At 49.4% G+C, this 70808-nt stretch overlaps 2 protein-coding genes and 1 long non-coding RNA gene across 4 annotated transcripts; 2 read left to right on the top strand and 1 right to left on the bottom strand.

Annotated features, from left to right (window-relative positions):
* Positions 1-12414: 12414 nt before the first annotated feature.
* TMEM92 (transmembrane protein 92) lies at positions 12415-17955 on the bottom strand. Of its 2 annotated transcripts, none has more exons than XM_036269491.1 (5): positions 17857-17955; positions 14353-14378; positions 13526-13600; positions 13169-13304; positions 12415-12947 (listed from the first exon to the last, which is right to left on the bottom strand). In XM_036269491.1, the coding sequence occupies exons 1-5, from the start codon at positions 17923-17925 to the stop codon at positions 12834-12836; spliced, it is 420 nt and encodes a 139-aa protein (XP_036125384.1). In that variant the 5' UTR covers positions 17926-17955; the 3' UTR covers positions 12415-12833. The 2 variants fall into 2 exon arrangements, with proteins under 2 accessions (XP_036125384.1, XP_036125383.1); XM_036269490.1 differs by having other exon boundaries at positions 13169-13364.
* Positions 17956-18255: 300 nt separating this feature from the next.
* On the top strand, positions 18256-21515 carry LOC118634687. The gene is made up of 3 exons (XR_004960389.1): positions 18256-18365; positions 19769-19984; positions 20938-21515. It is a non-coding gene; the product is annotated as an uncharacterized LOC118634687 (long non-coding RNA).
* A 20327-nt stretch (positions 21516-41842) lies between these two features.
* LOC118634919 (TBC1 domain family member 25-like) lies at positions 41843-43822 on the top strand. Its single transcript, XM_036269737.1, has one exon. It carries the CDS (start codon positions 41843-41845, stop codon positions 43820-43822), a length of 1980 nt encoding a protein of 659 aa, XP_036125630.1.
* The last annotated feature ends 26986 nt before the right edge of the window (positions 43823-70808 follow it).

Below are 70808 nucleotides of genomic sequence, written 5' to 3' on the forward strand. Positions count from 1 at the left end.
ACAGTAGCATACACATTCTTCTCACATGCACATAGGAAATCATCCAGGATAGACCGTGTGTTAGATTACAAATTAAGTCTCAATAGGTTTTAAAAGATAGGTAGTATACAAAGTATCTTCTCCAACCACAGTAAAATGAAGTTAGAAAGCAATAACAGAAGTAAACTGGATACTTCACAAATCTGTGGAAATTAAACAGCAGACTCTTGAACAACAAATGAATCAAAGAAGAGATCACAAAAGAAATTAGAAAATACTTAAAGATGAATGAAAATGAGATCACAACATATTAAAACTTACGGCATGCAACAAAAGCAGAGATAAGGAAGAACTTTTAACTCCAAACACTTGAAAAACAAGAAAGATTTCAAATCAACAACCTAACTTTACAATTTAAGGTACTGGAAAAAGAACTTAACTCAAAGCTAGCAGAAGGAAGGAAATAATAAAGATTAAAGCAGAGATTCATGAAGTAGAGAATAGAAAAACAATTGAAAAAAAATCAATGAAATCAAAAGTTGGTTCTTTGAAAAATCAACAAAATTGACAAAACTTTAGCTAGATAAACTAAGAAAAAAGAGAGAAGACTCAAATTACTAAAATTAGAATTGGAAGTGAGAACATTATTACTGATTCTACAGAAATAAAAGGATTATAAGAGAAGACTGTGAACTATTATATACCCACAAACTGGATAATCTAGATGAGATGGACAAATTCCCAGAAACACAAAACCGACTAAGACTAAATCACAAAGAGAAACAAAATCTGAAAAGACCTATGACTAATATGGAGACTGAATCATTAATAAAAAACATACGACCAAAAAAAGCACTGGAATTGATGGTTTCACTGATTAATTCTATCAAATATTTAAACAAGAACTAATACCGATCCTCACAAATTTCCAAAAAACTGAAGAGGAAGGAACACTTTTAAAGTCATTCTATGAAGCTAGCATTACCCTGATACCAAAACCAGACAAAGACATTACATCAAAACTACAAACCAATATCCTTTATGAACACTGATACAAAAATCCTCAACAGAATACCAGCCAACAACATCAAGCAGCATATCAGAAGGACTGTACACCAGCACCAAGTGGGAGTTATTCCTGGAAAGCAAGGATGCTTCAACATAAAAACATTAATCAAGGCAACACATCATCATGAAAGAATGAGAGAGAAAAAAACACATCATCATCTCTACTGATGCAGAAAAAGAATTTGACAAAAGTCAACACCCTTTCATGATAAAAAACACTCAACAGAGGAGGACTAGAAGGAAACTACCGCAACATAATAAAAGCTACACTACTAGAAATTCACAGGGAACCTCGTATTCAATGGTGAAAGACAAAGCTTTTCCTCTAAGATCAGGAATAAGGCAGAGATGCCCGCTTTTGTCATTTCTATTTGACATAGTACTGGAAGTTCTGGCCGGAGCAATTTAGACGAGAAACAGAAATTAGAGGCACACAAACTGGAAAGGAAGAAGTAAAATTATCTCTGTATGCAGATTATATACTTTTACAGGTAGAAAACCCTAAAAATTCCACACAGAAACTGATAGAACTGATAAATGAATTCAGTAATAGAGCAAGATACAAAATCAATGCACCAAAATCAGTTGCCTTCCTATACACTAACAATGAACATATGAAAAAGAAATTATGAAAATAATTCCATTGACAATAGCATCAAAATGAATAGTTTGGCCCTAGCTGGTTTGGCTCAGCGGTTGGAGCGTCGGCCCGCGGACCAGAGAGACGTGGGTTTGGTTCCCGCTAAGGGGCACGTACCTCGGTTGCAGTGTGTCCCCGGTCCTGGTTGGGGTCGTGTGGGTGGCAACCACTCGATGTGTCTCTTTCACATTGATGTTTCTCTCTCTTTCTTTCTCCCTCTCTCCCTCCCGCTCTGTCTGAAGATAAATGCAAAAATGGTGAGGATAAAAAACAAAACAAAAACAACAACAATAGTTTGAAGTTAACTTAACCAAGGAGGCAAAAGAGTTGTACAGTGAAAACTACACAACATTGCCCCGGCTGGTTTGGTTCAGCGGTTATAGTGTCCGCCCGAGGAACAGAGAGTCAACGGGTTCAATTCCCAGTCAAGGGCACTATCTGGGTTGCAGGTTCAATCTCCAACGTGCGGGAAGCAACCAATCAATGTGTCTCTCACATGGATGTTTCTCTCTCTCTCTCTAAAAAGAAAAAAACAAAAACAAAAAAATTCACAACATTGCTAAGAGAAATTAAAGAAGACATAAATAAATGGAAACCCATTCCATGATTATGTTTATGGGTTGGAAGACTCAACATTGCTAAGATACCAATACTACCCAAAATGATCTACAGATTCAATGCAATCCCTATCAAAATGCCAATGGTGTTTTTTTTTTCTTTCAGAAATAGAAAAACACATCTTAAAATTTATATGGAATCTCAAGGTACTGCTAATAGCCAAAACAATCTTGAAAAAGAAGAACAAAGCTGGAGGACTCACATTTCCTGATTTCGAAACTTACTACAAAGCTACAGTAATAAAAACATATCCACCAAAAGAACAGAAGAGAGAGCCCAGAAATAAATCCTCACATATATGGTCAAATAATTTCTATAAGGGAACCAAGACCATTCAATGGGGGGGAAAAGACAATCTTTCAACAGATGATGCTGGGAAAACTGGATGTCCACCAGCAAAAGAATGAAGTTGAACCTTTAACATTATGTACAAATATTAACTTAAAGTGGATCAAAGACCTAAATGTAAGACCTTAAACAATAAAACCCTTAGAAGAAAACATGGGGCAGAAGCTTTATGACATTGGATTCAACAATGATTTCTTGGATATGACACCAAAGGTACAAACAACAACAACAAAATAAACAACTTAGACTTTATAAAAATTTAAAAATTTTGTTCCTCAACAAACAGTATCAATAGACTCAAAAGGCAATCCACTGAGTGGGAGAAAATATTTGCAAAACATGTATCTGATAAAGGATTAATATCTGGAATACATAAAGAACTCCTGAAACTCGCCCTGGCCAGTTTGGCTCAGCGGTTGGAGCGTCGGCCTGCAGTCCAGAGAGACCTGGGTTCGGTTCCCGCTAAGGGCATGTGCCTCGGTTGCAGTCTGTCCCCGGCCCTGATTGGTTGTGCGGGTGGCAACCACTCGATGTGTCCCTTTCACATCGATGTTTCTTTCTCTCTCTCTTCTTCTCTCTCCTTCCCACTCTATCTGAACAAAAAATGAGAAAAAATGTCCTCGGGTGAGGATTAAAAAAAAAAGAGAGAACTCCTGAAACTCAACAAAAAAGCCAACAACCTGATTTTAAAATGGGAAAAAAACGTAAATTGACATTTCTCCAAAGATATACAAATGGCCAATACACACATGAAAAGAAGCTCAACATCCCTAATCATTAGAGAAGTGGAAATCAAAACTACAAGATACCACCTCACACCTATTAGCACGGCTACTATAAAAAACAACAGCACGCATTGGCCTGCGGTCCAGAGAGACCCGGGTTCGGTTCCTGATAAGGGCGCGTACCTCAGTTGCAGTTTGTCCCCGGCCCTGGTTGGTTGTGCGGGTGGCAGCCACTCGATGTGTTCCTTTCACATTGATATCTCTCTCTCTCTCTCTCTCCCTCCCACTCTATCTGAATAAAAAATGTCAAAAATGGAAAAAATGTCCTTGGCTGAGGATAAAACACACACACACACACACACACACACACACAACAACAATACACAAACCAACAACAGAAAATAACACGTGTTGGTGAGGATATGGAGGAACTGAAACCCTTGTTGGTGGGAATGTAAAATGGTCCAGCCACTGTGAAACACAGTATGGTGGTTCCTTCAAAAACTCCAAATAGAATTACCCTGTGATCCAGCAATTCCATGTGTGGGTATATGCCCCAAAGTATTGAAAGCAGGGTCTTGAAGAGCTCTGTGTTCACCCAGGTTCGTAGCTGCCTCATTTACCACAGCTAAAACGTGTCATCTACCCAAGTGCACAGATGAATGGCTAAGCAAGATGTGATCGGAATATCACTCAGCCTTAATAAAAAAGGAAATTCTGACAAATGCTACAACATGGACGAAACTTGAGGACGTTACGCTAAGTGAAATAAGTCAGACCCAAAAGACAAATACTGTATGTTTCCACTTACATGAGGTACTCAGAGTAGTCAAAATCGTAGAGTCAGAAAGTAGAATGGGGGCTCCAGGAGCAGGGATGGGGGTCGGGGGAAGGGAGAGAGAATGGTTTTAGCAGATGAAGAGTTATGAGGATGAATGGTGGGTGGTGGTTATACAACATCATGAATGTATTTGATACCACTGAACTGTGCACTTAAAAATGGTTAAGATGGTAAATTTTATGTTATGTGTATTTTACCACAATAAAAAAAGGGGGAAAACAAAGCAAACGACACCAAAAACAATGAACTGCACAAGCAACCTGGGTAGGCGGTAAGTGGTGGAAAAATAAGACTTACTCGTATGTTGTGGTTCAGAAGTCGACCAACTGTGGCTCCTGAGCCAAATTCAGCCAGTTGCCTGTTTCTGTACAGAAAGTTTATATTTTATCAAAAAATAGAAATAGAAATATATAATCCTGCCCCACGAACGTACATCTAGATGACGAAGAAACTCTCATTTCAGAAGGTGAGGTCCTCTTCCTCTTGTCTTCGTGTCTCTGCGTGATCAGGAGCCACACACTTGGCGACAAGCGCTGGTCAGGTGTGGAGGGAGGAGCAGATCCAGCCAGCGCTGCATCCACCGCTGCAGCATGACGGTGCAAAACCCAGCCTCCTGGAATGACTGCACTTTAAATAAACTGAAAGCCATAAAAAGCAATACTTAACTGTGCTTCATATTGGGCCCTGGGCACATAAACTGAACCTAAATTTGCTCTATTGAACTTTAACCACGTAGCAAGCTCTTGAACCGGGAAGCAGGAAACTGATTTAAAAATATTTTTTAAAAGGAATTATAGACTGACAGGAAGTAGCAAAGACCATACAGATGTCCCAAGCTCCCTTTGCCCAGTTGCTCCGAAACGTTGCATCTTATGTAATGCCCAATAGCTACATCACATAAGACACAACGTTGGGGAGAAACAGTGTCAAAATCAGAAAGCTGACATTGGTACAATGTGGGTGTATAAGTCTATGTCTTTTTATCTCCGGTGTAGATTGGTGTAACCACCACTGCACTCCAGACACAGAACTGCTCCCTTCGCCATAAAGATCTCCCTCCTGCTACTCCGGAGTCACACCACTGCCTCCCCCACATCATCCCTAAACCCTCGCACTCACTAATTTCTTCTCCATCTCTGTCATCTGGACCAGACTGAGTTTTAAATCCCGCTTCTGGCCCTGCCAGCTTTGTGACCTTAGGTGAGTCACTTCGCTCTTCTGAACATTACCATCTCATTTATATGGATTGAAGCACTTCTCTCCAATGTCCACAGGGTGATAGGATCTCAGAATTCCACAGGGATTATGAGAAGGAAAAGGGCTTCTACGGTGAAATAAACTAGAGAAGTGCTGTTTTCAGTAATGGGCGGGTAGCTTCTTTACTGGGAATTCTCGGCCCTTTAAATATGCTAAGGTGAACTGTGACTCTTCCCCTATGAGATGCGTGTGCAGGATTTTCCAAGTTTATCTGAACACAGAATGCCCCTCTCCCCCTTTCAAAACAATCCTCCAGAAGCCGTTGTTTAGGAATGACACTTTGAGATGTGCTGTTTCAGAGGCTCTCTGATGTACCTTCCAGATGAGAATGTCTAGGGCTATATTCTCTGTGGTGGATTGAATTGTGTCCCCCAAAAGGTATGTCCACCCAGAACCTCAGAATGTAACCTTATTTGGAAGAAGGGCCTTTGTAGATTTAATTAAGGAAGGATCTTGAGGTGAGACCATCCTGGATCAGGGTGAACCCTAAATACAATGAAGAGTGTCCTTAGAACACACACAGACAGAGAAAAAGTCCCGTGAAGGTGGGAGCAGAGACTGGAGGGCAGCCACGAGCCCAGGAACACCGGCGATCACTTGGCAGCCCTCAGAAGCTACGAGAAGGCATGGAAGGAAGCTCCCCTCCGAACCTCCGGAAGGAACCAACCCTGTCAACACCTTGATTCCTGCTTCTGGCCTCCAGAACTGTGAGAAAATAACTTCTGTTGTTTTAAGCCAGCCAGTTTGTGGTTATTTGTTATGACAGCCCTAGGAAATGAATACACCCTTCTTAAGAATCTTGAGGATTTTGAAACAGGGCGGGGTCTCCTTTAAGTCTTCTGAGCCACTGTGCTCCTTTCCTACTCAGGGCCTTTGCACATGCTGGCCCCTCTGCCGTGGGCACTCTTCTCCCTGCTCTTGCATGTCGGTCACCTCTTCCTTCTGGAACTAGTTCAGTGTCGTCTCCTTAGGGAGACCATGTCTGACCACCCGCTCTAAAGCCGTCCCACCATACTTCTTTGATACTATATGTGCATTTTATCTTCCCAGTACTAAGATTAGATTCACTTGTGGGATTGTATGACTGGTATCTATTTTCCACAGGGGCAGGAATAGTGTCTTTTTTGTGGGTCTTCTCTACCCAGGTTCTGGAATAATGCCTGACAGGTGAAGGGAGCTCACCAAGTATTCAGTGAAAGAAAAGAAAGTGAAGAAGGAGGAAGGAAGGAAGGAAGGAAGGAAGGAAGGAAGGAAGGAAGGAAGGAAGGAAGGAAGGAAGGAAGGAAGGAAGGGAGGGAAGGAAGGAAGGAAGGAGGAAAAGAAAGAGCACAATAACTCCTTTTGGATTGAGAGCCCGGAATCCACAGATGGCACTGAGGGGTGTTTGTAGGGCCTGAGAAATTCCTTTCCTGAGTGTTTCTCTTGCAGGAACTTTTCGGTTTTCAAGGTGACCAAGACCATTGTGGCCACTGGGAGTGAATCAGTAAAGAGCGACACCTCCCATGTGCTAGGCTGTTCTTGACTCTGAACCCAACAGAGAACATGGGAAATCCCAGTCCCCGAGGAGGGTGGGTCCAGAGAGGGAAAAGAGACTGTGAGCACGCAAGCACAAAAATAAATAGGCAATGCAGTGGTCATGAGAAGGAAAACGGACATGCTGCGAAGAGAACAGAATTCAGTAATGGAGTGAAACCAGAGGGGCTGCTCTGTGCAGAGTGGTCAGGGTAGGCTTCTTGGAGGAGGTGACAGCTGGAGTGGAAATGGTGGGAAGATAGCTATGTGAAGACTGGTAGAGAAGTGGGTGGGGAGTGTGTGTGTGGGGGGGTGTTCCAAGCAGAAAAGCCATCCAAGGCCTGGAGCCGGACTGATTTGAGACTATCCGGGTTCGGGGAGCAGGTCGCTGTGTGCTGAATGCAGTGAGAAGGGAGGGGACAGAGGGGCTGCACCTTGTAAGTCCTGAAGGCCACAGTCAGGGGTTTGGAATTCATTCCAAGTGCAATGGACAACCATCAGAGGCGCTGAAGCAAGGGAATGACAGATATTGTTTATGCGGCAGAAACTTCCCTGACTGCAGTGTGTAGGATGGACTACAGGGGGCAGGATGAGACGAGTCTGGAGCTAGGACACCGGTTGGGAATGTCCTTGAGGTAGCCTAGGCTAGACTTCAGGGTGACTTGGTCTAGGGCTGTGACTGTGAAATGGTGAAAGATGGACACGAGTCTATTTTGGAGGCAGGATGAGGAGGTGATGGAAAGAGAGAAATTAGAATAAGTTAGTGTTGCCCTGGCCGGTTTGGCTCAGTGGTTAGAGCGTCGGCCTGCGGTCCTGAGAGACCCGGGTTCTGTTCCCACTAAGCGCATGTACCTCGGTTGCAGTTTGTCCCCGGACCTGGTTGGTCATGCGGGTGGAAGCCACTCGATGTGTCCCTTTCACATCGATGTTTCTCTCTCTCTCTTTCTCTTCCTCTCTCTCCCTCCCACTATATCTGAACAAAAAATAGAAAAAAATGTCCTCGAGTAGGATTAAAAAAAAAAAAAAAAAGAATAAATTAGTGTTTTGGCCTGAATAGCTGGCTGGCTGGTGATGCCGTTTATTTATGATGTGACAATTTGGGAAGGACTGGATTTTGGGTGGGGTGGATAGAAATGAAAGCCTAGTTTTTTTCTGTGAAATGCTCATTAGGCATCCAAGTGGAGGTGATAGGTAGTTAAGTATAAATTAAATATATAAGTCTGGAGATCAAGGGAGAAGTCTTGGCCAGAGAGAAAGATTTGAAGTGGTCTATGAAGCCCCAGAGCTGGAGGGCACCCACTGTGGGAGTGAATGACGACAAAGACAAGAGGGCTAACGAGGACCCCTCCGGGTCAACTATCATTTAGAGACGGTGGGGAGGAGGGGAAAGGAAGGAGCCTGGGAAGGAGCAGCCCTGAGTAGGAGGAAAACCAGGGAAGTCCACAGAAGAAAGTTTTTCACAGAGGAGGCGAGGGCCAAGTATGTCCAAGGTCACTGAGAGACAGTAAGTGAGGCTAGAGACTTGAGCTTTGGCTTCAGCAAGATGTAGGTCATTGGTGACAGGGACAAGAGCCAGTACACGTAATGATGGGGACAAAGGGCTGATTGGAACCGGATGGAGTAAGAATGGGGAGGAGGAAGTGAAATGGCACACACAGAGGCAATGGGTGTGGAGGGAGGGTTTCTCTAGGGGGGTGATGAGGCCTATTTATGCACAGGTGACATGATACAGGTACAATAACGAGAGGACATGGCTGGTGGAGGAGGACCTGCAGGAGTGAAGCTTTCAGAAGGTCCAGGGGGTGGAACCCAGTTGGCAGGGTGGGATTTGACTTCCACTGTAACCAGAGGTGTGTGTGCAGGGGAGATTGGGGGGTTCTCATTGTTTCCCTGACTTGTGGGGTGCCATCACCAGCTGGCATTGAGGTGGGGACAGTGGGAGACTCAGGGAGAGTAGAAGGCATGAATTAGCCTCTCTCGAGAGGGAGAGAGCAAAGCTTCTAAGGCACGATGGAGGAGTTGGGGGCCCCGTGAGAGTCGCAGTTTTGATTGGATGTGAATCCAGTTGCACTGGTGTGCTGGTTTTGCCAGGTGAGTATGATGGATGGAGAAACGAGTAACGGAGTTGATGCTGGGTGGTGATTACCAGGCTGGATCAAGGACTCCAAGCTGCATAAGGAGGGCAGTGAGGACATGGCTGATGGGGCTAAGGGGCGAAGGCCATTGCTTGGAGGTCTCCGGGGTTCAGGGAATTGCTGGCGCGGGGCCAATGCAGTACCTGAGCGGGAAGAGTAGGAGGTGATGTTCAGGTCGTGGGAGGTCTGAGGTTAGCAGGATGACAAGATCAGGTGTATCCATTTGAGAGCATGGCTGCAGTGGCGTCAAGGAGGTTTTCTAACCTCTCTTACTGCCTTTGCCCCTCCCAACCTGGGAAACGGGGGGCTACGTCCTACCAGAGCGGGAACGGGTGAACCTCTTCATTGTACAAAGTGGGAAACAGACCAGGAGATGTTGGGTGCAGAAACAAACATGTTGGAAGCTGGCCCAGCCGGCGAGGCTCAGTGGTTGAGTGTCAACCCATGAAAGTTGCTGGTTCCATTCCCAGTCAGGGCACGTGCCCAGGGGGGACATGCAGGAGGCGACCAATCGATGTTCTCTCTCAGCAATGTTTCTATCTCTCCCTCTCTCTCTAAAAATAAATAAAGAAAAAAATTGTTTCTAAGAAAATGTCAGAAGCTGGAGTTCTGAAACCCAGCCCCGGGGTGAGGTTACATTCTTGCTGGTGTCATCCTCCTCCCGACTTCCCAAGGCAGCAGAGCCTGGTTCTCCCCCGCCTCTGATCCTGGAGCATAAGGTCCTCCCCCTGCGCCCCAGCTGCCCCCTGCCTCACAGCTTTTCCCGCAACCCTCAGCCCTCTGGGGAATCCCCTGCGGGCAGTTCGAGTCTGCAGCCACAAGGAGCACCTTTCTGGGGTTAACCAAGCTGTGTGTATCTCTACAAATGTCTGAAGGCAGATCTTCACATTGGTTCATTTGTTCACTCACTGCGGCAATCATTCATTCATTCATTCATTTATTCAAAGTGATTCCATCTTTTATTATTCATTCCTTGCAAAATTGGTTATCCACCCACCCAACTAGCCAGACATCCTATATATACTGAGTGCTGGTCATTGTCCTGTACAGGCTTTACACACCAGGCATCACATGTCCTCATGTGTCGGAAGGTGTCCATGCTTTCCCACGTCCATTGTGCATCTATTCCCTACATCACGTGTATCATGTGTGTGCCGTGTGCCTGAGGTCTCTGAGTTCTCCTAGCCTCTTCCTCAGAGCAGGGCTGATAATACATGAATTGCTATGGATCAAAGTTCACAAGATGAGTCTTTATTAACTTCTAAAGCTGTCTGTGTTTCCCATGAAAAAAATCTTTTTTCAATTTCAAAAGCCAGGCTTGCTCATCGTGAAAATACAAACGACAAAACATGCAAAGTAAAAAACGTCCTTACAAGTGGCTACTTCCATTCCTCCACCCCACAGTGCCAACTACTGCTTATAGTAGGGCAACTGTGGTTTGGTTCATATCCTTCTAGATCTTTTCTGTACATTTGCAAAGGAGATATATTACAGCATATATCCTGTATGCTGTAGTATATATTTACAAATTGAGACCATAGGCTTATTGTTCTGCAAGTTGCCTTTTCTCTGTAATAATACGTGGGGGACATGGTGCCAAGTTGGTGTTTCAGATCCACTTCATTCTTTTTAACAGCCATTCAGCCTTCACAATATGGATGCACGTCTATATTCTCAGGCTCCTGTCAATGGACACTTACCCCCAGCTAGAATGCTGTGGTGGGCATCTCTCCACGCTCTTTTTGTTTATTTTTATTTTTTATTTTATTTTATTTTATTTTTTATCCTCACCCGAGGATATTTTTTCCATTTTTTGTACAGATAGAGTGGGAGGGAGAGAGAGGAAGGGAGAGAGAGAGAGAAATATCGACGTGAAGGGACACATCGAGTGGCTGCCACCCGCACGACCAACCAGGGCCGGGGACAAACTGCAACCGAAGTACGTGCCCTTAGCGGGAACCGAACCCGGGTCTCTCCGGACCGCAGGCCGACGCTCTAACCGCTGAGCCAAACTGGCCAGGGCTCTCCACGCTCTTTTTGTGTCTGAGCATTTCTGAAGGATATTTTTAGAAGTGGAATTGCTGAGTCATGTGCATTTAAAGTTTTAATGAATAGCCAACAGCAGGCATGGTGCCAGACACATAGTAGGATCCTTGTAAACATCGGTGGCATGAATGGACACTGCTAGATTGCCCTCCAGGAAGATCACACTATGTCCACTCCCACCAACAGTGAACGAAGCCATAAAACTGGCCATTTCTGCCCCCGTGTCCCAGGAACAGTGGGCTTCAGAAACACTTGCCTTTAGGCCACTCTACTGCTGCCGGGAGGGTTTAAAGGCCCCCTGTCATCTTTGAGGAAAGGAAGACAGCGTCCAGGCTGAGGATGACTCCTGCTCCAGGTCTGCAAAGCCCACTGCCCAACTGGGGCTGGGGTTTGCCACAATGAGGGTGACACCAGCTCTGAGACTTCTCTCGCTGGAGCTAGCCAAGTTTACACGGAACACCTACATGTCTTCCTTCTGACCTGATAAATCCCTGAAATGGAAGGGAAACTTCTATGGCAGAGTTAACTGTCCTATCAACTCCATGTTGTCCGCAACCACTGTGCTCCCCGAGGCCCGGTCTCAAGCAGGAACTCTCCGCCAGGCAGCCCCTGTTCCCGGCCGTCTAGGGACTCTCTCCCCATGCACGCATCGTGCTAGGCTCCCAACTCCGTGCTCTGCTACAGACTCCCCGGGACCTGTGCCCTGGGCACACTGCCAGTGCCGAGTGCTTCTTTCCTCGAGGGGACCTGCAGGTGGGACTGCGTGGCGTGCCTGAACCACACTGGGCTGGAAGCAAAGGCGGGTCTGCGTATCCTCTCTTCCCTCTAGGAGATTCCAGGGTGGGGCTGACCCAGTCTCCGGAGGCCCCGCCCTACAGGTGGCCAGGAACTCCCCTCCCCCACGGTGAGAGAATCAGGGAGCTGAACTGTGTCCCCAGGACAGTAGTAGGAGGACGGGTGCAGAGCACACACACGGCCACTCCCACACCCTCCCCAGCTTCCTGTCCAGGCTTTTTAGCATGCACAGACCTTGAGGAGCGGGAGGTCAAAGCATCTGTAAAGACCCTTTCCCAGAGCATGGCCCATGGTGGTACTGTCTTTCTAGGCTTATTGTCAACAGTCCCGGAAGACTCATGAATGGTGGGACTTGGGGCACAGTGACTGCACCTTTCCTGCCCCCTGCCCCCAATTTCCCAGCAGGGTCTGGGCTCACCTCCCCACATAGCCAGAGGCAGACTCAGCAGCAGCAATCAGGTAATTTAGTGAGTATGTGTTGGGGGGCAGGGTGGGGTAGAATGGGGTCTTTTCTGTTCGGATAGAACTGGAGGTGCCTCAGAGCTCATGCATTCTGGTCTCCCACATACGGCAGTGCCCTTCACACCTCAGAGCTGGCTGTCCAGGCAAGAAACGGGGCTCCCTCCCCTCCTCAGAGTAGCCCATTCTACAGTCAGTCACCTCCAACTGCTGACATTTTCCTCTTGGCAGCCTCTGGAACAGACAGACGGGGTGGAACAGGGGCAGGAAAAGCAATAAGTTAAATCCAACAAAGGCCAGACATGCAGCAGGATGGGCGAGGGCGTTTCCGGGGTCCCCGGCGTCTCTGGCTCAACCCAGGAGGTGATGGGAAGGCGGTGGCTGAGGCAGGATTCCAGGCAGGAGGTGGTTCAGAAGGCTGGGTTGTCAATGCCCCTGGGGACCCCAGAATGTTCTTCAGGTGTAAAGCTGTAGGGAGGAGGCGGATCCATGGGAGGCAGACCCAGGACTGGCTTCAGAATAATCTGCAGGGAAAGGAGGGGGCACAGAGTCTTCTTAGGGCCGGGCACTGGCATCGCCACCCACGTGCTGGCAGTGTACCAGGGAAAGGGGTGACCCAGAGCTGGCTGTAGCGTCCTCCCGGGTGGGGTAGGGAGGCCCTCACTGTCACTGCTGTCTGAAAACTGGGACAATAGGGACATACAGAAGGCCAAGGAGCAGAACAGGGATTAGGACAGACACCCACCTCACTGTAGGGCGGTGGGGACTCAGAGGGGGGCGCCCTGACCCTCTCTGTGGGGGCAGTGGTGGGCTGTTCCGGCGGCCCCACGTGATCCACTGGGGGGTCCGGTTCCTGCTCTTCGCAGTTGCGACAGAAGCGCCTAGCCAGGCCACAGATGCACAGGATGGGCACGATGATCAGGAAGATGATGACAAAGATCCTGGGGCGAGGGACCGCCAACATCACCCAGAGTCTCCAGGCCATCCCCACCGCACCTCCCTCCCTCCCTTGAGTGACACCCCCCAGGGCAGAAAGCCCAGTCTGTCCTGTGTGGCCAGGCCCTAGGAGGGCTATGTCCAGAGGAGCTGGCCCTGGGCTCACCTCAAAGGGCCAGAGAAGAGCTCGGGCCCCGGGCAGCAGTCGTCACCGCAGCATCTGAATCCTTCAGGGCAGGCGCTGCGGGTGGAGGCAGGAGGCTGTGGTTACCGTACACCTAGGGCCTGAGCTATGCCCCTTGTGGGGTGGGGGGAGGGGCCCCCTCAGGGCTCAGGGGGAGAAACCCGAACTCGGAACCTCGGTTCCCGGTGCATCTCGCTACTGGCCTTGTGCCAAGGCGTGCTCCTTGCTGAGCCTCACTTTCCTCATCCACAAAATGGGTGTAATGGATGTTATGCCGACCTCACTGGGCAGGTGTGGGGACTGAGTGTTGTAATGGAGACGGGAAGTGGGGAGTGTCCAGGAGCTAACTGAGGAGGAGCCAGCCCTTGCTGGTGCCCACAGACAAGGAGGTGGGAAGGAGGGTGTTCCTGCCGCATCCAGTGCCAACTGGTTGGCAACACTCTTCTGCCTACAGACCACCCCCTTGGTCCCTCCTCACCGTGCCCAGGCTCCTGACGTTTATACATTAAGGTCGCACACTGTTTGCCCCCTCTCCCAGGGTCCTCTGAGAGGGGAGATGGCCTGAGACTGCAGAAACAGGAGGGGGATTAGGCTTCAGAAGGCCCTCATGTGAAACTCCCCCAGGGATGGCTGGTGGGCAGAGGGAGGGCACAGTCTCCATCTCTGGGTGGGGTGTGGGGGGATGGTTTCTGGCTAGAGGGGGAGTGGGTGAGGGTGATAGATGAGGTGCTCCCTCCCGTGAAGGCAGGCAGGACAGGTTTGGAGTCTCCTCTCCAGTTTGAAAGTTACAGCCCAAACCCAAGACTTACAAGAAGGGACCACATCTGGCTGCAGCCTGTGGAAGAAAAGAGCAGAGGTTAGGGGTCATAAAGGCAGGTGCTGCCCAGGTACCTGACAGCCAGCGGGCCCCCAAGTCTGCTGTCCACCTTACTCCACCATGTTCCCCATTTCAGTGATGGGAGCCCTGGCTGCCAGCCAGGCTCCCCAGCTCTCCTTCCTCTCCTTACCACCCCCACACCATGTTCACTCCTCCCCAGGTCTGCAAGCTCAGCCTTCTGACATCTACAGTCTAGAACGATAACGACTCTCTGCTGCCCACCAGCCAGTCCCGACACTGCGGGCAAGTTTCTGTCCACAAAAACCTGATCACCCGCAACCTTGCTGGAAGCTTCTGTCAGGGGCTCCCTGGGGCCCTGACCCCCATGGACCAGCCTTAGCCCCCTTCTCCTCTCTTGCACACTCCCACTGGGAGTCCCCTGAGCACCCCTGGCTGTTTTACAGCTACATGCAGGGGCGGGCCCTCGTCCCCAGGCCTTCCCGCTCTGCTGAGCCCTGTTCACCCTTCAGACCCCTGCCTGGCGGGGTTCCTCGCTCTTTGAAGCTGCCTGGACCCTCCTCCCTGGAACCAGGTCCTCTCTCCCCACCTCTTCTGCACTAGTTCTGTGGGGTATCCAGAGTGTCTGTCCAGAATTTAACCCGATTAATAGCAATTCTGTGTGCAAGCCTTGCTTGGGACATCCTTCCTGGGATTCTGCAGGGCTGGCTCCGGCACCTTCCTCTCTGACCATCTTATTGAACGTTACAGCTACTGCCTCAAAGCACGCCCTTCCCCTCCCAGTGCCTAATGTTTCTGCATAGCGCTTATTACCATCTAACAGCGTGCATTTTCCTTTATCTTGTTAAGTGTGTTTTCTAAGTAGAGTGTAAACTCCACAGGGCAGGGATTTGGGTCTGTTTCATTCCTGTTGAAAACCCAGCAATACTGGCAGAATGAACGAGAGAACATTCATCGATTACCTGGTTTCATTTCTTCCTGGCCACTTCCAGACTGGGCTTGGGGGAGGGATGCAAAGGTGGGAACACAGTAGGGAATGGCAGGTTATCTGTCACCCTGTCACCCCAGCCTCCCAGGGACAAACAACCAGGGCTCAAAAGAAGTTATCTTTGGTGAGACCACCCTATCTTTATACATTTCATTAAAATATTTCAATAATATATTTTTTTTTATCCTTACCCAAGGACATTTTTGCATTCATCTTCAGAGAGAGCGAGAGGGAGAGAGGGAGGAAGAAAGAGAGAGAAACATCGATGTGAGAGAGACACATCGACTGGCTGCCACCCACACGACCCCAACCAGGGCCAGGGACAAACTGCAACCGAGATATGTGCCCTTAGCGGGAACTGAACCCGGGTCTCTCTGGACTGTGGGCTTTAACCGCTGAGCCAAACTGGCCAGGGCTCAGTAACATTTTAATTGCTAATGACAACAACAGTAAAGCTAAGAAGACCACTGACAGCCAATAATAGTTGCGCTGAACTGATTCCCCCTTTCCGTGTTCAGTCCCACGTGAATACCTGCTTCTCACAAGCCTTGGACGGTGGGGACTGGAGCAGCAATGAATCCCTGGGGCAAGTGGGCCCAGCGAGGGTGAGGGCCACACAGCACAGGGAGGCCACTGCAGAGTTGGGGACAGACCAAGGGGTCCAGACACTCAGTGGCAGCCACTTCCCCTTCAGACCCCAGACCTGTCCCTCCTCCTTTTCTGGCCTCCAGCTAAGCAGAACATATATGAACAGGCTCCATAAGTTTGCCCTGAGTTCTTCTTTGGAAGGGGTAGATCTCTCAGATCCTCTTTCCCTATTATACCAAGGGGTGGTCTTGTCTCAGGTGGTCCAGAGCCTGAGTTCTATCAAGTGTCAGGATGATCTTGGAGAACCTCAGCTTACAGTCATGTGCTATAACCACATTTCGGTCAATGACAGACCGCATACACAATGCTGGTCCCATAGGTTATAATGGGGCTGAAAATTCCTCTGCCTAGTGACGTCATAGCCATCAGAGCAACTTCCAGTCCTGCAAGCTCCATTCACGGTAAGTGCCCTATGTACAGGGCACCATTTAAAGAAATGGTTTATACTGTATTTTTTAAAAAACTTTTCTTTTACTTTATTTTTAAAAATGTGTTTTTATTGATTTCAGAGAGAGGAAGGGAGAGGGAAATAGAAACATCAATTGGTTGCCTCTTGCACGCCCCCTACTGGGGGTTGAGCATGCAACCAGGGCATGGGCCCTGACAAACCATGACCTCCTGGTGTATGGGACAAAGCTCAACCAACTGAGCCACAGGGACAGGGCAATACCATAATCTGACTGTACCTTTTCTGTTTAGAAACACAAACACTTACCATTGTGTTACATTTGCCAAAGGATTCAGTACAGCAACATGTTGTACAGGCTCATAGCCTACGAGCAAAAGGCTATACCATGTAGCCTAGGTGTGCAGTAGGCTACACCGTCTAGGTTTGTGTAGGTACACTCCATGATGTTCCCACATTGAAATGACCTAGCGAAGCATTTCTGAGAACGCACACCGTTGTTCATCAGAGCCTGACTGTACACTGTACTTACAGCTGAACTGGGGACATTTGCAGTGCCTGCTCCCTGGAGATGTTAGGAGGAATCAACAAGAGGATGCTCGGCCTAGTGATGGTAAAACCGATGGCCTAGTGATTAAGGAGTACCAGGGCTTCAGGGGCAAAGCAGCCCTGAAAGTCAGCACAGCCCTGTGAATGTGCCCTGTTCTGGGAAGCCAGCCTGGCACTTTCCTTGGATCTTAAACAGAAGTTAAAAATGTGTCTTCTGGACTCACATCAATCTCCAGGATAATCTCCCACCCCAGAACTGGATAGAACTTCACCATCACTGGGGGTATGAGATGAGGGTGTGCCTGCCCACTCCCAGAATCACAAATTTCAGAGGTCATCCCAGCCTTGAGTCAGGCAGCCGGATCAAATCCTACCACAGGCTGGAATCCTACCCCTGCTCCTAGAAAGGGACTAAGGAGCCTCCTCTCTCCTAGGGCACAAGCAAATAAACAGTCCAGAGAAGGCCAGGACTTCCCCAAGGTCACCCAGCACTGGAGAAACAGAGCTGGGGAGAGAGGCTAGCCAGGCGTCCAGACCTGAGTCCCACACAGTTCCCGCTTTCTGACTATGCGGGAAGGACTATCCAAGGCTCATATGCGGGTCAAAGTCCCCACTCACACAGAGGCGCTAGGTGTCAGATGGTGGTGGGCGTGGGTCAGTGTCACGACACAGTCCCTCCAAGGTGAAGGAACTCCAGCCTTTTCAGGGCCTCGGTCCGCTGCCCCCACCTTCACCTCCCCAGCAAAATGAGAAAGGAAGTGTCTAATTGCGTGTGGTCATGAGGAAATCCTAACAATGGAAGGTGGTGACCCGACTCCAGAAGCAGGCTCCAGACCCACAAAGGTAAGACCCTGAAGGTTCTATAGCTTCACCTCCCGAGTGCTCACCTGTTGGAGGCCGGCCAGCAGGCCGAGCAGCAAGGTGGGTAAGAGGCCGAGGACCCAGGCGTCGGACATCCTGGCGTGGGGGCCACTGAGCTTCCGTGTGTAAGGGGAGGAGGGGAGAGGCGGGGAGAGGCGGGGCCGCGACCTCTCCCACGTCTCTCCACCTATGGGGTCCCGCCTTGGAATGGGGGCGGGGCCTATGCACCGGGATGGGCTGGACTTGGGGCAAGAAGGAGGAGGGAAGAAGTGGGGAAGAGGTCCGCCTTGGTTTTTGGTAATGGGGAAGTAGACGAGGTTAACTGAAAAAAAAAATAGTGAGGTCATTTCAAGACTGCTAAACTCCCCTTCTAACCCCCAGCTCCTGCTCCACCCCTAACTGGCCCCAGGCTTACGGGAGGGAGGGCTGCGCCTGGCCGGGGAGAGGATGCTGACAGAGGGAGTCCCCTCCCTGGCCTTCTGCGGGCAGAGGTTGAGGGAAGGAGAAGGTTCTGGAGGGGATTGCAAGGGGAGAGGTATCACCCCCCGCCCCCCTTCTCACTCTCTCTCTTCTTTCTTTTCTTTTTGCCAAGAAGGGAGGGAGAGGCGGCCTGGTTGATTTCTGGGGACGGAGAAACAGAAGCACAGCCCTAGTACAACCGTGTTCCCCAACCTCCCTTGAAATCCTGGGAGGAGGTGTTGGTACACTTCCTCCTTTTGACTGCAGGGGCAATTAAGGCCCCAGAGTCCAGGGATTTTCCATGGGGTCCGAAGTGGGGCTGAGCGGTAGCCAGGCGAGGTTCCGCGCGGGCAAACAGGTCTATCGGGATTCCTGGAAAGCCCCGGCGCAGGCTGCCGGAGCCCCAAGGGGCGGGATTCCCACCCTCCGCGGCCGCGCCCCAGCCCTCGAGGCGTGCTGTGCTGACCGGGTCTGACCGGCAGGTGGCAGCATCGCACAACCTGGGATTTCCCGGGAGCCAGGGGACGCTGGGCTGGGACCTGGGACCTGGGACCTGGGACCTGGGACCTGGGGCTGGGTGTCCGGGGAGCTGACTGGCTGGCGGGGTTGGAGGCCATCTCGGAGGTGATAGGCGCAGGATGAGAGCCAGACGCCCAAACACGGGTGACACCTGAGGAGACAGTGCCGGAGCTGGAGACATGGAACCTGGATGCCTGGAGAAGGGGTGCAATGGAGATCGTGGGTGGGGTGCTGCTCTTTGGCCTGGGGAAAGAGGGAGGGCTCCAGGAGATGCTCAGTTCTTAGGTTGTCAGACATCTCCAGTGTCTCAAATCTGATTTTGCCACTGGAAAATATCCCCAAGTTCATATGAAAGAACAGCCAGTCTCCTCTTTTTTCTTGTTCTCTCACCACTTTCTCTTTACCTCTTTTTCTCATCTCTCCCAGTAATGTTATCTCTGCCCTATGTTTAAGTTTCTTGTCTCCTTCCATTTCTCCCAGTCCATCTTCCTGTTTTAGTTTCTCCCTATCTCGGTCTCCACTCAGTTTCTCTCCATTTGTCTGTGTCCCCCTGTTACCCAACTGTGTTTCTCCTTTCTTCTGTTTGTTAATCTGTTTGTCTCAGCCAAGGAGTCTGGTTTTCTCTCTGTTCCCATTTATTTTCCTGTCTCTGGTTTTGTCCTGTGTCTCTCGATCTTTATGTGTGTTTTTCTCACCAATTTCTTGGTCTTTCTCCCAGTATATGTCTTCCTGGTCTCTCTCTCTCTCCCCCCTCTTTCCCTCTGTTTCTCATCATCTCTTGGCCCTTTTTGGCCCCTAAGGACAGTCTTCCAGTCTCCTGATCCAAGTGGAATTGGGGTCTGGCCCTAGAGAATGACCTCTCTGTTCTCATTTCCTGGTGACTCTGAGCTTGGAGAAGGGAATGTACATGGGGTAGGGGCACCTCTTCCCTCATGCCCCTGCAGTTGGCTCTGGACCCAGCCTAGAGTGCTGGAACCTTCTCCCACCAGTGCACATTCTACCGCCTCCTTGGTGAAGTCGTTGCTAACTTGGACTTCTAAGGCCTTCCCATGCCTGACCTGGCCTCACTGTGTCAACACTAAAGGCTGGATGAAGGGTATCTCCACTGCACCCCATGCCACTCTGCCCAGGCCTAGAGCTGTACAGAGGCGTGGCCCTTAGAGGAGACGAAGATGGGTGAGTTTAGGGGGGGATGGTATCCTGGGGGGTGCAATGGGGGTGCTGAAGAGGGCATAGAGGAGTTTGTGGGGCAGACATGGGAGGCTGGGAAGGCTGGCATCATTCCCCTCTGGCTCTCTGGCATCTACCTAACACAGATCTAGGGTTGCCAGACAAAATACACTCAGTTATATTTGAATTTCACATAAAGAATGGGTAATATTTTTAGCGTGAATATGTCCCATGCAAAATTTGGGATATATTTATACTAAAATTTATTTGTTGTTTATCTAAAAATCAAATTTAACTAGTTGTTTTGTATTATTACTTGTTAAATCTGGCAACGCTACCCACATCCCTAAAATGTTATAGAACAGACATTTAAGAACAGCTACTCCACCCACTGGCCCACATTTCCCCAGGGGGGAAGTAAGGCTCATGGGGTAGAGTCCAGAGGGCTCTGGGTCCCCAACTTTTTTCATGATACAAAACTGCCCTTCTATGCTCCTTCCTGCAAGTGAGGATGGGGAGGGGCCTGGAGGTGGGTGGTCCTAGCCCAGGCCAAAAACACTAAGCCCTGTTTTCAGCATCCATCATGGCTCCCAGGGCCCCAGCATTCTTAGTGGGTGAGGTTGGGTGGGGGTTGGGGCACAATGGGGCCCTAGATTGAGCAGACAGGGGGCCATTCTTGTGTAAAGGCAGGAGGGTCCTGGGCAGAGCCACCATCTTCTGTTCAACACTGACTCTGGCAGTGGGAGGGAAATGTGTGCACGCGTGCACGTTTGTGCTCAGGCATGCAGGGGGCAGGGAGGCCCAGCGACCTCATGCTGTCAGTGGGTCCCTCGAGACTCCACACCAAATTCCATGTGGGATTTCCCAAGAGCAGCAAAGTCCAAATGTCTTTATACTCACTCGCCACCTCCCCAGACCTTTCACTAAAGAACGAGCTGATTGTCTGTGCATCTTGCAAGGGCCCAGCTGGAAGGGGCTGAGAGGTCAGCTGGTCGACCAGTCCCTTCTCAAAGAAGCCAACTGGAGCTCAGAGAGGTGGAACAGCCAAACCACACGGGACATTGAGGCTGAGTCAGGACCAGAATCACACAGGTCTCGAGACCCCCACACCCAGAGGCAGCTTCAAGAGGCAGTTGCTGCTCAGGATGGAAGCTTCTCACCGGGAGCCTTGTGCAGCCTGACTGAATCCAGCCCAGGCCCTGGATGAGGGGGCAGAGCCAGGCAGGTTCCCATCCCCCCTCCCTGCTGTACTGTGGTGGACACTCGAATCCATAATGGCTTATAGCTCTGGGCTGGGATCTTTCTTATCAAAACCCTCAGAACTGCCCAGCTCTGCCTGGAGGGACGGTATTCTATCGTGTTAGTAAGTGTGCCACTTACTATGGTGTGCTGTGTGATCTTAGTCAAGAAACTTAACTACTCTGTGCCTCTCTAAACTCATCTGTGAAGGAAGGGGTGGTGGATAACCTACTTTATCACATATGGTCATTATGGGATGAAATAAGCCCCTCAGTGTCTGGAATACAGTAATGGTAAATAAATGTCAGTTTAATAATAATATGCAATAAATGTTTTGTTTCTGGCCAAGAAAAGAGGCCCAAGCTCCTTCTCTTCATTTCACCGAGAGGCAGAGTGAGATGACAAGAAATGACCGGTTTGCTTTCCTCTGAGAACACCTCTCATCCACAATGCTGGCTCACTAGCTCCCTCTGCTGTCCATTCAGTGCTCTGCACCCGCCAAGGGCCAGATCAGAGAGGGCCAGTGACCTACCTCAGAGGGTGATTTGGTATTGACCACTCCTCCTAGAGGACTCCAGGGGACCGGATGTGACAGTGCTGCTAGGATCAGACATTTGATCAATTCCCTCTATTTCTGGTTTGTCCTCTCATCCCCCTTCTGCTCATCCATTGCCCACTGAGTGCTGCCTGGGTTGGTCTCATGGAGCATGCCCACCTCTCCCTCAAGCTGAGTACTCAGGGGGTCTGGGGACTCTGCTTGTCACAGGTATCCCCAATGCCACTGCCCCCATGCAGTGTGGCTACCCAGGCCCATCACAACCATCTTTGGAAGGCCTCCAGCCTAGTCTCCCTATGGCCCATGTTGGGGCATGTCACTCTCTGGCCCCTAATTTCCGGAGGCTCTCCACGTCTGTTGGAATAAAGTCCCATCTCAGGGTCCTTCATGCTCAGCCCCACTCCTGGCCTTGCAGTGCTCCCTCTGCCCTGCTCACATGTCCTCTAGCCACACACCTGACCCTTTGCTTCCCTCCTCTCCTCCGCTTGGACAGCTCCCTCCACCTAGAACACATGTCCCTAGACCCCTCCCTGAAACCGAACACATTCTCACCCCATCCTTCAAGGCTCAGCTCAAATGCCACTTCTTCCATAAAGCCTTCCAGGACTTGGATCTTACTGCAAGAAGTGACTGTTCCCTCTCCGCTCACCGCCACCCAGGCCTTCTCTTGGAGCTTCCCTGCCAGATAATGTGTGTACAAGTCCTAACGTTTCCACCAGGCCGCGGAGGCTGGCCCAGTTCTGATTCAGCTTTCATTTCCCCATGGTGCTTTGTTCCAAGTAAACACTGGCTCTGTTGTCATTGAATTGAAGCTGGTTGGGGACCTCCTGGGGTCAGGGGCCAGAGCTAGACTCATTCTCTCCAGGAGGATAGAGAATGAATTCCGAAAGTCCTTGGTGGGAGGCTCTCAGTTTGGGGGGGTCATTCCAGACTGCCTGGGCTTCCCAACTCCACTGACCATTGGGAAATCCACCTCTTCTGCTTCCTGCCCTTCCCAACTGTACAACACCCCCCTAGTGAGCTAATGGCTCCCTGGAAACCCAGCATCTCCTATGGGGTGAGCTGCAAGGAATGCTTGGCTCTATGTCCCCCTTCCAGGAGGAGGCAGGATGCATGTTGGTTGCCAGTAGGAATTCTTGGACCTGGGAACAGGGTCTGAGTCTCCTTCCCAGTATTCCTCTGGAAATTGAAGTCCACAGGCCTCTTCACTCATTCTTGGGGTGATGGGCATGAAGGTGGTGAGATGACTTCTGGAGTTGACCCCATGTCTGAGCTGCCAACCTGCAGGCCAGGAGGGTGGAGGGAGGCGTGCCACCTGCCAATTAACAGTGCAGGGAGCTTATTATCCTAATGAGTGGGTTGGAGGAGCTGGACTAATGCTCACCTTCCCAAGGCTTAGTAGAGACAAAAACGGCATTTGGGAGCCATTATCCAAAGTGTAGGTTTCCGGCACAGTACGGCCAGCGGTGGGGAGGAAACACCTCCGAGAGGTGGGTGGGAGAATAAGGCGGAAGGTTGGGCTACTCCGTTTGGCTGTCTGGGCTGGCAGATGGAACAGAGTCACGAAGACTGAGGCCAGAGGGGCTGAGCCAAGACCAGGTTACGTGTCTTGAGAGTCCCCCAGCCCTGATCCCTCTCTCTGGGGCTCCTCCCCAAGGCTTCCCAGCCCCTCCCCCTCTCTGTAGCCCCATTCCCACCCCCACCCTCACTGTTGACTCTTTTAGATAAGACCCTGTAGCCAGAGAGAAGAAACAGGTGGGGGATCCCCTCGGACCTCCACTTTCTAGCTCTGCTCTTGTTTGCCCCTTGAAAGAGGGCTCTACTGTACCCTGTTGTGGGCTCCTCTGTCTCAGATCTAAATGTTACAGGGGATTGTGGCTAGACTTCAGAAGAACTTCCCAGTCCCAAAGAAGCTGGGAGTTCAGGGCAGCCAGTGGAGATGGTAGCCCTTCTGTGGGCTGGTCATTACTTAGGGGAGGGTCTCTAAAGCATCCAGTCGCTCAGACTAAAGTGTGGAGAAGACACAGCTTGGGACAGCCCTGAAGCCGATCACTTCTTAGGGACCTGGGAGTCAGGCAAAGAATGAGCTGAGCAGAGGGGTGGGGGGAGCGAGGCGGCAGGGATCACATTCTTCCGCAAATCATGGCTCCTCTAGCAGCCACATCATCTGGCTCCCAGCCGAGGACAGACTTGGCTTCAGCTGTGTGCACGCACGCATGTGTGGGCGTGTGCAGTGTGTCTGCATGTGTGTACATACGTGGGCACGTGTATATGCACACAATCCAGCCTCCTTTGCTGATGTGGCAGCCCTCGCCCCCCCCCCCCCCAGCTCCCTTATCTCCAGGCCAGGCTTTAGGGGGCTGGCTCCAGGAATCCCCTCACCCCAGTGGCCCTGTTAGCACCTCCTCCTTCCCTTGTTAGCGCCTCACAGCCCCTCTTTCTCCTCTGGCCCCTGCTGTCCCCTGAGAGAAGCCCCGTGGCTTGCAGCCCAGTTCTCCTCTTCCGACTCCACTTCAGCTTCTATTTTCCAAAGCTTTGTAAGCCCCCTACCCTCTCCACCCCTCCCTCGTCCCCACACAGCCTGGGGCATAAAGTTGGCGCTGCGCTCCTCTGCCAGGTGGGGCACACGGTGAGCCCCTCCCCCCGCGTCAGCCCCTCCTGCCTAGAGGGAAGACGGGGTCAAATTTGGGAGGGAGCCCTGGACTAGGGGCCACAGCTAAGTCCTGGTGCCAGCTGTGCCACCCTCACGAGGGCAAATTGCCACCCTCTCTGAAGGGGTAGGGCAGAGGGACAGGGTAGAACTTCCTCTTCTGCCCCCCCTCCAGGACCGCTTGCCCAGCCCAAGCCTGGCTGCCGCGTGGGGCAGGGTGGTCCTCTGCGCAGCCAGGCTGTCAGGCCGCCAGGACTGCAGGTTTCCTCTAGCGAAGGGCCCCTTCCCTGCTGGCTTTGATGTGTCTGCGAGGTTAGAGGAGGATGTTTGGCTTCAGGGCCAGGTGCCAGGATAAACTCACTCTGCCTGCTGGGCCAAGCCACTGCCTCCTCAGTGCCTGGCTTGCCTGCCTTCCCCAGCCCAGGGCCTGGCTACCCCAAGGCCAGCCCTGCCTACCCAGTGGGGTGGGCACCAAGTGGCCACATTTACCGCTACTGGGGAGAGGCCCTGAGGCCCACGGATGTCCTGTTGCCGAGGCTGTCCCTGGGCGCCTGCCTGCCTGGCCCAGGTGGGAGTTGAGGGACAGACCCCAGCTGTTAGTGGAGGTGGGGTGAGATGGAGTGTGGGGGAGGGGTGTCCACGTGGAGCTGCCTGCATAGGCTTCAGCTCTTCCAGATGTGCAGAGGCTCCAGATGTGGGAATGACTCAACCTGGAATGGAGAGAGGTGGGGAATCCAGGTCCATGGAGGGGCTAGAGAGCCGGGGGAAGGGGATGGGAAGTCCTGAGCAACCAAGCTGCTGCTCCCCTTCCTCTGGAACCCCCTGCCCCTCAGGCCTGCGGGGGTGGGATGGTAGCTGCCCCGAGCTGCCCCATGTGCAGCCTTCAAGGTTCCCACCGTGTGCAGATGGGGAGAGGACAGAATGAGGCCCCAGGGCAAGGGGCCTGGCTAAGAGGTTGCCCAGAGACTGGAGGAGAGGCAGAAGGTAGGGGGCAGTGTGTGGAAAGAGGGGCTAACAGAGAAGATGGGAGGAAGGACAGAGAAGGGGAGGGGCAGGGAGAACCTCAGGAGTGAAATGTTAGATCCCCTCTTGGGCTCCCTGGGAGGGCGACGCTGCAAGGAGGGTGCACAGGTGCAGAAGACTCGTGTGCCCATGGGTGTGTGTGTTTGTGTGTTTGTCAGTTCATTGCTGGAGTGTGGGTTACACGTGGGGGCGGGGGATCTTGGGAAGGGCGTTGTATTTCGGACGCATCTCCGCTGTGCGTGCCGAGTGTGGTGGCTGTGCCGCATGGTCTCTCTGGCCGGTAAGACAGAGGAAGAATACGGAGACAGCATCTGCAGGGATCAGCTGGGGGAGGGCTTTGATGGTGCTCTCTTAAGCGAAGCCACTTGTGCTTTTGGGTGCTGAGAGCGGGTCCCTCAGACCTGGGGGGCATCCAGGCATGCCCAGCCAGGGCTCCAAATTCCCAGGGTCTCCCCCACTTCCCCCAACCTCCCTGCTTCCTGGGGTGGGGTGGCTTCCAGAATCATTGGAGCTACAGTTTCTCCCTCCGGGTCTCGGCTGGTGGGAGCTAAGGGCCCCTGAACTTTGGGGGTAGTGCCCTGTGGGCTGCAGTGCCCGGACCCAGTGTACAGCTGTGCTGGATGCCCCTCCGTGCACCCTTCCCCCAGCTCCACAGAGCCTCTGTCCTGGCTTCCTCTTTGGCCTCCAGGTGGGTCTGCTGGCTGGGCTTCTGGCTACTCCCGGGAGAGCCCCACCTGTGCCAGCCACCCAGGCCAGGATAAACAGGGCACTAAGTGTCTGGGCTGGTGCCTGCCGCGAGCTGGGCACTGCTTCTCCACAGAGCTGGGTTCCGCCTGTGGCTTGGGTTGCCTCCTCCAGCGAAATGACAGGTCTGATGCCTAAGCCCCATAAACAGTGTTTTCTGAGCGGGTGGGGGTCATGGGGACAGATAATCACGTTTAATCAGGAGACAATGTGTCACCACCTCTAAGGGGGCTGTCGTGACTCGCACTCCCTACTTCATGCTGCAGGGGTCCTTGACCCTCTCAGGCAGCACTGGACCCCTTTATTCCCCACCCCCAACACACGCACGCACACACGCACGCACGCACACGCGCACTGCTCTGGGTGTCTCGGCTCAGTTCTTGGCACCCACTTCACTTGTGAGTGCAAATATGTCCCCTTGGTGGTGGCTGGGACCAGGTCAGCTCATCTTGTGCTGTCCTGTTCCCTCGTTTTACAGCCCATGGGTGGAGCCCAGAGAGGCTGAGACCTAGGCCCTAAATCACCAGCGTGAAATAGGAACTTGAATGTGTACATGGCCCTCCAGACACCACAATCCCACCACCCACACATCGCCAGTTCCTGGCCGTCCCCATCCCTCCTCCTGGGACTGAGGCCTGGCAGCCAGCTCCTTCTCAGCACCCCCCCCCCCCCCTCAGCTCCTCTCCTCTCCTGCTTCTGGGGCTGAGTCCAAGTGAGAGGGGCACTTATTTCTCTGCCCTCCCTCCGGACTCACTGCTGCCCCCACAGGGTAACTGAGCAGGAGGAGGATGCTCCGTCTCTTGAAGCACCCCTGAGGGCAGGCAATGGCCAGGCCTGGGGCAGTGGGGCAGGCTCCCAGGGGCAGCAGAGGAGCACTGAGGCAGGAGCCTCCCTCCAGGGCTGGCTGGAGGTCCTTCACCCACACTCCCGGAGGATCCGGGCAGGGCAGGGGCCCAGGAACCAGTGGGCAGTGGACAGGCGTCCAGGCCCATGGGTGCCATGAGGTACAGACAAGTGAGGCCAGGCCTGGGGCCCCAGAGGCACCCCCTCATCCTCTTCTTCCCCCTCCCCCTGTCGTTACCCATCCTGTGTGTCTGTTTCCACATTTGCATCTCTCTGTGTGTGCATTCTCTCCACCCCCGCTCTTCTCTCTTCTTCTTCGCCTTTCCCCACCCCTCCCCTTTCTTCACGCCCTCAGGGGAGCAGCCCGGTGGACGGATCCAGGTTCCCAGAATGGACAATGGCTTTGTTCAGGGAGGTCCTTGGCTTAAGCTCAGGATCTTAAAATAGCCATATGCAGCTCCCCACTCTGTGCAGGGGTCCTTGGGGCCAGAGACACCCGTTCTTCTTGGGTGCTGTGTCGGGGGGACCCGGATTCAGAACTGCTCCCCTCAGCAACCAGGGGTGAAGTCTCTCTCTCAGGACCCCTCTTTCTCTCGATGTCTTTCTCAATCTCAACCTCTTTCTCTCCTCTCTCAATCTCAATTTCTCTCTCCCCCGCCCGGGAAGGCAGCACCCTGGGTGGCTGGAATCTGAGCTGCTTTCCTGGGTGACCAGATGCCCAGTGTGCCCGGGCCAGCCCAAATCTCCACTGTGCCTGAGTGTAACTGTTAGCATTGCCCCCAAACAAGCTGATTGGGACTGTAAATTCCTGGAGAGTCTCACAGCCTCCCCAATCCCTGACAACTCCCAGGAGAGCCGTGTAGCCTGCCTGAGCCTCGCCCAAGGACACCAGGGCCAGACAGCAAAGAGGGGAGCTGTATAAATAGCCCATTTGGGCCCCCCCCCCAGCATTGGGTAGGGCGGGCCTGTTTGCTGGAGAGGGAGGGAGAGCTGTGGTCGCCCCCAGGCAGCATGTAATTTAGGATTTATTTTGGGGCACTCTCTATAGCTCCGGGTGGGGCTGAGGTTAATTTAAGGGTTTAATGGGGTGGGGGTTTGGATGGAGAGGGGGAGAGGAAAGCCCTCCCACTAAGGCCTGGCTGGGAAAGTGTGTCCTTTCCCAGATCCCTATTACCCTCTGTCCCAGGTCCCTCCGCAGAGGCCCTCGCAGACCCTCTGTACCTGCCTTCCTGGCAGCAGATGGGTCTCCTCCTGGCCTCTGAGGGGTGGGTCCCAGCTGCCTGGGAGCCGCTGGTGGTTGAGACAAGTAATGATGGCTAAGGGTCAGGGGGCAGAAGACCCAGCTGGAGCGCCTTTGGGTTGGGGACACAATCATTCCTGGGAGCCAGTCCTCGGCTCTTGCTCCCAGACAAGATGCTCCAGGTGCTGTCCTTCCCCGGAGGGGCAGGGCACCCCGTCTGATGGAGGAGACTCGGGCTCTGTCCTCGGGAAGCCTCGGTCTGAGCGGAGACGGGACACAGGCTCTCCTTTCCAATGGCCGGTCATTATTTTCTTTACCACCCCTATCATGATCTTAATTTTTAGTCTTCATTTGTTTGCGACTTTATAGTCTGTGTCTCTTCCTGAAATTTAAACCCTGTGATAGCAGGGACTTTGTTCTGTCTCTTACCGTAGCTTGAGCACTTTGCAGCACAGAAGAGTGTTTCCCAAGTGAATGAATGAGGAAACAGCACCAGATCCAAAGCCCCTGCTCAAGAGGCAGCTGTGCACCAAGTCTGAAGTCTCCTCCCTCGGTGTCCCAGGACCACGTGACCTGACCCTTTCACCCTGCAGCCTCCTGCCCCTTCCGGCCCCCTCTTTGAGGACACCAGCCACCCTAAGCTATTGGCCGCTGCTCAAATGGTGGGCCCCCTTTTCTACCTCCGTGCCCTTTCTCGCCACGTTCCCTCCACCTGCAATTCCTGTGCTCCCATTGCCTCTTGACCAGATCCTACTACTCATTCAAGGTCCCGTGCGGAGTCACCTCTTCCATGAAGCCTGCTCGGATCCCTCTGCCAGATGTACACCCTCATAGCCTGTTCTCTGGGCCTCTCCTCTCAGTCTGCACGGACCTGCTGGGGTCGTTGTTTCGCTCTCCTTTAAACCATAAGCTCCTGGGGGCCAGGCTTGCCTGAAGCTGTCCTGGAGCCCGGCACCCATGGGTGCCCAATCAGAGGAAGCTGGGAGTCACCATGGGCCAGATGGCGGTGTGTGCTCCCGGCTGTTCCAATTTCAGGGAGATCTAGGTGAGTCTACGGTAAGAGGTGTGTGGTGGGTAGTGGTGGAGGGAGGTAATCTCGGGAGACAGGAAGAGAAGAGCAACCAGGGCCTGAGTGGGGTGGGGTGGTATGAAGTTTCCCTTAGACAGATACTGAGCCTTCGGGTCAGAGAGAAGACAGTGCAGAGAGTGGGCAAGGCTGGGGGTCAGAGAGGGCAGACTGGGGATCAGAGGAGGCAAAGACCTCTTGGTCCCTAAACCGCGTGTCCCTCCTCTTGCCGCAGCCTGCCTCACCTCCGCAGCCACTGACCCCGCTGGCCAGTGCTTCCTGTAAGAAGACCTCCTGCCTTGAGGGCTTCAGTGGTCCCTCAGTCCCCTGGCTTCCCTTCGACCTCTCTGGCCACTCCTTCTCCAGGTCCTCTGCAGGCTATTTCTTCATCTTTCTTCAGGTTGGGACCTGGCTTCTTTCCTCTGCGCTTTTTCCAAGGGATCTCCGCATATCCGGCCACCTGGTAAGCATCTCCACTTGGATGCCACACAGGTGTGTTGAAGTCACCATGATCGACAGTAAACCACCCAGCCAGGAGTTCAAACCAGAAACCAGGGCCAGCCCTTATCTCTCTGCCAAGCGATCGCCAGGTCCCATGACTTCTACCTCTTACATCTCATCTCTGGTAACCTGGCCACCTCTTCCCACTCTGCTGCCAGCGGCCCGGCCTGGTCTCCATCACGTCCCGCCTGGACCTCGGTGGCAGCTTCCTAGCGGCCACCCACCTCCATGCCGATCACTTTCCAACCCGTCCTCCACACCTTACTCAGAATCTCCCTAGAACACACATCTGACCGTCTCTCCAGCTGCCCCTACCCTGCGGGCGCCCTCGCAGCGCCCACTGCCCTGCAGGCTCTGCACTGGGCAGTGCTCCCGCCCCGCCCCGCCCCCCCCAGGCCCCTCTTAGAGGCCCCTTCCTCTGGGAAGGCTTCTCTGCTGGTTCTCTCCGAGTCTGGGCCAGCGTTTCCTTCCAGGGGCTGCTGCCTTCATTGCCCCATCACAACACTTCTCGTGTTGAAGAGCACCCTGTCTTCACCCAGACCATCACTTCCCACGGCAAGGCCTGGTGCCAACAGGGGGGGGGTGCCCAGGAATCTTTTGTTGCTGGAACATGCATTCAGGGGAGACTTACAGAGCAAGAAGGAAGAAGACATAGGGGTCCCCCGCAAGCCCCCCAGAGCTGGGCCTCTGACGCAGTGGAGTCAGGGAGGTTCCAGCACCTGGGGATGGAGCAGGAGGCCTTGCTTGGTGTTAACTAGGGTGCTGGCCTGGGGTCAGAGTTGAGGCTGCCCCATCTGCACGGCTTACCCTGTGGAAGCGGACCTCCCCAGGAGACACACAGAATGAACAGAGAGCTCCAGCCCCAGGCCTGGGGGTGAGAGAAGGCCTCTGCATCCCGGGATGGGCCAAGGCTGCCCACCAGCACCCACCAGCATCTCCAGTGGCAGCCTGGGTTCCAGACACACTGGCCACAAACAGGGACGACCAGCTTCCCACCCCAGTGCATGGCCAGGCCCCGGAGGAGGATGTTGCTTCCTGATGTCTGTGGACAATCCCAACTGGACATCTTTTTTGCAAACTTGTTTTCTACCTTAAAAATGCATGGGCATTTTGCCCTGGCCGGTTTGGCTCAGCGGTTGGAGCGTCGGCCTGCGGTCCGGAGAGACCCGGGTTCGGTTCCCGCTAAGGGCATGTACCTCGGTTGCAGTTTGTCCCCGGCCCTGGTTGGTCGTGCGGGTGGCGGCCACTCAATGTGTCCCTTCACGTCGATGTTTCTCTCTCTCTCTCTTCCTCTCCCTCCCACTCTATCTGTACAGAAAGTGGAAAAGTGTCCTCGGGTGAGGATAAAAAAAAAAAAATGCATGGGCATTTTACTTCTTACCCCATACTATATCCTTGTATGTTTGAACAGCGAACTAATGTTTTAAGTCACTTACACTGTGGGGGAGGAAAAGGACGCTCTGGGCGATGAGGCAGACGATCAGGGCAGAGCTATTCCTGCCCCTTTCCTGGGTTTGGAAAGAGTGTAGGACCGGGAGCTACAGGCTCAGGTCCCAGGCCCTGCTCTGCCCACACCGAGCATGGCTGCGTCGTCCACAAAATGGGCTTTGAGCCGGTGATGCTTTGGCTTAAAACAGTGGCCACCATAAAATGGAGCAGTGGGTGTGCAGACTTAATGATTCACACATGGAACCCTAGGTGCCAGTCTGGATGCCCGGGAGCCCGGCCCTCTCCAGGCCCCTCAGGGACTGCAGGAGCAGCAGGCCGGCTGGTGCCCCCAGCCTGGCCCCCATCCAACTTCCCGGGAGCAGGATGGGGGTCCAGGCAGCGGCCACCCCCCTTCCAGGCTGGAGGAAAGGGTGAGCTCACCCTCTGGCCCAGGGAGAGCAAGCGGGTAGGAGAATAATTAAAATGCCAGAGGTTAGGAGGTGAAGTTACAGTGGAAAGAATGAAGCCCCAGCGCTGCGCCCTCGCTGCCTGCCGCTGCCGCTGCGTCTCCCACCCCACGCTCTCTGCCAAGCCCACATTTGATTTTTATTTCGGGAGCCGCCAGCGCAGCACTTGGGAGGGAGCGGAGAAACCTCACTCTTGCTCCCCTGCCACGTCTGGAGCTGGGGCCCTGCACAGGGGAGGGGACTCCTGGGATCCAGGAGTCCCACCCCGGACCCAGCCGTCCTCAGGGATCAAGCCCAAGGGAAGGGTGGCATGTGGGGCAGGAGTGGGATCGAGAAGCAAGGAATGGAGACCCCAAAAGAATGAAGGTCATTCCTTCCTGATCTCATTAGCGGAGGGAGAAAAAACTCATCCAGCTCCTAGCTTGCCCCCTTGCTCTAGCTTTTGCCCCCCCCCCCCACACTCTGGGGACCTCCAGTGTCCACTGGGATGTGCATATATGTGGAAGGGTTCTAACTCTGATCGTGCTCCTCCTGACTTGCTCTGTGACCCTGGAGGAGTTACTATCCCTCTCTGGATAGAGTTCTCATCTATGAAATGGGAGGGTAGGTGGATAAGCATTTTCAAATTGGGCTCTGCGAGGTGTCTGGAGGCCCGGGCCCTACCTTCCCCAGACCACCCTTTCCTGGGCACATCCCTCCTCTGCCCCATCCGGGGACTGGGGAGTGGGGGCAGCTGCTGGCCCATCCCCTGAAGAGCACTGAGCCCCCTCTTCCTGCAGACGGGAGCTGCTGGGGCCAACTCACATTTTCCTGCTCTCAGCTTTCTCCACTGCCCATAATACACTCCAGATGGTTTCTCCATCGAAAGCCGAGGCAGCAGATTCCAGAGGGAAAGTGGTTGGGCTCCTCTCTGGGCTCCTCTTTCCACCAGACTGGAGAGGGGCTGGGGCCAGGGACTGGGGCTGCTGGAAAGATGGAGTGAGGGCAGTGTTAACTCCGCAAAAGGAAGGTGGGTGGAGGGGAGGTCTCCTCAGGCCCCTCTGGGCCAAATAGGGGACTGGGGACAGCGGGAGAGGCCAGGGGTCTGTGCTGAGGTGCGTATGTCTGAGGGGAGGTCTCAAAGTCCCTCGTGGACTCCTGCGAGGCTCTTGCCCACCCAGATGTGCTTGGTGGGCTCAGGGCTGGAGAAGGCTTCCCAGCGTTTCCAGGGCCGGGGAAAGAGCACTGTCCAATCAACCAGACTCAGTGGGTTCAGATCCTGGCTCCGCCACTTCCCGGCTTGGCGACCTTAGGTTCCGAATCTGTAGAAGGGGGCTGGCTAGCGCTGCTGGGGTGGTGTGAGGGTGACACGGGTGATGTACAGAAAGACTTCCGGCGTCCTCAGGTGCTCAGGAAGTGCCCAGGTTTGCGTGGGGAGCCTCTGAGCACGCAGGAGGAAGCTCAACCTGGCCTGACTCAGACCTCTCCTGCTGCAGCTTCCCCGGGTTTCTTCTAGGAGCCCGAGGGGTCTTTTGGAGCCTGTTTTGAAGACAAGCCTGGGGAGAGGGTGCTTTGGGCCTGAGGCTGAACCCAAGCCAGTGCTTGCTTCCTCCCAGGTTTCAGCCCCCCACCTCAGCCTCAGGACTGTGCCCTGGGCCTGGACAGCCACGTCGAAGCAGAGGGGGCTGAGAAGGGGGGCAGTCTTTCCCGGCCAGGCCCCGCCTGCCCCTCAACTACCCTGCCAGGACAGCCTCCCCGCCACACTTACCCTCTCCGCCTCAGCTGTACCAAGGGGAGCGCTTCGGTTTTTCCACCAGAAGAGCCAAGAGCAAAATGAGTAACAAATTCAGCCAGGGGCTGCCAGTCCCCCTGCCTGCCCCCACGGTGAACAGAGGGAAGGGGAGAGTGAGTCCCAGCTTCTTCCCTGCTGCTACTCCCACCCGCCACCCCAACCCCTGGCCTGCTGCAGGACCCCAGGGGCAAGAGGCTAAACTGGGGTGGGAGAGGAGGACCCTCACTTCCCTACCCCCACCCGAGGCAGGAAGTCTGGGGCTCACACTCCTGCTCCCCACCCCCAGCCTGGAGAAGAATGAGCAGAGGCCACTTCCTCACTTCCCCATTCTGAGGCTGAGTCCAATGTCAGAGGGGAGGGGACAGTCACTGCTCTCAGGTGCTCCCTGTCTAGACAAGGAAACGGGACCTCTGAGCCCTCTCCCACTTAATAAGCCCCGGCTCCCTTCCCAGCCCCCTTCCCCTCATTGAGTGCCCTCCTGCACAGAGCCCTCCCCCCACACTCCCTCATCCCACCCCTGCTCCACTGCTCTCCCCACCGTGGGCTGCCTCCCTGCAGAGACCTCATCTCCAGCCATTCCAGGAAATAACAGCCCCACAGAGAGGCAGGCAGTGTCCCACCGTGGTCCTGCACCCCTGGTGGCCCCAACGTCTTCTCACCCTGCGAGGTGTTGCCTGCTCCTGTCCAAAGCCTCCCCTCCCCGGGCTCAGGGATCCTCTCCCGCCCGGGTCCCCACCTTGTTTTCCTGGTGCAGCCCACACCTTGCGTTTGATGGTCTCTTTCCCATCTGCCTACAAGCACACCCTAGTGTCTCACACCACCCTAGAACCCTGAACCCCCAAATTACCTTCCTGGCTCTCTCTTCCCCTTCCCAGCGGCACTTCTCATAAGGGCTGCCTCAGCTGCCACTCAGTCCTCAACCTGCTCCCATCTGGCTTGCAGTCCGAGACCCTGGAAAGGGCCACACCCAGGCACACGGGACAACTGGAACCAGACCAGCTTCGCTGCGTCAAGAGGATTTACCTGCAATCTGGCTGCGGAAGAAAATGAAATGCTCAGTGGAAAAGATGACATCACCAGAGCCTCTACGACCTGTCACACACCATGTCATGTCCACCTTTCAATAAAAAAATCGCCAGGCAGCTCTCTTCCTCCTCCTCCTCTTTTTTTTTTTTCCTTTCTCTCTTCTGTACCTTTCAAGAACAATTCAGTCCAGAAGTGAGGGAGGGAGAATGCAGCTGCCTAATATATGGTTTGGAGGCTCAAGGGAAATAAGGAAACAAGGAGTGTGTCTCTGATGGGGGACAGTCAGAGGAGAGAGCGCTCCATCATGCAGGCAGATGGCCAGAATGCTGGAGCTCTCGCAGAGAAAGAACGGCACCCAAGGAGGAGGACAACCTAGCAAGGAAGATTAGACCCTAAGAGGCAACAGGAACATCTGCCCAGGGCTCCTCTGAAGGGCGGGGGCAGGGCATCTGGAAGGTGTGAGATGTCAGAGCCTGTTGAGATGAGGCACACGTTTCATGCAGGGGAAGAGGTAGAGAGGGTAGCATGAGGCAAGGTGGCAGAGCCCAGGCGAGCTGAGGAGGGGTCTGCATGTGTGGGAAGCCGTGGTAATGGGACATTGGTTAACCGCAGTGGGACTGATCCAATAACTAAATGTGTTAAGGGAATAAACTGAACTGGGTCTCTCACTGTTGGCAAATGATGTTATAAATGTGGAAAGGGAGACAATTAGAATGAGCCCTGAGTCTGAGAACTGTCAGAGCTCACAGGAGCCAGAGGAAACATGATGACCAAATATAATGTGATATCCTGGATGGGATCCTGGAACAAAAAAAGGACATTCAGTAAAATCTAAGGAAATCTCTCATGTCCACTGATGGATAAATGGATAAACAAAATGTGGTAAACACATACAATGGAATATTATTCAGCCTTAAAAAGGAAGAAAATTTTGACATATGCTACAATACAGATAAATCTTGAGGACATTCAATACAGATGAACTTTGAGGACATTATCCTAAGTGAAATAAACCAGTCATAAAAGACAAAGAAATGCTGTATGATTCCACACATATAAGGTACCTAGAGTAGTCATATCTTTAGAAGTAAAAAGTAGAATGGTGGTTGCCAGAGGCTGTGGGGAGGGGAAAATGGGAAGTTGTTTAATGGATATAAAGTTTCAGTTTTGCAAGATGAAAATAATTCTGTAGCTCATTTGCAAAATGATGTGAATGTATTTAACGCTAGTGAATTGAACACTTTAAAATGGCTAAGATAGCCCTGGCCAGTTTGGCTTGGTGGTTAGACCATCAGCCTGTGGACCGGAGAGTCCCAGGTTCGGTTCCCGCATGTGCCCTAGTTGCGGTTTGTCCCTGGCCCCGGTTGGAGTCGTGTGGGTGGCAACCACTCGATGTGTCTCTCTCACATTGATGTTTTTCTCTCTCTCTTCTCCCCCTCTCCCTTCCACTCTATCTGAAGATACATGCAAAAATGTCCTCAGGTGAGAATTAAAAAAAAAAAGTTAAGATAGTAAATTTTATGTTATGTATCTTTTATCACAATTTTTAAAAAACTAAGGAAATTTGAATAAAGTATGGACTTTAGTTAATAATAATGTATCCTTACTGGTTAGTTCATTGTAACCAATGAACAATTATAATATAAGATGCTAGTAATATGAAAACTGGACACAGGATATATGGAAACTCTATACTATTGTTACAGTTTTCTGTAAATCTAGAACTGTTCTAAAAAATAAAATTTATTACTGGAAAAAAAAACTCTTATTTCATCACCATGTGCTGACCCCTGCCCTAAAGCAATCACTAAAAATATTTAAAAGAAACACAGCTATTGGACATTAATATATATAAAAGAGATTATTTTAAAACAATTCAGAAGGCAGAGAAAAAGAAATAAAAATACATGGAATTTATAGAAAACAAATAGAAAGATGGTAGATTTAAATCCAACCATACTGATAATTACATCAAATGTAAATGATCTAAATACTCCAAGAAAGAGATTATCAGACTGAATTTTTTAAAAAGACAAGATCCATGCCCAGCCAGTGTGGCTCAGTGGTTGAGCATCAACCCATGCATCAAGAGGTCACTGGTTGGATTACCGGTCAGGGCACATGCCCAGTTTGTGGCCCTGAATCCCAGTGGGGAGCATGCAGGAGGCAGCCAATCAACGTTCTCTCTCATCAATGTTTCTATCTCTTTTTCCCTCTCCCTTCTTCTCTCTCTAAAAATCAATAAAAAAAAAAAAAGAGACAAGATCCAACTATATTGCTATCTTTAAGACAGACGACTGACACCTAATATTTCCACAGAAATCATGGAAACCAGAAGGCAATGAAATGGCAATTTTGGAGTACTGTAAAATAACTGGCAAAGTGGCAAATAACTGAAAATATTCTTTAAAAAAAATGAAGATGATTCTAGTCTGGCATGTAAGGATCTTGGAAGTGGTAACTCTTTCCTAACAACTAGTCTGAATACACCGAAAAATCAACAACTCTCCTTGGATCTGGCACAGGGCAAGCTGTTCTCCCCCAATTGGACAGACAGGAGGATACAGAGAATCACAACCCACCTGAGCAGGAACCTCACAAGGACCAATGTGGGGGCAGAAAAACCTGAACTGTGATTGAGCAATGGCTGGAGGCAGCCCCACCAGTGTGGCTCAGTGGACTGACTGTCGTCCCATGAACTGAGAGGTCCCAGTTTGATGATTTCCGGTCAGGGCACATGCCCAGGTTGTGGGCTTGATCCCCAGTAGGGGGTGTGCAGGAGGCAGCCAATCAGTGTTTCTCTCATATATCGACATTTCTCTCTCTCCATTCCTCTCTCTCTAAAAAAATCAATAAAATGATTTTTTTAAATAGCTAGAAGCTCAGTGTGGACCAGTCTAAGAGTTAAAAACTCCAAGGGGACCCAGTCATAGGTTGGGGGGGATGCACACTTTTGTGAGTTTTCATCCCAAGAGTTCTACAAAGTTCTCACAGTATATATATTTTAAAAACCCTTCATGTTTTTGTCAGGGAAAGAGAAAGGAAAGATTTCAAAATAATCAGAGCTTTCTGCTTTTAACTAGGTCTGTCCTCAAAAGACATTATTTTGTCAGAGCCTAAACTATTGGATTTTTTTCAGAGCCTAACCGACGTGGAAGAAGGGAAATACCTAACTCCAGCCCACTCTAGCCATCCAGTCCCACCTAAGGGGGCTTGGGATTGAGAAGTATTTGTGAAGTTCACAGTCCAGAGGCAAAGGCTCATTAAAAGACTGAGACCTAATCACAGGACTATAGAATGCCTCCCCTCCCCACACCTTACCACGACATGGCTAAAGGCCTATTACAGTAGTTCCTTTTACCAAATATATCGTGTATGGCTATTTTTTAAAAATTCCAAGACATATTAAAAGGTAGAACATGGTTTGAAGAGACAAAACATCAGAACCAGCCCTGGCCGGTTTGGCTCAGCCGTTGGAGCGTCGGCCTGTAGTCCAGAGAGACCCGGGTTCCATTCCCGCTAGGGGCGCATACCTTGGTTACAGTTTGTCCCTGGCCCTGGTTGGGTCGTGTGGATGGCAACCACTCGATGTGTCCCTTTCACGTCGATGTTTTTCTTTATCTCTCTCCCTCTCACTCTATCTGAACAAAATATCAAAAGGTGTCCTCGGGTGAGGATAAAAAAATATCAGAACCAGACTAGATATGACAGGGATATTAAAATGATCAGACCCAGTATTTGAAACAACTATGATTAATATGCTGTGATCTTTAATTTGATGTGTCACCTTGACTGGGTTAAGGGTCTCCCCAAATAGCTGGTTAAACATTATTTTGGGTGTGTCTGAGGGGTGTTTGGGAAGTGTTTGATTCGGTAGACTGAGTACAGAATATTTGCCCTTAACCAATATAAGCAGGCATTGTTCAATCTGTTAAGAGCCAAAAGAGAACAAAAAGAGGAAGAAAAGGCAAATTCCGTCTCTTTCTCCTTGAGCTGGGACATTCATCTTCTCTTGTCCTTAGACACGGGAGCTCCTGGGTCTAGGGTCTTTGGACTACAGAACTTACACCAGTGGTCCCTAGTTCTTAGCACTTTGGCCTTGGACTGGGAGTTACACCATTGGCTACCCTGATTCTCAGACTTGAACTGAATTATACCACTGTTTTTCCTGGTTCTCCAGCATGCAGACAAAAGATTGTAGAACTTCTAGGCCTTGGGAATCAAGCCCTGGCCGGTTTTGCTCAGTGGTTATAGCATCAGCCTATGGTTCCGAGAGACCTGGGTTCGGTTCCCACTAAGGGCGCGTACCTCAGTTGCAGTTTGTCCCTGGTCCTGGTTGGTCGTGTGGGGGGCAGCCACTCGATGTGTCCCTTTCATGTCGATGTTTCTCTCTTTCTCTCTCCCTCCCACTCTATCTGAACAACAACAACAAAAAAGGAAAAATGTCCTCAGGTGAGGACGAGGATAAAAAAAAAAGATGGGAACCAATTCCTAGAATAACACCTTACTTGTAGAGGCACGAAGATAAGAATTACATCTAACTGCTCCTATATGTTGTCTATAAGAGATCCACTTTAAATATTAGGACACATACAAATTAAAAGTAAGTGGATGGCCCTGACGGGTTTTGCTCAGTAGTTAGAGTGCCGGCCCTCAGACCAATGAGTCATGGGTTCTATTCCGGTTAAGGGCACGTACCTCAGTTGGGGTTTGTCCCTGGCCCCGGTTGAGTCATGAGGGAGGCAACTAGTCGATGTGTCTCTCTCACGTCGATGTTTCTCTCTTTCTCTCTCTCTCTTTCTCTCCCTCCCTTCCTCCTTCCCACTCTATCTGAAGATAAATAGAAAAATATCCTCGGGTGAGGATTTAAAAAAAGTAAATAGATGGAGAAAGATATATCATGCTAACATTAATCAAAAGAAAACAGGAGTAGCCATGTTATTTCTAGACAGAACTGACTTCAGAGCAAGGAAACTTATCAGGGATAAAGAGGAGGCATTACATAAAGATAAAGGGGTTACTTCTCTAAGAAGACATAATGATACTGGATATGTATGCACCTAACAAAAAAGCATCAAAATATCTGAGGCAAAGACTAATGGAATTACAAGGAGAAATAGATGAATCCACTATTATAGTTGACAATGTAAACACCCCTCTATCAGAAATGGACAGATCCAGCAGGCAGAAACTCAGCAAGAACATAGTTGAATTGAACAGCACCATCAATCAACTGGATATAACGACATTAATAGACTAGTTCATCCAATACACATTCTTCTCAAGGTCACATGGAACATTAAGTTTGACTATATTCTGGGTGACAAAATACACCTTAACAAATTTAAAACAAATACACCTAACAAATATAGAAATCATATAATGTCTGCTCTCAGATCACAATGGAATTAAATTAAAAAGCAGTACCAGGCCCTGGCCAGTTTGGCTCAGCGGTTAGAGCGTCGGTCTGCAGTCCAGAGAGACCCAGGTTTGGTTCCCACTAAGGGCATGTACCTCAGTTGCAGTTTGTTCCCGGCCTTGGTTGGGTCATTTGAGTGGCAGCCACTTGATGTGTCCCATTCACGTCAATGTTTTTCTCTCTCCCTCCCACTCTATCTGAACAAAAACATGTAAAAATGTCCTCGAGTGAGAATTAAAAAAAAAAAGCAGTACCAGAAAGATATCTGGAAAATCCCAAACAAAACAACACACTTTAAAATAACACATGGGTCAAAGAAGAAATCTCAAGAGAATTAAAACATATTTTGAACTAAGTAAAAATGCAAATATAACTTTTCAAAATTCGTGGGATCCAGAGAAAATAGTCTTAGAGGGAAATGCATAACATTGAATGCATATGTTAGAAAAGAAGAAAAATCTCAAACTAGTAATCTAAGCTTTCACCTTAAGAAACTAGAAAAAGAAGAGCAAATTAACTCCAAAGTAAGCAAACAAAACAAAACAAAACAAAAAAACAAACAAAATTAGAGCACAAATCAATAAAATTGAGAGAGAGAAAAAAAAGCCACTTCACAGACACAGACAACAGTATGGTAATTACCAGAGGGAATGGGGGAGTCCGGGGGGTAGAAAATGGTGGCAGAAGGAAACTTGACTTTGGGGTGGTAAACACACAATGCAATATACAAATATATATTATAGAATTGTACACTTGAAACCTATATAGTTGTATTAACCATTGTCACCCCCATAAATGCAATAAAAAACTTTTAAATGAAATCAATAAATTGAAAATAGAACATCAACAGAGAAATTCAACAAAACCCACAATTGGTTCTTTGAAAAGATCAAGTAAATCAATAAGTTTTCACTAGACTAAGAAAAAAGAGAGAGAAGACAGACATTACTAATATCACAAATGAAAGAGGGGCAGCTCTACAAATCCCATGTACATTAAGAGGATAATAAAGGAATATGATGAACAACTCCTTGCCCACAGATTTGATCACTAATCGAAATGGACCAATTCCATGAAAGCACAATCTGCCAAAAGTCCCACAAGAAAAAACAACTATTTGAATAGGTCTATATCGATTAAAGGAATTGGACTGATAATTTATAATCTTTGCCAGCAGAAAGCACCAGGCCCACATGGGTTCATTGGTGAATTCTGACAAGAATTTAAGGAAATTATACCCGTTCGCTTCAATCTCTTGCAGAAGACAGAGGCAGAGGGGTCCTTTCTATGTCATTCTATGAGGCCAACATTACCCTCATAGCAAAACCATACAAAGACATTCAAGAAAACTGTAGAGCCCTGGCCAGTTTGGCTCAGTGGTTAGAGCGTCCACCTGCGGTCCAGAGAGACCCGGGTTCGGTTCCCGCTAAGGGCACGTACTTCGGTTGCAGTTTGTCCCCGGCCCTGGTTGGTCGTGCGGGTGGCAGCCACTCGATGTGTCCCTTCACGTCGATGTTTCTCACTCTCTCTATTCCTCTCTCTCCCTCCCACTCTATCTGTACAAAAAGATGGAAAAATGTTCTCGGGTGAGGATTAAAAAAATAAAAATAAAAAATAAAGAAAACTGTAGACCAACATCTCTCATGTACATACATGCAAACATTCTCAACAAAATATTAGCACATCAAATCCAACAATACATAAAAAGAATTATAGGCGCAGAGGTGACCGCCACTCTGTGCCAGGTGGGAGGGGAGGCGGGCGTGTTGCTGGGCCGCGCAGCGCCCTCTGTGCCTGGGCGCCAGGTGGGGCTGCGGACGCCCGCACTCTGGTGGCCCGCGCGCGGTAAGGGGGCAACTGTCACCCCGCACTCCAAGTGGGTGGCGGCAGGATGGCGTCGGCCTGTGGGCCCTCGGACTTGGCGGACTCCGGAGCGTCCCCGCCTGGCCCGGGAGTCCTAGCGGCGGAGGCTGAGGAGGAGGAACAAGAGGTGGTGCGAGTCCGAGTGGAGAAACGCGAGGGCTCTTTGCCACCTGAGCTGCGCTCTTTTGCTGTTGACCCCCAGATCACCTCGCTCGACGTGTTGCAGCACATCCTCCTCCGAGCGTTCGCCTTGAATGGGAAGAACTTTGGCGTCAGCTACCTGGGCCTGGATTGGCTGGGGCAGGACGTTTACCTCTCTCTCCTGTCTGACTGGGACCTCAGCACAGCCTTCGCCACTGCCTCCAAACCTTACCTGCAGCTGCGTGTAGACGTTCAGCCCACGGAGGACAGCCTGCTGCTGGAAGACTGGGACATAATCAACCCCAAGGAGGTCACTGGCTCGGACGCGCTGCTGCCTGAGAAACGGTCATCACTGACAACCGCTGCCGTGCCCTTCACACAGTCCGTCCTCGCTCAGGTGGGCCGCACCTTGTCTAGGATCCAGCAGGTGCTGAGCTGGTCATGTGGGAAGGATGTCAAGCCCTTCAGGCCACCCCTGAGCGATGCTGAGTTCCACACATACCTGAACCGCGAGGGCCAGCTCTCCTGCCCCGAGGAGCTGCGCCTGCGGATCTACCATGGTGGTGTGGAGCCGTCCCTGAGAAAGGTGGTGTGGCAGTACCTGCTGAATGTGTACCCAGACGGGCTCACCCGCCGCCAGCAGACGGACTACATGCAACGCAAGGATCGGGAATACAGGCAGCTTAAGAGCCAGTGGGCTCAGAGAGCAAGCCCTGAGGACCTGGAATTCCTCCGCAGCATGGTCCTCAGGGATGTGCTGCGCACGGACCGGGCCCACCCCTACTACGCGGGACCTGAGGATGGCCCACACCTGCGGGCACTGCACGACCTGCTCACCACCTATGCTGTTACCCACCCACAGGTGTCCTACCGCCAAGGCATGAGTGACCTTGCCTCGCCCATCCTTGCCGTCATGGACCACGAAGGCCATGCCTTCGTCTGCTTTTGTGCCATCATGAAACGCCTGGCCACGAACTTTCATCCTGATGGCCGGGCCATGGCCACCAAGTTCGCCCACCTCAAGCTGCTGCTGCGACACTCTGACCCTGACTTCTACCAGTATCTGCAAAAAGCTGGTGCCCATGATCTCCTCTTCTGTTACCGCTGGCTGCTGCTGGAGCTGAAGCGCGAGTTCGCCTTTGATGATGCTCTCCACATGCTTGAGGTCACCTGGAGTTCGCTGCCTCCAGATCCTCCTGAACATGAGGTGGAGCTAGTGGGATCCCCCAACCTAATGGCAGACACTGGCTTCAGTGGCCATCAGGGGCAGAGGCATGTTTTGAGGCCTGCTGGTGGGAGAGGCAGTGCTTTTGAAGATGCAGTTGACCACTTGGTCATAACCAGCCAGGGACCTGATGGTGGGGGGTGTCTCCTGAGACAAGCCAGTCTGGATGACCTCCAGCGATTCAGGGATAACACCCAGCCCAGGAAGGACTCTCTGATCCAGCTGCCCCATTCAGCTGCCCTCATCAGCTCCAAGTCCCTCTCTGAACCCTTGCTTAACTCCTCAGACCCACGACTCTCCTCTTCTTCCCACCCTGATTCCCCATCCTCCTCGTCTCTGCCATCCTCTTGGGAGGTTTCTCCTGCTGGTGATGTGGCTGCAGGATCCCCCTTGATGCCAGAGGTGGGCTATTCACATGACCCTGGGAAATCCCTGCCACCACCTCAGGAGTTTGGCCAAGGGAACCCATTCATGCTCTTCATCTGCCTCGCCATCTTGCTAGAGCACCGTGATCAGATTATGAGAAATGGATTGGATTACCATGAGCTGGCCATGCACTTTGACCGCCTGGTGGGAAAACACCACCTGGGGCGTGTCCTCCACCGGGCCAAGGCTCTATTCGCTGATTACCTGCAGTCATAGATGTGGGACTCAGGAGGGAGCTGAAGCCATAGCCCCATCTTGATAAAGTCCCTCCAGACCACCATCAGCCCCGCAAGATCTCCATTCTTTGCCATATGGGCTTCCCTGTGAGACCTTACCTTTCTGCCTGCCAACCTTAGACCTGTTGGAGTGTGGGACCTTCTCTCTGCAGGTCTGAGAGTATGGGGCTCTGCTCTGGCACTGTCCTATTGAAACTATGGCCTCGTTTCTGTTTTTGTTGCTTTGTTTTCAACAATTGTACTTTGCACACATGAAAAAATAAAGAATTATACTCCACGACCAAGTGGGACTTATCCTAGTTATGCAAGGCCAATTCAACATTTGAAAGTCAATTAATGTAATTCATCACATTAATAGACTAAAGAATAAAAATCACATGATCATATCAGTAGATGCAGAAAAAGCATTTGACAAAATCCAACACCTATTTGTGATCGATACTCTCAGAAAACTAGGAATAGAGGGAAAATTTCTTTCTCAGCAATTGGTAGAAAAGAAGACAAAACTCAGTAAGCATATAGAGAATTTAAACCAATATGACCTAATTTACACACACACACACACACACACACACCAATGAACTCAGCAACTTCAGAATACACATTCTTTTCATGTGCGTGGAACAATTACCAAAATTCATCTTATCCTGGGTCACAAAGCAAACCTTGGGGAATGTCAAAGAATGAAAATCATACAGAGTATGGTCTATGACAACCATGTAATTAGGCTAGCAACCAGTAATAAAAGATAACTTGGAAATCTTTAAATGTTTCAACATTAAGCAGTGTACTTCTAAATAGTTCGTTGCAGAAGAAATCATGTTGGCTATAAAAAATATTTTTAAATGAATTATGATGAAATATATTAAAACTTTGGGATGCAGCTAAAGCAGTACTTAGAGGAAAACTTATGAACATATACACATACATTTGAAAAGAAGAAAGGCTAAAAATCACAAAGAAGAGCAAAATAAACCCCATAGCAAAACAAACCCAATAAAATAGAAGGGGGATAAAGATCAAGAATAAACAAGAAAAAAAGAAAGGGTACCAATTGTCAGCATTGAAACAAAAAAAGAGGTCATCTCTATCCTTCAGACTGCTATATAATGAGAATATTCTTTTTTTTTTTTTTTTTTTTTTTTATCCTCACCTGAGGACATTTTCCCATTTTTTTGTTCAGGTAGAGTGGGAGGGAGAGAGAGGAACAGAGAGAGAGAGAGAAACATCTATGTGAAAGGGACACATCGAGTGGCTGCCACCCGCACGACCAACCAGGGCCGGGGACAAACTGCAACCGAAGTATGCGCCCTTAGCGGGAACCGAACCCGGGTCTCTCAGGACCGCAGGTCGACACTCTAACCGCTGAGCCAAACCAGCCAGGGCTAATGAGAATATTCTTATGACTCCATGCCAAAAATTTTCAACGGGTGTGTTGCTGCACACTGGTGTGCCACAAGAATTTTATTATTTATTTTTTGAGAGAGAGAAACATTGGTGTGAGAGAAACATCTATTGGTTGCCTCCCACATGCATCCCGACTGGGGATTGCACCCTACCTAGGGCACCACAAGAATTTTTAAAACGTGCAATACCTGACTATTTAGTCAGGAGCACTGACCTCTTTGCCCTTATATTTTCAAATAAAAAATGACAATAGCCAACACAACAATATCCATCCAGTGTGAATGAATCAAAATTATACCTATTTTATTTGTCAGATTGGCAGAAATTAATATTTTTTGGAGTGCCATAGAATTTTGGTAATTAGTTTATGTATGCCATAAGATGAAAAAAGGTTGAAATTCCTGAAAATTTTGATGAAATTAGCAAATTCCTTGAAAAACACAACTTACGCCCTGGCCAGTTTGGCTCAGCAGTTACAGCGTTGGCCTGCGGTCCAGAGAGACCTGGGTTCGGTTTCCGCTATGGGGGGGAACATTGGTTGCAGTTTGTCCCTGACCCTGGTTGGGTTGTGCGGGTGGCGGCCACTCGATGTGTCCCTTTCATTTTGATGTTTCTCTCTTTCTCTCTCTCCCTCCCACTCTATCTGAACAAAAAAATAGAAAAAATGTCCTCAGGTGAGGATAAAAAAAAAAAAAAAAGAAAAAAGGAAAGAAAAACACAACTTACCATTCTTACGGGAGAATAGTCTCATAGTACCATTTTTATTAGGAAAATTTGTCAGTAATTAAACATCTTCCCACAAAGAAAATTTCAAGTCCAGATAGTTAATTAGTGAATTCTTTTTAACATCAAAGAAAGAAACAACACCAATTTTATACAAACTGTTATAGTGAAGAAAGAGAGAAAACACTTCCTAACTTTTTGGATGAGGGCAGCATAACCTCGATATTAAAACCAAGCCAGGACATTTCAAGACAGGATAATTACAGAATAACTTCTGTAAAATCATAGATACAAATTCTAAACAAAATAATAGCAATCAAATTCAGCGTTATATAATGCGTCATGACAAATTTGAGTTTGTTTCAGGAATGTGAGGTTGGCTTCACATTTGAAAACCGACTATGTAATTCCCCACATTAAAAGTATAAAGTATCAATAGATGTAAAAAAAATCACTTTATAAAAGTTCAACATGTATTCATGATAAAAATTCTTGGCCTACTACAAATAAAAGGATATTTTCTTATTTTGATAATATCAAACAAAAAAGCTACAGCAAATATCACATTTAATGGTAAGTATTGAAAGCTATCCCCTTGAGATTGGAACAAATTAGGATGTCCACCACCAGCACTTCTATTTAATATTGTATGGGAGGTCCTAACCAGTGCAATAAGGCAAGAAAAAAATTAAGATGTAAGATTTGAAAAGCAAAAAACAAACAAACAAAACATAATGGTCATTCATTGATGGTATCATGACGTATGTTGGAAATTTTTAAAAATCTATAGATATGGTATAAGATGAAATAAATTTAGTTGTATTTCTATAAGCTGACAACAAACAATTTGAAAATAAAAATTTCATTGAAATAACATTTTTAAAATTTAAAAATTAAAACTTAGGAATAAATCTGACAAGATATGCGTATGATTGTATATAGAAAACTATAGAATATTACTGAGAGGAAAAGAAGAAAGCTTAAAAATATATATACTGTGTTCATAGATTGCTAGTGTCAATATTGTGAAGTGATCAATTCTTCCCTCAATTGATCTACAGATTCAATTCAACCCTAAAAAAACCTCATAGACTGCTGGTGAGAATGTAAAATGGTGCAGCCTCTTTGAAAAATTGTTTGATAGTTTCTACAAAGTATAAATATAATGTACCATGTGATCCAGCAATTTCAATCCTAGGTATATATACCCAAGAGAAAGTAAAACATATGTTCACAAAAAACTAAAAAGACCCAAATGGCCATCAAATATTGAATAGATCAATAAAATGTTGTACATTCATACAATGAAATATTATTCAGCCATAAAAAGGGATGGAGTACTGATACATGCTGTAACTTGGACAAACCTTGCAAACATTATGCTAAGTGAAAGAAGCAACTCACAAAATACCACATGTTTTTTGTTTTTTTTTTTTATCCTCACCCGAGGACATTTTTTCCATTTTTTGTTCAGGTAGAATGGGAGGGAGAGAGAGGAACAGAGAGAGAGAGAGAGAAACATCGATGTGAAAGGAACACATCAAGTGGCTGCCACCCGCACAACCGACCAGGGCCGGGGACAAACTGCAACCGAGCTATGTGCCCTTAGCGGGAACCGAACACGGGCCTCTCAGGACCGCAGGCCGACGCTCTAACCTCTGAGCCAAACCGGCCAGGGCCCACATGTTTTATTATACCTTTTATGTGGAATATCCAGAATAAATAAAACAATAAAGACAAAAAATAGAATTAATGATTGCCTAGAGTTGGGGGTGGGGAGGAATGACTGCTCATGGGCATGGAGTTTTCCTTGAAGGGTGATGAAAGTGTTCTAAAATTTGTTATGGCGATGGCTGCACGACTCTGTGACTATACTAAAACCCACTGAATTAAATATTGAATTTCAATGGATAGTTTGTATGGTATGTGAATTAAATCTCCAAACTATTTTTTTTTAAACTCAGTAAGAAATTCCTGAACTTTTTTTGGAGTGGAAATTGACAAGTTGATTCTAAAAATTATATGAAGTATAAAGTCAGAGGACTTAAGCTACCTGTTAGACTTATTACACAGTTAAATAATTAAAACAGTACTGGCAAACTTACAGACAAATAGATGAATGGAAAACAATGGAAAATCTAGAAACAGACTCACACCTATATGGTGCAATGATATAATGTTCTTTTCAATAAACGGTACTGAATAACTTTAATATCCCTGTTGGGTGGAGGGGATGAACTTTGAATCCTACCTCACACTATCCAGAAAAATGAGTCCAAGATGATAGTTAATCCAAATGTGAAGAACAACACAAATATGCCTTCAAAATTCTGAAGAAAAATTATTTGTCACCTAGAATTCTAAAACCAGTAAAATTATCAATTAAGTATAAGGGTAAATTAAAGACCTTTCCAGATCTTCAAAGTTTCAGAAATTATATCCCCTTTGCACATCTTCTCAAGAACCTATTGGAGGATGTGTTCCTAAAAACAAGAGAATAAGAAAGATAAAGACATTGGCCTCAGGAAATGAGGAAATCAGACGTAGGAAAGATGTAAGGGGATCCGAAGGAGGATGGTGAAAAGAGATTCCAACTTGAGAGCTAGTCACGGGTTAGAGAGCAAAGGGAATGCGGTGGATCAAATTCTGCAGAAGAGACTACTTCAAGAAGAGGAAACGCACAGACTACCTCAGGTGTCAGAATGGCTGGGGAACTGGGGATGAAATAATGCTCATTACACAGGAAACCAAATGAACCTCAGCAACAACGAAATGAGAGAATTGTTAACTCCAAGAGAACAAAATGCAAAGGTGACCATAGTACTCTACACAGCTCAGACAGCGACAGTCATGCTAGGGGAAACACGGAATATTGGCCTAACCAAAATGATCATGTAACCACATTGGGAGGTTGGTGGGACTGGAAGTGTGACTGCGTGTGGTGGAAGTGAGGAGCTGAAAATAATCAAATCCTTTTCTTCCATACTGAATTCCCAAAGCTGACAGATTAAGAATTGGCAACAAAAGCTTGTTATTTAGAGATATGGAGAATTTCTCTCAAAAAGTCAGCTGGTTGAGTTGAAAATCACTGGCTCTTTCTGGGGAGCAGGAAATAACTACGAAGTGTTGGGACTGCTGTTTTTTCTTACATACCCTGTAAATTTTTGCCTCTTAAACCACACACACACACACACACACACACACACACACACACACCCCTTTGGTAAAACTTAAAATGACCTCTAAAACTAAATGTGGCCCTGGCCAGTTTGGCTCAGCGGTTAGAGCGTCGACCTGCGGTCCTAAGAGACCCGGGTTCGGTTCCCGCTAAGGGCGCGTACCTCGGTTGCAGTTTGTCCCTGGCCTGGTCGGTCGTGCGGGTGGCAGCCACTCGATGTGTCCCTTTCACGTCGATGTTTCTCTCTCTCTCTCTCTGTTCCTCTCTTTCCCTCCCACTCTACCTGAACAAAAAAAATGGGAAAATGTCCTCGGGTGAGGATAAAAAAATAAAATAAAATAAAAAAATAAAACTAAATGTGAACAGTTGTGTGTGTGTGTGGGGGGAAGCTAGAAGAAAACAATGAAGGATGACAAATAAATAAATAAATAATTTTAGAATTAGGCAAAGAATTCATGACCAGCGTACACAACTAACCATAAAGAAAAGATGAATACATTTTATTTCCGTAAAATCAAAAGATACCATTACGTGAAAAGGCAAGCCACAGAGTGAAAGATACTACAAATGGCAAAGGACTTGTAGAGAATATGTTAAGATTATCCTACAAAATAACAGAAAAAGACAAAAAAATATATATATTTTTTTTGGTATGTGCCCCTAGCAGGAACCGAACCTGGGACTCTCTGGTCCGCAGGCCAATGGTCCAACTGCTGAGCCAAACCGGCCAGGGCTAAAAAAAATTTTTTACACAGGCGAAAACTCAATATGCTTTTCATAAAAGAAGATGTACAAACAGCTAATAACACATGAAATATTATTCAACATAGTTGTCACAGAAATATTAATACCACAGTGAAATACCACTACACAATCAGAATAGCTAAACTTTTAAAAACCAATAATATTGTTGACAGGGTTGTCGCCACTGGAATTTTCTTACTGCTTGGTGGAGAGCAAATTTGTACAACCACTTTAGAAAACACTCTGGTGCCCTGACCGGTTTGGTTCAGCCATTAGAGTGTCGGCCCGCGGTCCAAAGGGTCTGGGGTTCGGTTCCCGCTAAGGGTACGTATCTTGGTTGCAGTTTGTCCCCGGCCCTCCCTGGTTGGGTTGTGCGGGTGGCAGTCACTCGATGTGTTCCTTTCACGTCGATGTTTCTCTCTCTCTCTCTCTCTTTCTCTCTCTTCCTCTCTCCCCCTCCTACTCTATCTGAACAAAAAATGGGAAAAGGTCCTTGGATGAGGATAAAAAGAAGAAAGAAAGAAAGAAAATACTCTGGCAATGCCTATTAAAGCCGGCCTTATGCATTCCCTGCAATCCAGAACTACTCTCAAGCACATATTCAACAGAAGTGCACATATATATGCACCAAAAGGGAATTGCAAGTTTGTTAGTAGTCATTTTGCTCCTGCCAGTCAAACTAGAAAGAATCCAATGGCCATCAGTAATAGAGTGGGTAGATAAATAGTGGCATATTCATTCAATGGAATGATACACGATGCCAAAGAGTGATCTGCTTCTACATGCTACAACACGAATAAATCTCACAAACATAATATTGAGTGAATGAAGCCAGTCACAAACAAAATAGTATGCTATCTGTTTTCATTTACATAAAGCTAAAAAAAATTAGCAAAATTATTTTATAGTGATAGGAATGGGTTATCATGGGGAGAGGAATTGGATAAGGTATGAGGGAGACTCCTAAGGTGCTGGTGATGTTCTACTTTGTAAAAGTTAATGAAGTCTGCACTAAAGATTTGTGCACTTTATAATAAGTATGCTATACCTTAATTTTTTAAATTCCTCTTCCTTTTTCCTTCCACTCCTATCTTTCCTTTCTTTCCCTTTTCTTTCCTTCCTTTTATTTCCCTTCTCTTTCCTTCTCTACATGAACAATTCAGTCCTAAAGCCATTAGGTTGGCCCAAGTCAGGTAGATGCCCATGGTCGTGGCAGTAAGAACCACAGTGGTCCAGAGCAAGGTATCAGAGCCAGAGTAGGGCGATGAGGGCATCTACCTGGGGGAGGAGGCAGCTGGCATGATTAGACAGCCTGGCAGGGGTGAGGGCATCCATGCATTGGAATGGCCCCATGCAGTTTATTAGAGCCCAGTTGAGGAGGGCGTCCTTGCATGGAGATGACCTAGCATGGGAAGTCAGTACCATAGTGTTTATGAAGGATCTTATGCATATGGGTGGCCAGGTATGGGGTTTCAGCCTAAGAATAAAGAAAGCATCCACAGGAAGGGTGGCCCAGTGTAAGGAGTTACCCTGAGTGGCATGGGGAGGGCCCATGAAGAGGGGTGGCCTGGAATGGTATAACAGCCCAAGCAGAGAATGGATCGGCGCCACATGAGGAGGAGGTGGCAGCAGAGACGGAGAGTGGTTACACACAGGAAATTGATCAGATGGGTAAATATATTAAAGAAAATGGAAGCCGGGTTTCTCACTGTTGGAGAAAGAAAGAAAACTAGAATGAACCCTGGAAAGCAGTGCCATTCCAATAACAGTGAGCACCCAGCATCCACATCTTGGTTTCTAAGTATCACTTTCCACTAAAAGGAACTAGAACGCTTTAGAGGAGTGGCTGGTTTCAGGGCAGGGAAAATACAATAATTAGTCTGGAACATCTTGTGCTAGAAAGTAAGTAACTTCTCAAAGAATAATAGGAAGTGTATTAATCTGCCAGGGCTGCCATAACAAAATACCACACACTAGGAGGCTTCAACAGCAGAAATTTATTTTTCACAGTTCCAGAGGCTAGATGTCCAAGATCAAGGTGTTGGCAGGTTCAGTTTCTCCTGAGGCCTTTCTCCTTGGCTTGCAGTTGGCTGTATCTTCACATGACCTTTCTCTGGTTATTGTGGTATCTCTTTCTCTTCCTATAAGGACATCAGTCCTATTGGACGAGGATCACACCCTTATGACCTCACTTAACCTTAATTACATCTTTAAAGCCCTATCTCTAAATATAGTCACATTGGGGGTTAGAGCTTCAATATAAATTTTGAAGGGACATAATTTAGTCCAAAACAAAGATAAATAAAAAAGACACAGATATCAGCTCAAAGAGGTTCCGTTGGCAGAATCTGGACAATTTGAGCATCAAAATAAATAATATTAATATTGATATAAATAAATGGATAAGTAAGTGAAGAAAGATAAACTTTTCCATTGACTAAAAATCAGAAGGAATGATAGAATTAGATAACCACCAGTTGGCAACCATCATACTAAAAAATATTTTAGCCAAGAAACATCAGTGGATGCTAAAATGGGTTCACTATGGATAAGGAACGGGACTTAACATAGTACTTTACAAAGTACCTCCCCATATACACAAAAAACTTATAAATTACATTGGAAAAAGGAGTCGCTTTACAGTAAATAAACATGGCAGATACCATCTTAATCAAAATATTAACATTAATATCATCAGCAATGGGGCAAATTGAAATCATACATCACCTGATAAGATTCAGTGAGAACTCTGCATCACATCTGTGATATTGCTTTCCAAAATACATAACTTAAATCTAGCCATGAGGAAACACGAGACAAACCCAAACTGAGGGATACTCTCCAAAATCACGGGCTTGCAATCTTCCAAGTTTACAAAGCCACGATCGAAGGAAAGAGTGAGGAGCCATTCCAAATTGAAAGAGACTAAAGAGCTATGGAAACCAAATGCAGTGCATGATACTGGATCAGGTCTTTTTGCTACAAAGAACATTATTGGGACAAATGACAAAACATGAATAAATTATAGGAATATATCTATAATTTACTTTTTTAATTCTCACCCAAGGATATGCTTTCATTGATTGATTGAGAGAGAGAGAGAAACATGGATGTGAGAGAAACACTGATCAGTTGTCTCTCAGAAGCACCCCAACCAGGGATCAAACCCACAACCAAAGTATGTGCCCTGACCAGGAATTGAACCCATAACCTTTTGGTAAACCAGACAACGCTCCTACCAATAAGCCACCAGACCAGGGCTATACCTATAATTTGTATGGTTGTCTTATGGTTATTTAGGAGAATATCATTGTAGGACATCATGTTGGCAAGTTACCCTCAAATGCTTCAAGAAAAAAAGTTTTTGCACTATTCTTGGAACTTCCTTATAAATTTGAAATTATTTCCAAATAAGAAGAAAAAACAGTGACAAAAAGCTTATAACTATTATGTGTACAGAAAAAGTAGGTGTGTGTATATATGCTAGCAGCCAAGGGATGGAATGTTTTGGACATCTATTGTTTCTGCTTTTTCTAGCATTCATTCCTCCTTCTTCCAGAAACAGCATCCAGATTTTATTTTGGGGAACTGCCCCTCCCCCACTCTTGGTCCATGTGTCACTAGTATGGGCCATATGCCCAGGTCAACTAGCATATTTCATCTGCCTGGCCACCGTCATTGTTTTAGGAAAGGGCTCAAGTCAGCCCAATATAGGTCAACATTGGGATTAAAACAAAAACAAAAACGATTGTGAAAGAGGCTCTGTTTTTCTCCTGGGGTTGCTTAGAAAATAAACCTGGAACTGCCTGAGACCACCACATGGAGACATACTGTCCAAGGGGAAAAAGAGGCATGTCAGAGAAAAGCAAAGATAAGAAAGAAACTGAGTCCTCTTGATATCATTTTAGCTCATAGATCCAGCTATACTTGGACTTTTGGGTTAAGTAAGCCAAATCTATTTAATTTTCTGCTTAAGCCACTTTGAGTTAGTCTGTTGGCACTTGCAACCGAAAGCATCATGACTAATGTTAGGAAATTCCTACTTCAGCTGGGCTGGAGTTCAGGCGAGGGGAGGGGGGGCAGGAGAGAGAGAGAGTTGGCTGACAGCCAGACATGGCAGGACCTCTGAACATCAGAATTCAGTGAGAGTCTTGGGGCACTCAGGGCCACCTGAAGGTGCTTTTGTAAGAGTGGTGAGTACAGGTGGCAGGGAAACTGTGACCAAACAGAAGTCCTTGAGTGACTCTGGACAAAGCTTGGGCTTACATTTATCCCCAGTCAAACTCCCCTTCATAACTTGCTGGCCAGGCCAGAGCACAGTGGCCATGCCCTAGGCACAGCCCTGACCAGAGACGCGGGCAGGGTTGGTCCTGATCTTTACTTCCAACTTCATGGTAACCGTGCCTTGCATTTCTTCATACTGCCTCCTTACAGAGCACACCGTCTCGGTTTTGTGCAATTGAGCATCAGGACAACTCTATGAGGAGGCAAGGCTGGGTTTATTCCCATTTTACAGATGTGGACAGTAAGGCTGAGAGAGGTAAAGCAACTTGTCTAAAGTTACACAGCTGTTCAGTGGCAGAACCAGGACTAGGGAACTGGGCTCTTTCACGAAGCCCGGGGCTCTTTCTAGAGCTGTCTGAGACATGGCATGAGATGGGAGGTGTGGTGCAAAACAGAGTCTCTCCTTTTGGACTTTGGGACTGCCCTTGAGTGTGCCGGCATGGCACATGGACCCTCAGGAAAGGGGTATGGGGGAACACTGTCAGGGGTCAGGATGCTGACTATGGCAGGAGAGGGGAGTTTCACAGAACACTCAGTTTCCGGAGCAGGACCAAGGGACAGCCCCTGCCATGCATTGGGCAGGTCCCTGGGAGTCAGGAATTGAAAAAAGATTAGGTTGGACTCCATACTCAAGGAGCCCACTGTTTTGTAGAATAGACAGGTAGAGAAGAGTAAACTAATACCACCAATAAGATGAATAATAGTTATATATTACCTAATATGTAGTGCATGCTTGCTTATGTCAGGCACTGTTCCATGTGCTTAAGTTAGAACCCGTGCCCACCTAGAAGAGTGGGCATAGGAAGGGTGCAGTAGGAGCCACTGGGCGTGGGAACAGAGCTGGGTGCCTGGGAGCGGAGCGGGGGGAGGGGTGGGGTTGAAGTGGGGCACCTGTTTCAGACAGTACAGGCCAGACACAGGGGGCCTGGGGTCAGGCAGGAAAAGCCCCTTCGTTTAAAGACAGAGAAAAATAAGTGGGGGTGCAGCAGACAGTGAGTGGCGGGGCGTTGACCTGACGGGGGTGGGGTGAGGGGCGGTGTGTGTGTGAGTGTGTGACAGGGGTCCTCTAGGTGGAGAATTCAAACCTGGGAGAATCCGGGCCTTAGTGAGGCCGGGTAGCTCACCTGGAGGGGACCAGCCTCATAACCAGGCGCAGGAAGGGAGCTCCTGGGCCTTGGTGGGTGCTCAGGGACCTGCGGTCCAAGTGTGCACCCGCCCCAAGGCAGCAGGACGCTGGCACATTCAGAGCGCAGAGCTGGGGGAGTGGGCGCCGAGGAAGCAGGGCCTTGTGGGGCTTGGGTCCGCCCCAGGCCAGGGGGCGGAAGGAGCAGGCAGGTGTTCTCCAGGCCAAGGCCTTTGGAAAAGGGGTTGGACGGAGTGAGGAGGGGCTGGGAGAGGGTTAGGGAGGCTGGTGCAGGGACTCTCAGAGGTGGTGGGCAAAGCCAAGAAGAGAGCAGCTCAGATCCGAACTCATGAATCCAGAGATTTTAGAGATGGAGAGACTTGGAGCTCAAAGCGATGGCCATTTGTGGGAGTTAAAAGCTGGCTCTTGGTTGTCAGGCCTCAGTTTGAGGCCGATGTTGCCACTCCCTAGCAGTGCGACAGAGAGCAAGTTACTTAACCTCTCTGAACCTCAGTTTCCTCATTAATATTAATTAACTAATTAATTAATATTAATAATCAATGTAGCTCATAGGGCTGGCGTGAAGATGGAGGCAACGTAAGCCGGGGGAGGAGGGGCGTCTGGCACTCATTAAGTCCATAGCCCGTTTTCTGTAGTTAGGCTGCTCTGCAGATACTTGAGTGGGAGGGAAAGAGCCTTTCAGGGGAAATAAAAAGGCTTGGGTTTTTGCCCGAGCCCTTCCCCTACAGGCTTGGGAGAAGTGCCCTGGACTTCCGGTCCTATCTGTGTAATGGGAACACTAATACTTCCCACAGTAGACTTGGAGTGAAACAGATGGGACATTGTGAGCAGGAGTCTGTGACTCACCCAGAGAGGTTGTGATGGAGGCTCAGCCCAGCTGGCAGACGGGCCTGCACTAGCCAAGCAGGGCTGCAAGGTCTTGGGGCCTCTCTGGATTCCCTTTAGGGGTTTCTTTATCTGCTGTGGAATGCAGCCGGGAAGAGCGTTCCCCACACTCTTAGCAGCGGAAATCCCTTCATGGCCATTGAGCTCACACACCAACCACCACGTCTAAGCAAATGTAAAAGAACACTGGATTTCTAAAATAATAAAAAGGCAACTTTGTAAGAGTTGTATGAAGGAGAACTCTTTCATATCAGTGAGAGAGATGGTAGTGTCTGAAAATGGTCCCCAGTTGTATCTATGCCGTGTGTGAAGTCATAGGAGTCTTCACATCCTGTCGGTTTCTTTTCTTGCTCCTTATTTGTACTAAATTAGAAAATCCTAAACCACAATTATAGGTCATTAGAAACGGCAGCAAATGTTTGGCGGCTCTGTCAGATGGTTGTGGATTCAGATCAAAGAAGAATCCAGAAATCACGGAGCTGTTTCTCCCCGAAGACTATTCTCTGCTCTCTCAGACACTAGGTCAACAGGTATGGAGCTTCCGCAAGTTACAAGCCTGAGTATTTCACCTGGAGCAAAAGAGACCAATGGAGCCACAATCCTCTCTTTGGTTAAATTTGACCTCAGACAGAGTTCTTCAAGTTCTGATGTAATATTTGGATGTGGTTTTTAAATAATCTTAATAATATGTTACTGATTCCTTTCTCCTGCTCAGAAACAAAAAATCACCAAGTGTTGAGAGAGAATCAAACTCTCTTAATAGAGGAGTCACACCCCAATTTGATTTTAAGAAATTCTGCTAATTTAATGCTCAACAGTAAACATCATAATAGCTTGGCGATGTTTGGGCAATACAGATGTTGAACATATGGCCATCTGAGCAAGTCACTTACGGTCTTAGAAGTGGTCTTGAGTCGCATTAGCAATAATGACATGAAAAAATGGCTTTATCTCATCATTCTTTTCAAAATTCCTTGTGACAACCTTTTCCCTCCATAGCTAGAATATCTCAGGGTGGAAAAGTGGACTTGAACTTGCTGCCTTCGTCTTTGCATAGAATGCTGAAAAGAATTATACTCAGTGAATGAAATGGGATCGGAGTTACACTTCTCACTATTTCCTTCAGCTCTATATTGTGTAGAATTTAGGTTCGACAATTCATTACAGAGATCCAAAATAACAGTGGCTTAAACAAGACAGCAATTCAGGTGGTCCAGGGCTGGAAAGATGGTTCTTCTTCATTGGTTTGTCCAGAGACCCAGGACCCTTCTAGCTTATTGTTCTCTAGCCGTAGGTCTTGCCTCATGAGTGTGCTCCAAGGTAGCTCTCCACAGCCTGAGGTTCAAAGCAGTAGATGGAGGAGCAGGTAGTGGAAAGACATGCCCGCTTCCCGAAAGTCATACTTCAGCTCACATCCCTTTGGCCAGAACATTGTCGCATGACCACACTTAGGTGAAAGAGAGGAGAAAAAGGTCTTTTTTATTCTAAGTGTTCATGTATCCAGCTAAAAAATGGGAGCATCATTACTATGAGAGAGAAGGGGGGACGGTCTATTGGGAAAAGAGCTGACATTGCCAAAATGCTGGGGGAAGAGTAGGAAACAGATGGGAACTGGCTTTTAGGCACAACTGCTTTCATCCTTGGGCGAGAGGTGCCCTTCCAGGGGCTCCCTCAATAGCCATCTTTGCACTTCATACCATGCTTCCCAAAATAATCACTTAAGCAAAGAATCTTTTTTGCTGACGCATGGGCTCTTAGTGATAAAACTGGAAGTTATAGAACCCTTGTCTGATATATGAACCACACAAAGGCTAACGATGACTCTGCAAATTACTGATTTAAACCAACTTCACACACACAGGCCTACATGAAGTTTTGAAAAGAGAGATTCGATAAAACCATTTCTTCAAGTCATTGATTAGGCCACTTGAGACCAGTTCTAGATCTTAAACAGCTTGCTCAGATGGCAATACGTTCAACACCTGTCACAGTCCAAACCTAACCTTGGAGGAGCAAAATTTTATTTATTTATTTATTTTTTTATCCTCACCCGAGGACATTTTTCCATTTTTATTCAGATAGAGTGGAAGGGAGAGAGAGGAAGAGAGAGAGAGAAACATCGATGTGAAAGGGACACATCGAGTGGCCACCACCCACACAACCCAACCAGGGCCGGGGACAAACTGCAGCCAAGGTACGTGCCCTTAGCGGGAACCGAACCCAGGTCTCTGTGGACCGCAGGCTGACGCTCTAACCGCTGAGCCAAACCGGCCAGGGTGAGGAGCAAAATTTAAAATTGTTGTTTTTTTTTAATCCTCATCCGAGGACATTTTTCCCTTTTTTGTACAGACAGTGTGGGAGGGAGAGAGAGGAAGAGAGAGAGAGGGAAACATCGATGTGAAAGGGACACATTGAGTGGCTGCCACCCGCACGACCAACCAGGGCCGGGGACAAACTGCAACCGAGGTACATGCCCTTAGCGGGAACCGAACCCGGGTCTCTCCGGACCGCAGGCGGACGCTCTAACCGCTGAGCCAAACCGGCCAGGGCAAAATTTTAAAATTTTTGACGAGGAGTATAAGATAGCGGGATTTGCCCTGGCCAGTTCGGCTCAGCGGTTAGAGCATCGGCCTGTGGTCCAGTGACACCCAGGTTCGGTTCCTGCTAAGGGCACGTACCTCGGTTGCAGTCTGTCCCCAGCCCTGGTTGGGTCGTGCGGGAGGCAGCTACTCGATGTGTCCCTTTCACGTCAATGTTTCTCTCTCTCTTTTCCTCTCTCTCACTCCCACTCTATCTGAACAAAAAATGGAAAATGTCCTCCATGAGGATAAAAAAAAAAGATAGCAGGATTTATGAAAAGTGACCTATTTTTTCATCATGTGCGCCATTAATACTATGCAATGCTCAACCCTGTCCCTTGATAAAGGAAATCTGCCAAAAGTTAGTTCTGTATTCTCTCTGGTAAAAATGTGTCATTAATATGCTGTTTTACAGGCTTCTCAGATAGCATTACGTGTATCTGTGTTTTACTAAGAGAAATGAAATTTTAAATGCTGCCTGAGTAGCTTTGATTTTTCTGTCCTGCCTTTAGCGGGGGGTAGGGGAGGGCTATCCATCAATTTTGTCCTGGAAAGCTTCTTTTACTCTTGTTCTGGGGAAAAATTCTCTAATGGTTTACCAAAAAGGTCACTGTGCTGTGTTTGAAAATGATGTGGAAGTCCTGATGGCTTTATGCCACTATTTGACAAAGTTCATAACAAACACACACTGGGGATTAGGATGAGATGGGTGGCCAGCCCAGTGAGGTCCGGTGCTGGACGGTCAATGTCGTGCTCACTACTTACACTTTCCTGTCTCAGCTGCGGGTGTGAAAACATCATCCACGTCCCAGTGTTTAGAGATTTACATTTTAGACGAGATTTCTGTTCACTATTTACTTTTATAACACTGGTCTCAGTTGTAGTATTTGGGTTACTATTTTCATCACTCTTTTAAGCTTTAATGAGCCATTTTCAAACCATTGACTTCTTATTTGAGTTGAGGATATTACACATCACAAAAGTAATCACCAAAATTCCATAAATGACTTGAAAATATATCGCCTGAGACAAACTGCCAAGAGAGATCAAACAAGTTCAAACCTGTAGTGCATGCTGATGGTGAAGAATATGAGTTATTAAGAATGTAACGGGCCCTGGCTGTTTTGGCTCAGCTGTTAGAGCGTCAGCTCGCGGACCAGAGAGTCCTGGGTTCGGTTTCCGCTAAGGGCACGTACTTCGGTTGCAGTTTGTCAGTGGCCCCGGTTGGGGTTGTGTGGGTGGCAACCACTCAATGTGTCTCTCTCACATAGATGTTTCTCTCTCTCTCTTCCTCCCTCTCTCCTTCCCGCTCTATCTGAAGATAAATGCAAACAAACAAAAAAACAATGTCCTCAGGTGAGGATAGATTAAAAAAAAGAATGTAACAGGATGGCTGTGGATATCTTAATTTTGCATTTAAAATTTAGGAGTAAAATAATTCCACCCTTCTTCCTTGGAAACCTCCAGCACCTGTGGGCCACTTGTAGACCTTGAGGGACCCCCAACGGTCCATGGACCACACTTTAGGAAACATTTTATAGTCATTAAGTCTTCTGTCTGAGTCATGAGACGGAGGGGGGTGTGTCCTGTTACTCTGGTCTCTGGCCACATCCAGCTGGAAGGACATGTTCTTGGCTGACATGTCAAGTGGAAGGAACACTGAGAGCCTCGTAAGGCAGTTTGGTTAGAAGGAGAGGAGACTCATTGAAACACAGTGGGTCTGTCGGAACCCAGCTCCTGATAGGCAGCTCCAGCCACATGGGCCTGGTGCCTGGCTGTTAGGTCCTCTACCTCCACTGAGGCCCTGCGGCATACAAGAACCTAGAGATCTGCATTGTGATTCTCCTATTGAAATGTTAAAGTCTTTTTTGATGTCACAAATACTTCTAATACAATAGGGTCTGTATATCTATGGCGCAAGTGGCCACACCTAGAACTGTTGCAAAGTTCTTTCCTACTTTGGGTCTCACTCAAATGTGGCAGCCTTTTATGTTACCTGTAAATGGATCAGAACGGTTTTCCCAAGTGTAGAATGTTTTCTCCAGAGTTGGAAGAGTCCTGCCAGATATGCTTTCTTATGAGATATACGTGATGCAATGATTTCTCCTTCTCTTTGGAGGGATGTCCAGGCATGCCTCCGATGCTAAATACCTAGAGATTTCACTGGTATTGTGAGCCCTAAATCTTTGCAGGGATTTTTATTCCCATCTCCTGGAATGCATGCCTCTTAGCAAGGCTCCCTCCGCTTTTTGCTCTTCTGGTCTAGTTATCATGATATCAATGATCGATCATCAAATTAGTCGATCAATCTGATATTCTGCAGAATGTCCAGATGATCCAGTTCCTTTGAGACTATATTACGACAGAGGGTGGAGAGTAATATATGCTGGGACAAGACCTGAAGTGTATACTGCTGTCCATCCCAAGTGAATGCTCCTCCCTTCCCACAGCGATAGAAAAGAATACAGTTGCTGGACCGATACTGTAGCCACACACCATGCACCTAAGGCGTGTTCATCTGCCTTGGTAAAGGTACCACACCTGGCCTAGCAGCTGCAGTCGGGCTAGTACTTGGTTACAGTTCTACAGTCCTGTCATCCTCTGGCTGCAGCGGATACCTGGTGGGTTTTTGGTTTTACATGATGTCTGTTCTAACATGCCCACTTTGCTGAGCTTCTGCTATCTCTTATGGTATTTTAGCATTTCTACTTTACTTAGTGTAAAGCTGGCCAGTGGGTGATTCAGGTCCAAAATCCTATTGTAGAGTCTGCTTCCTTGGACCACTCCTGGTACCAACTGTCTTGGGACAAGTCCCCAGGGTACAGACTCTGAGATGGAGAGTGGTTGGGGAGGGAATGAAGTAGGACTGGGCAGAGGGAGGTCTTTAACTGCAAAGGCCTCATCCGATCCATTGGTAGATCTGGAACTGATACGGCCCATCAGAGTTGTTCCCCTTGGGACAAGGGGTCAGGGCTTTTGTACCCTCATGTCAACTAGTCATAGGATGACTGCTTCTGAGGAGGAACATGACCTCTGGCAAAGTAATTCCCTTTGGCTGACAGCGATACTTGGAGAGGAGAGGGAGCTGACTGGCTGCCACATTCCTATCAGCTGGGGAAATGGGTGTCTCAGTCCTGTAGGATGTACCTGGGCAGCACAGCCCCTAGGTGCCTACAACAGAGTCGGGGGAAGGCAGATTTCTTTGTCTTTTTCTTTTTTTTTAAATTGATTTTTAGAGAGAGGAAGGGAGAGGGAGAGAGAGATAGAAACATCAATGAGAGAGATGTTTCCACTGGGGATTTGGCCCACAACCTGGGCATGTGCCCAACCAGGAATCGAACCGGCAACCTCTTGGTGCATGGGTCGACTCTCAACCACTGAGCTACACCAGCCAGGTGGAAGGGCAGATTTCAAAGGCATTTTCAGCCATCAGAGCTTCCTCAAAAATGGTGATGGTCCTGCCACCGGAAGTATGTGAGCCTGAGTCTATAATTACCTGTCCAGGGCATTATGAAAAAAATAAAACAAAACAAAAAACACGTACTGAGCAGGTTCCATGACACCACAGGGGTTTCTTACATTCTCAGGAGTGGGGCCAGGGAGATCCATATTGAGGCTCCCCCACAGCCTCTCCCACTGCTGCTGGGACCAGGGAAACTCCACTTTGATCTGCTCACATCCCCGGACTCTGCACAGGGTTTCGCCTGAGGAAAGGCTTCTCCTTCTGAGAAAGAGCACTGGGAAACTCTACAGAATGTGTGGCCAGGACTCCTCAAAACTATTAAAGTTGAGACAAACAAGGAAATACTGAGAAACTGTCATGACAGAGGAGACCAAGGAGATGTGATAACCAGGCAATGTGATATCCCAGATGGGATCCTAGAACAGAAAAGGACCATGAGTAGAAAGTCTAGTGAAATCTGAATAAACTCTGGGGTCAGTTAATACCAATGTACCACTATCGGCTTCTTAGTTTTGGCAAGTGTACCATGGCGATGTCAGATGTTAACATTAGGGGAGTTGGATGAGGGGTATATGGGAACTTTTTATACTCTCTTTGCAACTTTTCTATAAATCTAAAATCATTCCAAAAAAAAAGAGTTATTTTTTTTTCTAAATAGCATCAGGAAACCATCAGATAAACGAACTCTAAATGCTTCCAGAGATGAGGAGAAGGACAGGTGGACTTTGCTGGTCCCGGAGGCTTCCCGGAGGAGGTGAAGCTTGGGTTGGGGGTAGGATTGAGATGTTGGAACACTGGTGATTGGGCAGGATCCTTGGCCACAGATTTTTCTGTGATTTCTGTACATTAGTGTTCCTGTCTTCCTTATCTCCAGCTGCCCCTGGGAAGGAGGCCCATGTGGGAGGGAGAAGGCTGAAGCTGGGCTCACCGGAGTGGAGTGGACATCAAAGCATTAAAGTTTGAAAGGGCTTTGGAGGGAGATTTGGAGGATGGGGAGCACTTCAGTCCCTTCATCTCTGTTAAATGCTTTGCTAGGCAGATCCCAAGCTAAAGACCAGGAGACTCCAGAGGGAGAAGGAGAGACAGGCCCTGCCCCCAGTCTGATGAAGGAACCCCAATCTGGTGGAGGAGAGACAGTCCCTGACCTCAGGGAGCTCAGGGAGCTCAGTCTGAGTGAAGAGACATGATCCTTATCCTTGGGAGCTCCCTGTCTGATGGGAGGGACACAGCTTCTTCCTCCAATCTGAAGGCGGAGGCTGGACACATCCCAGGCATTCAGGTATTAGTATTAAGGGACAGAAAGATGCTGGGAGGAAGGCTTGAAATGGAGAGAACTGTGGGCCTTTGTAGAGAGGAGGCCTATAAGAATGATTCTGAGACAGAACTGATGTCCACTCTGAGGGTGGGTGACCAAGACTCTCTGATCCATCATCCCTACAGGACCGATAGCATCTGACAGGCAGTGAAAGGACAGAGAAAGAAAGCGGACAGATGGATAAACACAGAGAGACAGAAGTGCAGAGAATCATCCAGAGATGTTAGGAGAAGACCTGAGATGAAGAGACACAGAATAGATGTGAGCCTAAGTCTAGAATGAAGGCAGCAGTAGAAAGACGAGACGTCCCCACCCCAATCCCCACCCCAGCCCTGCCCCCAGCTGTCCTACCCTATTTGCTCCTCCCTGCCTCTGCGTTCCCATTCAGGCTTTGGCACCCCTTCTGTATTATCCCTCACTAGGTGTCAAATGTAAACCAGAGTCAAGAGCCACATGTCCTAGCTGGCTGGGGAGCAGGCACAGCCCCCACCTATTGTGTGGTGCTGCGTAGGGGCAGGCGGAGGAGGCCGGGAGGACCTGTGCTGGTTCACCTCTCTGCCTAGGGCCTGGCAAAGTGCTAGGCACAACAGGGTGTTCGGTCGTGGTTGACTGACTGAGTGGTTCCCGGTCAGTACTATTAGAGAAAGGGCTATAGCATAGTAGGGAGAGCCAGGGTTCAAATCTCAGCTCTGCATCTTCCGAGCTGTGTGACCTTGAGCAAGTTATTTAACCTTTCTGAGCCTCAGTTTCCTCTTCCGTAAGATGAGGATAGGATATTTACAGAACCTGCATCATCGGATTGTTGTATCCATTCAGTGAGGTAATGTATCCACAGCCCTTAGAACAGTGCCTGGTACACAGAAAACATTGAGAAACTTAGTCTTCCTTGTGCAAGTGCATCGTGGGTATAATTTTCCTGTGTCTGTCACCTTCCTGTGTGCTCAGCGGGGATGGGATGCGTGCAGGGGTGCTTCTGGCCTGGGTGACAGTGGGGGTAGCAGGTGGTATAGTGCGATAAGAGGAATGCTGACTTTGTGGCCTCACCACTTCCTGGCTGGGGTGGGGGTGGGAGGGTCCCCAGCATAGGGCTTCCCCTCACCTACAAAATGGGTATAAAACCTTCCTGGGGGGATTGTCAGTGAGGAGGAGCAAAGTGCCACTTGCCACAGGACTGAAGACTAAAGTGTCCCAGTTACACGTGGTCTATTATACGTGGCTATGTGTGTCTAGAGGTCACATAGATTTGTAATTAGGGAGCACACAGGGCAATGAGAAGAAGCCGGATCTGGCTATCGGGACACCTGAGTTCTCTTTCAACTCTAGGAAGCCTTGACCCTTCTGAGTCTCGGGTTCCCCGTCTGTAAACTAGAGGTATTAAGACTGACCTCCCAGAGTTGTTGTGAGGATTAGATGGGATGACGTGGGAGGCACTGTCAGTTCACAGAAGTTCCTCTGCAACTGGGAGGGAGACGGCACTTCCAGAGAGCCTCCCAGCCGCAGTGGTGCCTGCAGTCAATTTCCAGCCACGTGACTCTGCTCCTTCCCATCTGCGCGCTCAGACAGAGCGGCATGTTTGTGTAACGGCTGCTTCTTCAGACTAGGCAGGAGGGCATGCCTTGGCATCCAACCTGGGTCTCCTGGACCTGTGGAGAGTAGCAGCTATGCTTGTGGGCTCTGGAGCCAGGCTGCCTGGGTTTGAATCCCAGCTCAGCCACTTCCTAGCTTTGTGACTTCAGGCAACTGACTTAACCTCTCTGTGCCTCTCTTCTCTCCTGAAACTGGAAACAATAACAGCATGCACCTCAGGCGGCTTTGTGAGGATACATTAGTTCAAATGTATGAAACACTACGACACAGCCTGGTACAGATGTTTGTGGTTTCTCCTGAGTCAGGCCGGGTCTGAGGGGTGAACACGGCTGCCCAGTTCCCACGCCTTTTCTGGCCAACAGATAGCTCATCCCCTGGAACAGCCTTTTCTGAGCTCTGACGGGATTCCCTTAGGTGGACGTTCCTAGAAGGGTGCAGCCTGGGGCAAGGCAGCCAGTGCAAGCTGCTAAAACCATCACGCCAAAAAGGAGGCCCGGGATGCCCACGGCACAGTGATTTTCGAAAGCGGATGTTAGTGAAGATCAGGAAAGAGAAGCGAGGGGAATCGCCGGCAGGTCCCCAGCTGGAGAAGAGCACGCCTGTCTCTGCTCTCTTCTGTCTCCCCTCTCACACCCCTGCCACCTGCAGCCTCAGCAGGAGCCAAGTGTCCCCAGAGGGCGGTGGGAGTGGTCTTCGGCGGGGTCAGACGTCTGATACTCTGAAGTTCACATCCCACAGCCCTTCTTGCCTTCACCCTGCCAGTGACCTCAGGAGGACATGATAAAGGGGGGGTGGAGGGGGAGGAGGTGTGATAGGAATGAGAAAAGAAATGGGGAGGGAGTCAGAAAGAGAGAAATAGAAAATGTGGAGCACCCAAAGCAGGCAGAGGGCCATGTGCACACGCAAATGTACGTGTGAGAGTGTGTACTCAGGTGTGTGAAGGGTGCATGTGACTCAGTGGGTACGAGTGTGTGTGTATAAGTGCCTAAATGTCTGTCTGTCTGACGGGGAAGACAGAATTACATACTGACCCCACTGGTAGGGACTTTTTCTGCCCAGACCCTAATTTGCAGGTGAGGAAACCGAGGCCCCGAATTGGGATGTGAGCTGCCCAGTTACTAGAGCCCTGGTCTCTAGACAATGAATCCAGGGCAGAGGGGCAGGAACTTGGGGAAGAAGGGGACGAGATGACACGTTGGGGGGGAGGGCATGGGGAACTTTCCCCAACTCCTGTCCTTCCCCTCAGACTCCCCTCCCACCTCAGCTGTTTCTTCTGGCCGGTGGAGAAGGACCTGGAACAGGGCTGCCCAGGAGGAGAGACAGGAGAGGGAGGCCGAGGGGATGGAGGCAGCCTAGCGGGGTGCAGGAGCTCTGTGGGAAAGGTCCAGGCACCGCGCCTCCCCCTTTCCTGCAGACGTGGACTCCCCACCCCAGCCAGGACGTGTCATCCTTGGAGTCTGTGGCAGTAGCGGTGGCCTCTCTCCAGCTTTCCTGCCAGACCTGGCTTTGAATGGAGGGAGGGCCTTTCAGAAAGAGGCTTGGGCCGGTGCCCAGCCTGGCCAAGCTGAGCCCTAAAACAGAGGGAGGAGGAGCCTGGGTCCATCCGATTTCTGCCCTCCTCGCCCACCCCTCCTCAGTTTCCCCACCTAGGAAATGGGGAAAAGGACCAGAAATTGTATCTGTGGAATCCAGGGGCATCCTCTAAGTATCCTCACTGCACGGGGAAGCAGGGCCTCACTGGTCTTGCACATGGCTTCCCTCCCCCTCTCCAGAGCCCCTGCCTGGGAGGGGCACCCTTGCCTCCAGCTTGGGGGAGGAGGGAGAAGAGGGTCCACAGCCTCGGGAGGGAAGCAGCAGCCAGAGCAGACATTCCCGATGACTCACAGGCCTGGAACGCCTTGAGAAGCGGCAGGACAGCCCCCGTTCAGCTGGGGCAGCTGGAGAGAAGACCCAGGACCTGGGGGGCAGGGAGGCAGGGGGAAAGCAGAAGGTCAAGAGGCAGAGCTGAGGAGAGGCTCTGGTCTGGGGGCAGGATTGAAGGCAAGGTCGTGTAAGAGCCGCCTGGGGGAAGGGAGATGAGCTTCCCCTTCCATGCCGGCCAGGAGTGGTGCTCCCAGTGCAGCAGGAGCCGGAAGCCTCCATCAGACAGGGGACCCCATGCACCTTCAGGGAACTCCCTTCCCCGAGAACTGTTTGAGAAGAGGAAGGTTTTCTGTCTCTACCTCTTCCTGGTCTGAGATAACACACTTCTTTCCTGAAGAGGCAGGGGGTGGCTGACATGGCCTCCAAAAAGCACCCCCTTGCTTTGCCCATTCCAACTTGCTTCACAGTCATGCTCCTCCCATGACCCCAGTCCACTGCATGTATTGGGCTCATCTCTTGGAGGGGCTCAGGGAACACAACTGCTCCCCCAGGTCTCCTGACCTGGCAGGGTGCTGGGCTCTGGGCTCAGGGCACCCATGCCCGTCTGCTCTTCCTCCCCAAGCAGTGGATGCAGCTAAAGCCCAGTCTACGTGGCAGGCAGAGGGGGGCCTGCCAGGGAGGGGAGCTGGGAATGAGGTCAGCGGGTTGGATGGGCCAGGCCATGGCTGTGAAGGCATCTGGGCTGCAGCAGTCTAGAAGTAGGGGCCTCTGGGCGGCCACTCCCAGCCCCAACCCGCCATCTACCCGCCCACCATGGCCTCTTTCCCGGCTCCTGCTCCTCCCTCCCTGCAGCCCACACTCCGCCCAGGCCAGATGGTTCACATCAAGCCTCTACCATGTGGCAGTTCTACCCTGCCCACCAGGCTCCCTTCCCCCTCTGGCCACATGGCTCAGCTGAGAATCAGGAGCAGCTCTCTCACCCTGTCCCCACAGGCCTGGATTGGTATTCTGTGGGACCCCTGTGTCATGTCAACCCACCCCCCTCCAAGTTGCTCTTCTGGCTTCTCTGGCTCCTCAGCCTCTACCACTCTTGAAATGAGATAAAGTTCTTACCTCTGACCCCTCAATCTCAAATGTGTGACTTTAAGTAGGTTACTTCCCTTCTCTGGGCCTTAGTTTTCTCCTCTGTGCAAGTTGGGGAGGGCATGGAAGAATGAGCTCAATATTTCCTTCCAGAGCACCTATTGTTCTATAATTTTCCCACCTTAAGACTGCAAGCTTCTGAAATCTAGTAGACATTGAAACCCAACTTTGAAGGGATCATCTGGTCTACCTCTTTGCCAGCTCCCATCTGACATCCACAAATCCCACCCACTTTCCTTGCATCTTCTCTCTCCTTAAGGGCCACAGCCTTCTAACTTGAGTTCTGTTGTCACCAAGGTATAGGTTCTCTGGGCAAGTCATTGGCAAAAGGATCACAGCCATACCCTTCTCAAAAGCAATTACAGGCTCCCTATGGCCACCAAATTGATTATAAATCCTCTCCTAGAATTCCAAGCCTCTAAGAAGTTGTCCCTGTCTAGCCTTATCGTCTATGTTTCCTCTGCCCAAGGCCTCCTCTCTTTCTCTCCCTCTTCACCCCGAGAGAGAGAGAGAGAGAGAGAGAGAGTCTAGGTTTGGCATGCCTTCCCTCCCACCTTCCCATTCCAAACCTGCATTCAAATCCTGACCGCTGCCTTCCCAGGCCCATCCTCAAAAGCAACCTCCTCCATAAAACCTATCTCATCTCTTATTGGCATTTATCACTCTTTGTATCCCTCTAGAGGCTTCCATTTACTGAACATGACACAGGCCAGCAAGGTAGTCTTACTACTACTAACTACCCCATTTCACAGATTGGAGAAATGAGGTTCAGAGAGATGAAGCAACTTACTCAAAATCACACAGCCAGTGCTGCCTTGGGTGAGAGACATGTCTGTGTTTATTTTATTTCCCTTCCTGACTCTTCAGCACAGGCTGACCCCAGGAAGTCTGTAGTAACCATCCACTGAATAGAGTCGACTAGAGTGTCTGCAGTAGACACCTAATTCAGGATCTTCTTCCCCCAACAGGGTCCTTGCCAAGCCTCCTCTCTTCCAGACTACCATACCTCCTAACTCTCAGGTGGGAAACCAGGAATCATCTGTGCTCCCCACCACCACACTCCAAGTCCAATCCAACCCCTATGCCTGTCAATTCTGCCTCCCAAAGGGCTCTTCAATCCAGCCTCTTCTCTCTGTTTCCATTCCCTTCCACCTGGTCCAGGCTCTCATCAGCTCTCACCTGGGCGCCTACAGCAGCCAACTTCCACCTCCACCATGGCCTTCCTTCATCTTTTTAAATGCAGACATGACTGAGGCCCTCTCTATTTCAGACACCCTCTGGGGCCCAAAGCTCTAAGGACAAAGATTAACACCCCTAGTGGGCTTCTTGGGCCTGCCTGGCCTTGCTCCCTGTACTCCTGCCACACTGGCTTTCTCGAGATTTCATGGGCATCTAGACATGTCTTGTTCCCTCTTGCCCACGAGCCTTTGCCTATATGGTACTGGCACGCCCACCGCAATCCCCTACCAACCCTGCCACCTACCCGTGCCTAAGTTATCTCTATTTCTATCATCAACCTATTCAAGGATGCCTTACTGGCCCCCAGGTCTAAGGTGGACTCCCTGCAATGCCTGCCACTCAGAGTTCTGTGTTCCTTCCCCACATAAACTTTACAGTTGCAATTACACGTTTATATACTTGATTTCATTCATGTCCGTCTCTACCAGATATAAGCTCCATGAAGACAGACATTGAGTGTCAAGCACCCAACAAATAATTATTTCACAAATAACTCCGAATCCTTTCTGTATCCAAGCCAAACTATGTCCAAAGGTGCGCTCTGCCCAGAGCTGGTGCAAGCCAACAGAGTGGGATTCCCCGCCCCAGCCCAACCCACTCCGACCCAGGAAGTCCAGGGTTCTGGCTTAGCTGGGAGGAACAGCTGGTAGCTGCTGTAAAAGTGGAAGACACCACACATCTGTGGCCGAGGCTTACCTGGGGGGGGGGGGATGGGAGTGGGAGTGAAGGAAGGAGATCAGGATCTGGGTAGGTGCCTTTGTCTCACACACGCTGCTCCCTCACTTTTTTTTTTTTTTTTAAATCTAAGTGTCAAAGGAACCTCTGCATCTATCCTGAACACTTCAACCAGACATCTGGTTGTGATGCAAGCCTTGGCCCCGCCCCTCCCAGCTGTGTGTCTGCTGGTGGACCTTAGGCTTCAGGAGACAGGACGGATGGAGCAGCAGAGATGCCGGAAGAGTGTGTGGGTGGAGGGGTGGGACAACCGGCCAGGGCCAGAGGAGAGAGGAAAATGGAAAGAAAAGAACTAAGAAAAGGAAGAAAAATGCCTAGAGGGAAACAGTTAAGGGTGGGGGGAGATAAAAGAATAGAAAAAATAAAAGAAGTAAGGAATGGGATAAAACAAGCACAGTGTTGAACCAAACCGGGAAGGGGGAAAGGCCACTTCAGTGAACTCACTCCCTCAAACCTGTGGTGAGAACCTGCTCTGCCTCCCGACACAGTGCCGGGCTGGAGACGCGATGATGAAGACCCTGCCGGGTCCCTGCCCTGTAGCTCACATTCCAGCAGGAAGCACAGGCATTGGCCCCTCCTTTGTGATCAGCACAGAGTGGAAGAGAGGACTTGGGTCCCCCAAGCCTGACAGCATCCCCATCCAGCCTGTCACTCTCAGCTGAGAATGGCTGGGACCT

Source organism: Molossus molossus, unplaced genomic scaffold (genome assembly GCF_014108415.1).
Source record: "Molossus molossus isolate mMolMol1 unplaced genomic scaffold, mMolMol1.p scaffold_m16_p_19, whole genome shotgun sequence".
NCBI classification, from domain to species: Eukaryota; Metazoa; Chordata; class Mammalia; order Chiroptera; family Molossidae; genus Molossus; species Molossus molossus.

Bases quoted from the DNA above. Each gene is read 5' to 3' on its own strand.
- TMEM92 (XM_036269490.1), bottom strand. From the start codon at position 17,925: ATGTCCGACGCCTGGGTCCTCGGCCTCTTACCCACCTTGCTGCTCGGC. The intron at 14,379-17,856 runs GTGAGCACTCGG...TTTCTTCCACAG, and splicing joins TGCTGGCCGGCCTCCAACAG to GCTGCAGCCAGATGTGGTCC. The intron at 13,601-14,352 runs GTAAGTCTTGGG...CTCCACCCGCAG, and splicing joins GCCAGATGTGGTCCCTTCTT to CGCCTGCCCTGAAGGATTCA.
- LOC118634919 (XM_036269737.1), top strand. From the start codon at position 41,843: ATGGCGTCGGCCTGTGGGCCCTCGGACTTGGCGGACTCCGGAGCGTCC.